Genomic DNA, 72,089 nt, shown 5'->3' with positions numbered 1-72,089 from the left:
ACTCTTTGTCACTCCCAGCACAGTTACCAAGCCTAATGGAAAGCTCCTGATCGCTACTTGCGATCGGGGGCTTTCCGATTATGTGAACGCTGTGACCACCAATCATGCTGGTCACACGATCAAAAACCTGCCCCATCTCCTGGCATCAGAAACCCCTTAAAAGACCGGGAGCTGCCAGCGTTAAAGGATATTTCCATTTTTGTTGTCAAATTTGAGAAAACCCCAATACATGTCCCCCATGAGTGAGCTCCGGTGGGTGGAGTGAAAATGTGTTGGGGGCGTGGCCTGGTGGGGGTCCAGGTTAAGACTGCCATTCACTATCATACAGCAGGCTTTGACTTGATGTGCGGCTTCCGGAAAACACCTATCACCTATCCCCAATATACAGTATGTTTGTTATGTTTTCCTATTCACATATCATATTCAATTTCTTTTTATATTTCTTACCTTTTAGATGTTTCTTAGGAGAAGGTGTCATGACTGACTGCAAGCATTTCTCAATTAGTTGGGGTGGGGACTGGCTGAGTCCAGTTCTCATTAAAATACAATGAAGAAGCCCAGCTCCCAAACATAAAGCCTAATACACATGGGCCGAATGTCGGACGACATCAGCCGGTTCAATAAAAACTGGCTGACATTCAGCCCATGTGTATTTAACCAGTACAACAGAAGGTGTCGGATCATTAGTACAGTGGCTCCAACTGGAGCTGTCAGGTTTTTTTTTCCTTTAACCCACTGGGTTGAATAAAAAAAACTAGTGGTGTGCACCAGGCTTTAACTTTTTGTTAGACAGTGTTCAAATCTGAGAAACACAGATTTCTAGCCCCCCCCCTTCATAACAAAGAGCACGCATTAGGATTTTTCCTTGCTGAAAGTTCCAGAAAAGTTTTGCTATGTGAATAGGGATATATAACAAATAGAAGCTAGGTATTATCCCAATGTGGCTGCAAATGGGCAAATACCCTTTAAAGCTTTCCAGTTGCTTGTGCTGTGCTACCCCCACAGGCCTTCACTGTGCGGCTTACAGTCCTATGCAAGGACACTGTGGTGAGTTACTGGGGTTAGGGGCTGAATTATATGTATATGTGAGGGGAAGGCAAAAGGGCTGTATAGTGTGTGTAAGGGGCAGGGGCTACATTGATTGTATGTGTGGAGGGGGAGAGGGGATGCATTGTATGTTAATATGAGGAAGGGGGCAGCAAGCTGCATTTGCGAGTGTAAGGAGGGTGGCAAGGGGCGCATTGTATGTGAGTTTGAGAAAAACAGGGACAGGGGGCTGCGTTGTATATGAGTGTGAGATAGGGTCGCCACCTCATCCCTTTAAACCCGAACACCTTTGAATTACACAGGTTCTGAGGCTAATTAAATGCAGATAAGGCACCAAGTGAGTTTAATAACCACCCTAATAAGCCACAGAACCCGTGTAATTATTAAGTGTTCAGCTTAAAGTGATGAGGTGGCAACCCTAGTGTGAGAAGGGGGGCAGAGTTGAGCAGCAGAGGAAGAGGGGTACAGAATTTAAAAGTGGTGGAATAGGGGTACATGGGGTGTAGAGGTTAACAGTGTCAGAAGAGGCATTGCTGGAACAAGGAGAAGGGGGGGGTGGTAGGATCAGCTGCCCTGGGTCCAGAGTCTTTGGGGTTACTAAATGCAAATAGACTATGCACTTTGCTCCAGAGCTTAGTGAATGATGTAAAGCTTTACTTTGCAAAGAATACCCAATCAGGTGCAAGGAAAATAAACAATATTTTATCTTGCACATGATTGGATGATGGAAGTCAGCAGAGCTTCTGCTCATTTACTAAGCTCTGGAGAAACTGCTCTTGCAGAGTGTTTGCCCTTAATAAATCAGCCCCTTTATGTGTTGGGTGGGTGCCAAAAGGCAGCAGCCCATAGAGAACATTTGAATGAGCCGAGAGCCTGCACTTACCCCTTACATCCTTTATTGTCCCATCCTGCTGCCTGTGGGCAGCCCTACCTGACAGGAGAAGCCGAGCAGAGAAGCAGTGATGTCTCCGGTGGTGAGGGGGGGTGTGGTCCACATTGGATACCAACACTCTGGGGGTGAAGGTGAACCGGCCTGCTGCCCAACATACATTTTATATATATATATATATATATATATATATATATATATATATATATATATATATATATATATATATATATATATACAGGCAAAAGCGGCACTGTTGTGTTGGTATCATAGATCCTGCCTGCAGAAGATGATCAGGGATGCCGACATCAGGAGGAGATGGTGCAGTTTGACATTTTCATCTAGGCACTGGATGACCTTATGCCAGCACCCAGAAGAGAGGTGCAAAATTGAGCGGTGGACAGCTGTGTTGGGGAGGTTACTTTTGGAGGGAGAATTTTGCTGGGGAAGGATGGATGAGGGAGTGCAGAAGTGAATAATAGGCAGGTGATGCAGAGGTGCAGAAGTAAGCAATGGTCTTAAAGTGGTTGTAAACCCTGTTACACCACTTTTACCTACAGGTAAGCCTATAATAAGGCTTAGCTGTAGGTACCGTGCAAAGTTTAGGAGATATTTCCTGTATCCGCATGTGCCGACGTCATTGGCACTTGCGCACTGAAGAAAAGGCCCGCTCATTCTGTTTCTTCAGTAGCCCTGACCAGCGGCTCCTGCGCACATGCGCAGGAGTGATGTCATTGCGGCTCTGGCCAATCACAGCGTCGGAACCCGTCAACTTAGAAATATGTGGAGACATGAGCTAGTATGCGATTCATACTAGCTCATTATGCCTTTGTCTTGTAGGTTTTTTTTTTTCTGAGTTTACAACCACTTTATGGTACAATGAGGACAGAAGTGATTGGTGGTCAAGAGTGATTTTAGGGGGGTTACATTTATTACAAGGTACATTTATTGCTGTATTGGCTATATTGCTTACTTTTCCCCTTATTTTATTTTATTTTTTCCTCACAGTATATGTACTGTTTTCTATATACCTTAATAAATGTTGGTTTTAATTAATATTTGTGTACACTATATCATCAGGGAATCACCATTTAACACTCAAACGCATCCCTTTTTCTTTCCAAACATTTTAGGGGGGTTGCTTTTGGATAGAGAATTTTGCTTAGGGGAGTGTTTGATAAATATGTTGGGGGGGGCGGCTTTAGAAATCTCTACAATCCTTGCACAATCCCCGTACTCTATCTGCCAATAGTAATTACATAGGAGGAGTGGAACACTGAGTGTTGAATCCTAATATCTTTCAGTTTCCCCCACAGTTTGAGCCATTGCTGATAGTATAAATGAATAAAATTGTTTTGATTCTCTGGCCCTGATAGCTTTGGAGAGAGTGTCCCGGACGCTGTCAGGGTGCAGGGAGCTTTAGCCACTACTGCAGGTATGATTATCTCCAGAGTCTCTCTGCTTGCATACAGTTGTGGCAAAACTCCCTGCAAAGTTGCACTCTGATAATGATAACGAAAAGGTCTCTTTAAAGCCGGGGTCTCAAACTGGCGGCCCTCCAGCTGTTGCGAAACTACAAGTCCCATGATGCCTCTGCCTGTGGGAGTCATGCTTGTAACTATCAGCCTTGCAATGCCTGATGGGACTTGTAGTTTCCCAACAGCTGGAGGGCCACCAGTTTGAGACCCCTACTTTTTATACAGCATGAAGGCTTAGGCCATATTCCAGTATAGTCCTTTAAAGTAGATATCCAGGTAAAAGCTAAGTAATCTTATACATGTATCCTCCCCGGGGCTGGTGCAAGGATTTTTGGCACCCCAGGTGAAACCTCATTTTGCCCCCCCGGCCCCGCCCCTGAATCCACCCCCTTTGCCCGAGCATCAGTGTGACAGAAGTCGGCGCTAGAGGAAGCTTGCGGCTGCAGTATAGAGCACTGATCATAGAGGCGCGCGGGGGATGTTTGCTTCTCTTCCATCAGGACATGTCCTCCAGTGCTGCGCCTCTATAATGACACTAGAGAGCGGCTGCCTGAGTAACATGCAGCAGAGGCATCCCCCTAGATGTGCACGCTTTATCCCAGCAGTGCCCCCTAAAGGTTATAACATTTATTACAGAGGTATTTATAATACAGCACCGAAAACGTACATATTGTGGAGATGGAGAGTAGGGAAACCAGCAGCCGGGCGCCCTAGGCAGCAGTGCGCCCTAGGCGGCCACCTAGTTTGCTTAGTGGTAGCACCGGCCCTTAACCCCCTCCTAACACCTATTCTGGCTAACCGGTGTAAGAAAGATCTTTTAGGGCACTCCAGTCCAGTCACATGATCTATCCTGTGTCAGCCAGTGCTGGTTGCTGGGCAAAAGGAAAGAGCGCCCAACAACTGCTGGCAATGTCTGGGAGCAGTGCCGTCACCCATAGGCTTACTATGGCCCATCCGTTGTCAGGACTCCGTGCTCTCCCCTGCAGCTGCTGCTAACTGACAAGGGGGAGCCAAATCACATGACCGGACAAGAGCCTTTTTAAAATAGGCAATTATAGAGATCTTTCTTACACAGGTTAGTCAGCATAGGTACTAGGACAGGGGAGGGGGGGTTAAAGATTGGTTAGGTTTTTCCTGGAATTCTAATGTAATACCCTCCCAATGTTATTGCTGTGTGATCACACCCTCTGTTCATCGCAGCGAGCTGCACACACCAAATTTTGCTTCTAGTTGTAGTGTCCAAGGGTTCTCTAGGTCTTTTACAATCCTAGCATCACCCCTGAATATACCTAAAATTAAATTTATATACTTAATATTAAATGCATGCATGACCAATGTCAGAGAACCCCTATTATGAAGCAGAAGTGTGTGTTATACTGTATACATTATTATCCTCTATCATACAGTTCTGTTTTTACATATATAGGTGGCAGTGTTGTCCAGAATTTTAAATACTATGTTTACATCCTGTTATATACTGCAGGTGTACAATGTGAGCATTAAGAGTTAAACCACTAAGGTAACATGAAAAAAATGTTTAGGTTAAAAATATTTCCAACCAAGTGAAGCCAACCATTCTTTCATGAAAAGAAAGATTATATAGCAAATGTCTGCTAATCCAAATTCAATTTATTACAGTTGTATTCCATATGTATTACATGTAGACTTATTCAAAAACAATCATCAAACTGGATTGCTATGCATCATAATTGTAATTAGCACTATTTCTGACTAGAAAGAGGAGACTCTATCTTCATTACATCATTTCTACAGGATATTCATTCATAGGTCACAAAAAGCACACAGAGGGCAGATGAGTCCAAATAATGCTAACACGAGAAGCCAGTGAAATATAAGCAATAATACATGTGACATTACAGTATATTGTTGTTGTTAGTTGTGTTTTTGTGTGTTACCACAAATACATTCTGGCACACGTCTTTGTGATTGTGGTTGCTCACCTGTGTCACACATTCGCCTATGATGCACATCCTGCACCGTGTGCGACTGTTTGGTCTATATTTTTAAATTAGCAACTTTGAAAAGAATGTGGTTGTCAAATGGAGACAATCTTCAAAGCTGGCCTAGTTTTATTGAAAACAGTTGTCTGAGCAAGAGGCTGGTCCATAACACCTGTGCAACTTCTCTTCAAACAAAATGGTTGTTGACCTCAATTTTATTTTTATTCTGACAGCAGTGGAAAGTGTCTGACTGGAAAGTATAACGTCATGGAAATGGTGTGGGAAGCCGGATATCATCAACATGCTAGGCTGACAATGTGACTGTAAATGTGACAAAGGAGGTGTAAAAATAATTCTTTTTAGTGTGCAATAATGTAAATATGCCTGGAGATTATATGCTTTACCTCTCAGATCTGCCCTGTTATGTACATTTAAGCTTTATATGTATTTCATCATAAAATAACTTACTTCCAAAGTCAGACTTTTTCAAATTTTAAATTAATTTTGATGTGTATTTATCTAAATTGAATGATAATGTGAAATGAATGGAAATAGAAAATTAGAAAATGAACATTTTTGAAAATTGAAAATGTCTAGCAGTTTTAATATTAATCACTCAATTATTTTACCATAAAATCATTTTATTTAAAGATTTGAAATATTCGATTATGAAAAAAGGACATTTATGGCAATCTTTTATAAGCTACAATATATTTTTATCATTTCCATCTAAAAATTAAAATATACCATAGCTCAACCTGCATCTAGTGGCAGATTTTAATTTTTAATTTTTTTTTCCTGGCATTGAGCTTTAAGTATTAGGTCTCTATTAACTATGGCTGCTTAGTATCACATAACCAGTACCAATGCTTTTTGATATGTAATATACTGTATACATACATGTGTATATACTGTGTATATATATATATATATATAAATATATATATACATATATATACACTGTGTGTGTGTATGTATGTGATATGTAATATACTGTATACAGTAAATATACATGTGTATATACTGTATATATATATATATATATATATATATATATATATATATATATATATATACACTGTGTGTGTGTATGTATGTGTGTGTATATATATATATATATATATATATACACACACACACACACACATCAATCAGCCATAACCTTATGACCATTGACAGGTAAAGTGTAGCTCTTTACAATGGCATCAAAAAGTGGCTGGTATATATTAGGCAGCAAGTAAACATGTTGTCCCTGAAGTTGATGTGTTTAACCACTTGACCTATGAAGGATTTACCTCCCCTTCGTGACCAGTCCATTTTATGCGATACAGCACAGCGTTACTTTACCTGACAATTGCGCGGTCGTGCGATGCTGTACCCAAATAAAATGTATGTTCTTTTTTTCCCCACAAATAGAGCTTTCTTTCTGTGGTATTTGATCACCTCTGTGTTTTTTATTTTTTGCGCTGTAAACAAAAAAAGACAGACAATTAAAAAAATATATATTTCTGCAATAAAATAAAAAATTGAATTTCTTCATCAATTTAGGCCAATATTTATTCTCCTACATATTTTTGGTAAAAAATCCTAATAAGTGTATATTGATTGGTTTGCACAAATGTTATAGCATCTACAAACTATGGGATATATTTATGGATTTTTTTTTTTTTTTTACTAGTAATGGCGGTGATCAGCGATTTATAGTGGTACTGCAATATTGCAGCGGACAGTCAGGACACTAACTGACACTTTTGACACTTTTTGGTAACACAGTGATCAGTGCTAAAAATATGCACTGTCAATATACTAATGACACTGGCTGGGAAGGGGTTAACATCAGGGGGGATCAAAAGGTTAACTGTGTGCCTAGCCAGTACTTGTGTACTGTGTGGGAGGTGCTTTTACAAGGGGAAGGCATTGATCCATTTTCCTTAGCAGAAACACAGGATCAATGTCTTCCGTACTGACAGAACGGCGATCTGCCTTGTGGCTCTCTGTCCAATGATCGGCGGGTGGCGGCGGACATTGAGTCCACGGCACCCGCAGATCAGCTCCTGTTGTGTATAATCACAGCAAAAGTGGGTTGCCGGTGGCGCGCATGCGCACCCCAGACCCAGGGGGGTAAATGGTCCTGCGCAAGAGAGCCTTTGTGTCGTATATGTAAGTTATATGGTTGGCAAGCGGTTAAAGCAGAAAAAATTAGTAAGGATCTGAGCAACTTAGCTAAAGACTAAATTGTAATGTCTAGACAACTGGGTCAGAGCATCTCAAAAGCTGCAGCTCTTGTAGGATGTTCCTGGTTTTCAGTGGTCAAGACCTGCCAAAATCAGTCCAAAGAAGGTAAACCAGCAACAGGATCACAGGCGTCCAAGGCTCATTGATGCACGTGGGAAGCAAAGGTTTGTCCCATGTAGTCCAATCCACTAGAAGAGCTACTGGAGCTCAAATTGCTGAGAAAGTTCATGCTAAATCCAATAGATCGTGTATCACAGTTTGTTGTGTATGGAGCTGCGTAGCTGTAACTGTAGACTGGTCAGGATACCCATGCTGACCGTCGTCCCCAGCCAAAAGCGCCTATAAATGGGTACATGAACATCAGAACTGCATAGTGCAACAATGGAAGAAGGTGGCTTGGTCTGAAGAATTCAAGAATGGATTGAGGAACATAAGAAAGAGTTTGAGGTGTTGAATTGGCCTCCAAATTATCCAGATCTCAATCCAATCAAGCATCTGTGGGATGCCCTGAAAAAACAAGTCAGATACATGGAGGCCCCATCTTGCAACTTGCAGGACTTAAATTGCTATTAAAGACTGGCTTAAAAAAAAAAAAAAATACTCACCTGCTCTGTGCAATGGTTTTGCACAGGGCAGCCCCAATCCACATCTTCTTGGATCCCTTGCTGGTGCTCTTGGCCCCTACCTCCTGTCGAGTGCCCCCAGAACAAGCAGCTTGCAATAGGGGCACCCAAACTGGAGGCGGGAGAGTCCCCAGAGAGCTGAGGCTCTTGTGCACATCGCTGGATCGAGATGGGGCTCAGGTAAGTATTAGGGGGTCTGGGGGGACTGGGGGGATATATATCAATATCTCACAAAAGTGAGTACACCCCTCACATTTTTGTAAATATTTTATTAAATCTTTTGATGTGACAACACTGAAAAAACGACACTTTGCTACAATGTAAAGTAGTGAATATACAGCTTGTATAACAGTGTAAATTTGCTGTCCCCTCAAAATAACTCAACACACAGCCATTAATGTCTAAGCCACTGGCAACAAAAGTGAGTACACCACTAAGTGAAAATGTCCAAATTGGGCCCAATTAGCCTGTTTCCCTCCCCGGTGTCATGTGACTCGTTAGTGTTACAAGGTCTCAGGTGTGAATGGGGAGCAGGTGTGTTAAATTTGGTGTTATTGCTCTCACTCTCTCATACTGCTCACTGGAAGTTCTACATGGCACCTCATGGCAAAGAACTCTCTGAGGATCTGAAAAAAAAGAATTGTTGCTCTACATAAAGATGGCGTAGGCTTTAAGAAGATTGCCAAGACCCTGAAACTGAGCTGCAGCACAGTGGCCAAGACCATACAGCGGTTTAACAGGACAGGTTCCACTCAGAACAGAAGAAAAATCTGTTTTGTCCCCAAAAATCATGTTGCTACCTAGCAGGTGCAGGTGTGGAAAGCATAAAATCTGCTAGACAGTGCAAGGTAATGCACGCTAGCTGTGTCAAAGACACAAAACCCCAGACAGGGTACAATACAAATAACAAAAAACAGAAAACAAAAGACACACACAAAACCGTTCTGACGCCAAGTCAATTGGCACAGAGAGACACCTCCAAAGGAGCTGCCATGTGTCTTGTAAATGAAGTGTCTAGGAGGTGTGTCAGTATGTCACCTTAGAGGCTCGAGCTTTGGGGGGTCGGGAGGGAACAGAGAGATATACAGTCGAAATGATCTCTGTTGGACAAGGATTCATGTAGTGGGTAACTAGAAATTCCCATTCCCATAACGGGAATGTCAATGTTAGTCCATGTGTGCTGGAGTTTTAAATAAGTCCTGGGCTGGGCGATAATTATAATGGTGGAGTATTGTAGATCCTGAGAGATATCCTGTGGTGAGAGGCACTATATTGAGAAGAGCTTCACCGCAGCTGCTGAGTGTAGGTGAGTCTGCTCAGGCTCTTCAGTGCATAACTCTCATGGCCAGTATATCTCTCTGGCTGCAGCTATAGTAATGTATGTGTGTGAGGGAGAGAGACATCCAGTGATGAAGGAATCTGGACTGTGTGAATCTGAAGGGGTGTATAAGTATCAGCATAGGTAAATAGTGCCCTGTGCAGTAATGCAGTTGCACACAGCAATACAATAATAGTGTCAATAAAAATTGCTGTACTTAGCCCCTCTACTGGAAATCGCAATACTCTATCCTCTGTTGGTGTTCCTCAGCCGATGTCTGTTGTTAGTAATGTTTTCTGCTTAAATGTCTGTCCCATCTGGGGATATGGATCAGCCCGTTATGTTTGGGGCTGGTGGTATCATCACGGACTATTTCTCTGTGTCACCTCTCCCTAGTCTTCTCACACACACATGTCAACCGGGCCATCCTTCCTTCTGCTACCTTCTACTACCGCAGAGCAGTGCTCTCCAAGCAAACAATTCCATTTGTGTGATCCCTCGAATGCTTGTCAACACTGTAGGGTATACTGTTGTGGCGTCAGGACGGTGATGACGATGATGATGTCAATGCATTTCGCTGTGCAGATACGTAGCTTCATCTGGTCCAGATGAAGCTACGCATCCACACTGCAAAATGCATTGACATCATCACCGTCATTACCGTCCTGACACCACAGCAGTATCCCCTACAGTGTTGGCGAGTGTTCAAGGGATCCCACAAGGGGAATTGTTTGCTTGGAGAGCACTGCTCGGCGGTAGCAGAAGGTAGCAGAAGGAAAGATGGCCCGGCTGACATGTATGTGTGAGAAGACTAGGGAGAGGTGACACAGAGAAATAGGCCGTGATGATACCACCAGCCTCCAGTCGGAACATAATGGGCTGACCCATAACCCCAGATGGGACGGACATGGTATTAATTTTAATGGGGGGACAACATATGAAAAACAAGAAAAAAAGGTGTGGGCCCCCCCAAAATATATACCAGGCACTTATGCCAGCACTTAAGCCAGCATGCACTACATGAGCTTGTGCCCCCCCACCCCCCCTGAACCAAACCGTGCTGCATGCCCTCAACATAGGAAGGTTACTTTGCCAAGGGGGGACCCCTGGCACCTTGTTGAGGATGAACCTGGTCTGGTGGTTGTGGGAGTCTACAGGCAGGGGGCTTATCAGGATCTATGAGCCATCTGTAAAGATATGGGGATCCCACTACGTGAATTGGTAAAGCTACCCCTACTCATCCAGAAAGAAAAAAAAATTATATTAAAGAAACACACACTTATTGACAAGCCCTCATTAAAAAAAAATTATTTTGTGTAATGTTAACAATTGTAAGCAGCCATGTCACATTATTGTGTCAGATGGGGTGTAGTAGTTACATTGTGGCAGGGCCATTTTCCCCATAATATACTAGAGCTTCACATGTGTGTTATTTTCCTTTAACATTCCTCTTTTTTAATGAAGGAACTCCTTATGAGGCAACTGTCTTTACTTATTATGTTGACAAGTTGTGTTTTCTGCTTGGCAATGCTTCAGAGAGATTGTGCTTTACTGTTCCTTATTCTTGGGAAAAGCCTATTACTTTTCTCAGGCTGATTGAAATATGTAGCTACATATGATTTAAAAATCTGTGTGATTCTTCAGTAAGGATGCTGACTGTCTGCTATATGAATAGCTATTAATGGTTGAATGTACAAATCTACATTCATATTATCATGAAGGTATGTGTTAACAATGTTTCGAAAGGAGTGAAAATATAAATATGCCCTTATTAAAAAGACACAAGTTTATCTTTAGATAAGGGCATTGGCATTCATATGGGCTAGGTTAGAGCATGATGAGCATGACATAACTTTTTTGTTTGTAGATTGAATGTTATTCTCTGTATATTAAAAGGAAGGATTTGGGTTCTTGGAGCACTGGGATGCCTTTTTCATAAATAAAATGTATAAAGTTTTTTTAGAAGACGATTTTATAAAAGCCCAAATAAAATGCAATGCTCTGGTGGACTAAATTATTGTGGAGCTTATTACTAATGTTCATATAAAAGTATTATATATCTGGGTAGCAGTGACAATAACATGATTTTGCTTAATGTAGGTTTGTAAAGAAGCACATAATAAATAGATAAAAACACTTAATTTTAAGGCCTACTTCACACAGGTATACTTAGGCGTACACCCATGAGCATAGGTGTTCTCTACATCAGAGTGCAGGCAGTCCCATTCATATCAAGTGGGATGCAATGGCTGCATGGATACAGCTGCTGCTCCCAATTTGGCATCTCCAAATTCACACTGTCTGCATTTGGGGACATACACCCACCTTCACCCACACAAATGTCAAAATTGGGGAGGCAGCTGTGCTGCCACTGCATCCCAATCGACTGCCTGCACACTGATGTACTAAATGCCCATACATCCCATGTGGGAGGAAACTGGAGTACCCAATGCAGGCACAGAGAGAACATGCAAACAGGTGGTGTTGTGGTTGGAATTTGAACTGACGACCCTAATGTTACCAGGCAGAAGTGCCAAACACTAATGCCGCATACACACGAGCAGACTTTACGGCAGACTTTGCCCAGCAGACGGGATTTCGTCAGACAATTCGATCGTGTGTGGGCTCCAGCGGACTTTGTTTTCTCAAAAGTTGGACGGACTTAGATTTGAAACATGTTTTAAATCAATCCGTCGAAATCGAGTCCGGTCGAAAAGTCCGCTCGTCTGTATGCTAGTTCGACGGACAAAAAGCCACGCTAGGGCAGCTATTGGCTACTGGCTATGAACTTCCTTGTTTTAGTCCGGTCGTACGTCATCGCGTACGAATTCGACGGACTTTGGTGGATTGTGTGTAGGCAAGTCCGTTCTATCAGAAAGTCCGTCGTAAAGTCTGTCAAAAAGTCCGCCGAGCAAAGTCTGCCGTAAAGTCCGCTCCTGTGTACGCGGCATTGGCCACTGTGCTGGCTGCATTTCTGGTTAACAAAGCCTGAGATTGTTGATCCAGGGAATATTCAATTGCCTTAGGGTATTGAGGAGGAATCCTTTTCCCCTGCTGGAGCAAGACCATCCTTTAAGGGTCTTTTTTTGCCTTCCTCTGGATTAACTATGGGTAAAGGACTCCATATATGGTTGTTTTTATTTATTTGATTTTTTTTCTCTTTTGATTGAGCTAGATGGATTTGTGTCTTTTTTCAACCCGAGTAGCTATGTAACTACTGGCCTAGGTGCACTTTGTGGGTATCTAGGTAATCCATGGAAGTATGAAAAGACAGTTTGGTTTTTGGCCCTCCACCTTTTTTGTCAGAAGCACCACTGAAAGACAAGGTTGCCTTTTTGCTTTGAAGCAGACTGCCAGTCATTTAGTAAATATCTTATTGTAATGCATTACTGAGAGATGGTACTGATTTGGCCTGCATTAATACAGTGAGAAATGTTGCAGGAACCTATTGCATATAACGTAATTGAAACCTTTGTAATTAACTGTTGCATTTTGTTATGTGTTGAGTTCTTAATTACTATCTACTGTATTCTTTTTGCATATCAAAATAATTTTCATGCTTTTTTTTCAGAACTTCATAAGCTTTTATTTGGTTTTTTTGAATAAATATTCCTAATCTTATTCAAATTTTCAGAAAAATTGGGAAACCATACCAGTAATGTGCATATTATACTTATGATACTGGTGTATAGTTGAAAAATATGTGGATATATTTTTAGATTAAGGGCTCATGCACACACAATGTTTTTAACGCTGCTTTTGGGGGCATCTGGCGTTCTTTTTTTTCTGCCTCTATATTTCCTTGCATGTTAGCCTATGGAGGTTATTTACTAAACCTGCATGGTGAAAAATCTGGTGCAGCTCTGCATAGAAACCAATCAGCTTCCAGGTTTTATTGTCAAAGCTTAATTCAACAAGCTGAAATTAGAAGCTGATTGGCTACCATGCACAGCTGCTCCAGATTCCGAGTGCTCTAGCTTTAGTAAATCTCCCCCTATGTGTCCATGCACATATAGATGTTTAGGGGAGTTTAGAGGCAGAAAAAAAACCCACTGCCAGAGTCTTCTGGAGCAGCTGTGTCTTGGGAGAAAAAACAGACTAAACATGCATTACGCTAGCCATGTCAAGTGCTGGAATGTTAATTGATTTCAATAGTCACGATTCTGGCCAATGAAATGAATTAATAACCAAGAGCTTGATGTGCCTAAATGCGCCACAATACCATCTAAAAAAGCCTCGTACACAAAATCGGATTTTCTGCAGACAAAGCATCTGACTTTTGTCTGAAGGGCGTTGGCCAGGAACTTGTCTTGCATACAAACGGCACACAATTGTTGGCCAATAAACACGAACGTAGTGATGTATTAGATGTACGAGACTACAAAGAGGAAGTTCAATTGTCATGCGCCACCCTTTGGGCTCCTTCTGCTAATTTCGTGTTTAGAAGTTTGGTGAGTGTTGATTCGCGCTTTTCATTTCGCGCTTTTCATTTCATGCTTTTCAGTTTGTTTCTGAATGGCCGTTCATCAACCAGACATGTTGTGGAATCGGAGGAGATAACGTGTTATTTATTATTGGCCTTGGAGTTATTGCTTTGACCCAAGTCCAGCCCAGGAACAGAAGGAGGAGGATTTCTTGGATCAAAAATTGGTTGCCTTATTAATCATGACCAATTACCGTATATACTGGAGTATAAGTCGAATTTTTCAGCCCTTTTTTTGGGCTGAAAGTTTCCCTTCGACTTATACTCGAGTCTGCGCCGTCTGTCTGCATGATCAGCGTGTCATGCAGGCAGACGGCGGCCAGCGTGTGATGATAATGCACGGAGGCTATTCCAGCTTTCAAAAGCCGCGTCTCCTGCTCTTCTGTGATAGGCTGAACAGCTGTCAGTGTACAGCCTATCATGGACATTCTCTCATCCTCGTCCGTGGTATGAGAATGAGAGAATGTCCATGATAGGCAGTCAGCGGTCAGCCTATCACAGACGAGGAGGAGGCGCGGCTTTTGAACTGTGGAATGGCCGCCGAACAGTATCATCACACGGCCGCTGTCTGAGGATGGAGATCGCCACAGGAAGGCTACACAGGACACAGGTAGGCTGCACATGCACACAGGACACACATGCACACATGCACACAGGACACACATGACACACATGTACATGACACACATGTACAGGACACACATGTACAGGACACACATGTACAGGACACACATGTACAGGACACATGTACAGGGTACAGGTAGGCTGCACAGGACACAGGGAGGCAGGCAGCTGCAGATGGACATTATTGACCCTCTGCATTTCTCACCCTCGACTTATACTCGGGTCAATAAGTTTTTCCCAGTTTTTTGTGGTAAATTAGGGGTCTCGACTTATACTCGGGACGACTTATACTCGAGTATATACGGTATGTCATATGCCTTTGCTGCGGGAGCTCCAGGAGAACAATCCGGATGATTTTCGGAATTATCTCCGGATGACAAACCCCTGCTTTCACCAACTCTTGGCATTGTTGACCCCCTATATTAAGAAGCAGGACTGCATGAGGCTTTTATTTTAATTTTTTGGTTGAATAATGATTTGATTTGGTATATTTTCTATATTCTTGGATGCAAAGAAAGCAATTTTTGGTTAAGTTCTATTGGCAGATAGCATGTCTAATTTTATTTGTTTTCTTTTTTTAATGCACAATAAAAAAATTGTGTAGAATAATACTTGGCTATGTGTTTTACTTCAAATGACAGTTTGGGAGTAGGCAGTTACATTTAAAAAAACACAATGTAAAATTAACAAGGGACGACAACATAGTTGTATCTTTGATCTTAAAAACTACGGTATAATGGTGCTGTGGTAACTCTCCATTACGAACGCTAGTTTACAAGACCAACTGCTTCTGGCTCGTCCTTGCTTCTGAGCATGTGTATTTGTACTTTGGACTTTTGTCTGACGGACTTCTGTACACACGCTCAGAAAATCCGACAACAGATCGGTGTCCGCAGAAAAAATTATAAACCTGCCATCCAACATTTGTCCACGGAAAGTTGGCCAACAATTGTCTGATGGAGCGCACAAATGCTCGGATTTTCTGCCAACAGCCTGTCATCACACAATTTTTGTCGGAAAATCCAATCGTGTGTACGAGGCTTTACGGTGTTTACACGCTTCAAGTGTTTTTTCTGAAAAAACTCGTCTGCCAAGAAGAAAGGTGTTTAGGAGAGATTAACTCATGCCCTGTGTGCATGGTGCCTAAAGGGGGTTTGGCTTTATCGCAAGCAATTTTCAATGCTTTAATCTGCAAAGCATTAACACATTCCTAATAAAATTGCTCATTAATAAAATTAGATACCCCAGGGTTTTAAAAATGGTGTTTCTATGTTTTTTGGGTTTTTTTACAAATCTGTTGGAAAATGCCAAAACAAAATGACAAATTTTCCTAAGGTGTCATTTTGGAGACATATATTATGTACACTAGGACAACAAAAAGAAGCACTTCAAACCCCACATATGGGGTTTTAAATACTAGATGAGTATCTAACAGAGCTTAGAGAGACCGATTTTGAGTGCTCATGCTGTACTTTTTTCATGGTTTATTTTTTGACATTTGCATTGGCCCAAAATCAAAATCAAACCCCAAAAATGTGTTGTTGCTTATAATTCTGTTGTAAAAAGGGGTCATAATAAAAAATAAGAACTAATGATGCTTATTTTAGCTTTCTGGTCTTACTATTTCCATAGTTTAATTTCACTACACTTTCTGTAAATTGGCACTGCTCTCTTTTTTCAGAACTGAACTGATATGTGACAGAAACAAAATGTGAAAATATTACTTTATTATGACTGAACTGACAGTTGGTGATTTTAGTTTCATGCTATTTAATACCACTGAGCAATATTAATAAAGCTACATTTCCTATTCTTTATCACATCACACATGTACTTTACTTATGGTTTTTGTGGCTCATATATCAGCTTTGTGTTTCCTGTATATAAGCTCAATTTACAAAGCTAACACGCCAGCGTAAGAATACTTATTTTTAGGGAACAGTTTTTCCAACAGAGTTTAGTGAAATTTCAAAATAACAGCCACACTGTTAAAATAAATATATTTTTCCTTGTGTTAAAGATTTCTGAAGTGAACCTACTCTATTGTTTTTGCAGTCAAGATTGTCCCCAAAAAGGATAACATTAATAGGTGTGAAGGCACCCTAATCAAGTAGCAAGCTTTCCCTGCGATTGCCTCTATTGGCTAATCATGCTCTGTTCACTGTTAGGTGTAGCCATTGCCCAGAGCTGAATGCTGTCTCACAGAGCACACCTTGGGGTTGATTTACTAAAGGTATACAGACTTTACTTTGCAGAATGTATATTTACCAGTCTTAAAGAGTAAAAGTGAACATGTTCACTTCAATCAATCATCAAATTATAGGTAAGAAACAAAAAAAAAATTACTGTTTTAATTTTACCTTGAGCACGACTGGGTATTTAGAGAAAATACAGTATTGATTTATTAACCAAGCTAAGTGAACATTAATTTTGCAAAGTAAATGTGCCTGAAAACAGTTCATTTTCTACAATAGGAAACATTCATTCAAATATTTTTTTTCTTTAATGCACATAACAATCTACACCCCATCACCTTGCTCCCCTTTTCCCCCAAATTACTTGAACGCCTGGTCTACAACCAACTGAGTGACCACCTCATTAAAGGGTAAGTTCACCTTTACAGAAAACTCTGTAAGGTGAACTTACACAGATCCCCCTCCTCGCCCCCCAACCCCCGGTCCAGCTGGCATGGACCACGGCAATAACTTGTTCTAAGCCCTGGTATATCCGCGCCAGGTGTCCGGGGCTTAGAAATCCCTGAGCTGAATGTCCAAAACGTTTTGGAGCATTCTAATTGGGTGGCGCCGACCAATCAGCAGCCACATAGCCCACCCTGTCAGCTATGGAGAAGACACGAGGATGGAGAGAGGATTTCCAAGCCCCGGGCTCCTGGCATGGATATACCGGGGCTTAAAACCAGAGATTGTGACGATTCAGGTCAGTGGGACCGGGGGGGGGGGGCAAGGAGGGGGTCCTGTGTAAGTTCACCTTACAGATTTTTCTGTAAAGGTGAACTTACACTTTAAGAATAACCTTCTTGATCCCCTTCAGTCTGGTTTCACTCTCAACACTCCACAGAAAGTGCTCTTTTAAAACTCACAAATGACTTACTAACAGCAAAAACCAATGGACACTATTCTGTACTCCCAATTCTGGACCTTTCTTCTGCCTTTGATACGGTTGACCACCCCTTCCTCCTCAAAAAACTATGCCTTTGACTGTGCTCTTCACTGGCTGTGAAGTTTCCCAAGGTTCTGTTCTTGGACCTCTCCTATTCTCAATCTACACATCCTCCCTGGATCAGTTCATAGCCTCCCATGGCTTTCAATATAATTTCTACACTGATGACACCCAAATGACAACCATCAACCCATACCCGCATACCAGGGTGCTAAGTGTTATCCTGGACTCTGAACTCTCCTTTCGGCCCCAAATCCAATCACTTTCCAAAGCTTGCTCCACAACATCTCAAAAATATGTGAAACCACAAAGCTCCTGATTCACTCCCTGGTTATCTCTCGCCTTGACTACAGCAACTCCCTCCTCATAGGCTTACCTTTAAATAGGTTCTCCCCCCTTAAGTCTATCATTAATGCTACTCATCCATCTTAAAAACCGCTCAGTGTCTGCTACTCCTCTCTGTCAATCCCTCCATTGGTTGCCACTTACCCAATGAATAAAATTCAAAATACTAACAATAACTTACAAAGCCATCCACAACTCTGCCCCCAGATACATCACTAACCTAGTCACTAAATACCAACCAAATGGTCCTCTGCTTTCCTCCCAAGACCTTCTGCTCTCCAGCTCCCTCATCATCTCCTCCCATACTCACCTCCAGGACTTCTCCAGAGCCTCTCCCATCCTTCAGAATTCCCTACTCCAATTTGTTCCGACTATATCCAACTCTATCCACTTTTAGGAGATCCCTGAAAACTTTTCTCTTCAGAGAAGCCTATTCTGCCTCCACCTAACAACTGTACTTTCTTTTTTTTTTCATCAGCTCATCCCCCACAGTTATTAACTTTCGTATCACTTGACCCTCCCTTCTAGATTGTAAGCACTAACGAGCAGGGCCCTCTGATTCATCCTGTATTAAATTGTATTGTAACTGTACTGTCTGCCCTAACATTGTCAAGCACTGCACAAACTGTAGCCGCTATATAAATCCTGTATAATAATAATAATAACATGGAAGAAAAATATATAAATATTCAGAGGTATTCACTAATCAGATTAACATCCACTGCCTTGTAGTTAAATGTTTCAACTTAATACTTTTTGGTATCTTTTGTCATTTTGTTACCACTTTGTTTAATAAGAGACATGTATTACTTGTTAGTGCTCAATCCTACTTATTTGTGTTAGCTTTGGTGCTTCGGATATGTTCATGTACTGTTATTCAAAATGTAGAAAAGATGCTAAGATAATATTTATATACCTAATAGAGGGGGATTAATTGTTTGGATTGACTTACTAAACGAGCCGTGGCTCTTCACACAATAACATGTGTTGTCAATTGTTTCAGAATAAACTTACTATGTGTTAATTTACTTTTGATATGTCACTGAATAGATCAGTTGTTGTAAACTACAGGGCTTTTCAATTTATAGGCTTAATGCCTAGTTTACATTAGCCAAATTCATCCTTAAAAGTATATATGGATATTAGTTAATAGCACCCCGCTAGCGGGCGAATAAAGGATTAAATGCGCCCATGTATCGCTGTTGCCGAGGTGCTTTGCAGATGCTTCGGCAGCGATGCCCATTCATTTCAATGAGCAGGAGGGGTGGAGGAGTGGTGTATTTACCGCTCTTTCACTGCCCCATAATGGTGCTTGCAGGACATTTTTTAACGTCCTGCGAGCGCAGTGCCCCAGTGGCAAAGCATTCAAGAATTCACACTGGGACTGCAGGGGAGGTGTTTTTCAGGCGCTTTACAGGCATAAATTTTTAGCCCAAAAGTGCATGAAAAACTCTCCAGTGTGAAAGGGGTCTAAGGGGTTGATTTACTAAAACTGGAGACTGCACTCTGCATAGAAACCAATCAGCTTCCAGTTTTGTTTTTTTTGTCAAAGCTTAATTGAACAAGCTGAAGTTAGAAGCTGATGGGCTACCATTCACAGTTTCACAAGATTTTGCACTCTCTAGTAAATAAACCTCTAAGAGTTCACTTTTTTAAAGTTAGATTTATCTGCAAGGACATTTGCGCCACAGCTTAGTAAACTTGGTGAAGCTTCCCTTTGCAAAGAATACCCAATTGCATGCAAGGGAAAAAAAACAGCATTTTTGTTTGCACATGATTGGGTGACAAAAGTCAGCTGGTCATTCCCTGTAGTCGCAGCCGCAGTCTCTGGTCATTTCCTGTAGTCACAGCCACAGTCTCTTGTCATTTCCTGTAGTCGCAGCCGCAGTCTCTGGTCATTCTCTGTAGTCGCATCCGCAGTCTCTGGTCATTTCCTGTAGTCGCAGCGGCAGTCTCTGGTCAATTCCTGTAGTCGCAGCCGCAATCTCCTGTCATTCTCTGTAGTCGCATCCGCAGTCTCTGGTCATTCCCTGTAGTCACATCCGCAGTCTCTGGTCATTCTCTGTAGTCGCAGCCTCTGGTCATTTCCTATAGTCACATCTGCAGTCTCAGGTCATTCCCTGTAATCGGATCCGCAGTCTCTGGTCATTTCCTATAGTCGCACCCGCAGTCTCTGGTCAATCTCTGTAGTCGCAGCCGCAGTCTCTAGTCATTTCCTATAGTCGCAGCCGCAGTCTCTGGTCATTCCCTGTAGTCACATCCAAAGTCTCTGGTCATTCCCTGTAGTCGCATCTGCAGTCTCTGGCCATTTCCTGTAGTCGCAGCCACAGTCTCTGGTCATTTCCTGTAGTTGCATCCGCAGTCTCTGGTCACAGTCTCTGGTCATTTCCTGTAGTCACAGCCGCAGTCTCTGGTCAGTCCCTGTAGTCACATCCGCTGTCTCTGGTCATTTCCTGTTGTCGCATCTGCAATTTCTGGTCATTCCCTGCAGTCGCATCCGCAATCTCTGGTCATTCCCTGTAGTCGCATCTGCAGTTTTTGGTCATTTCCTGTAGTCACAGCCACAGTCTCTGGTCATTTCCTGTAGTCGCATCGGCAGTGTCTGGTCACAGTCTCTGGTCCTTTCTTGTATTTGCAGCCGCAGTCTCTGGTCATTTTCTGTAGTCACAGCGTAGTCTCTGGTCATTTCCTGTAGTCGCATCCACAGTCTCTGGTCATTCCCTGTAGTTGCATCTGCAGTCTCTGGTCATTTCCTGTAGTCACAGCCGCAGTCTCTGGTCATTTCCTGTAGTCGCATCAGCAGTCTCTGGTCACAGTCTCTGGTCCTTTCCTGTAGTTGCAGCCGTAGTCTCTGGTCATTCCCTGTAGTCGCAGCTGCAGTCTCTGGTTATTTTCTGTAGTCGCATAAGCAGTCTCTGGTCATTCCCTGTAGTCGCATCTGCAGTCTCTGGCCATTTCCTGTAGTCGCAGCCGCAGTCTCTGGTCATTTCCTGTAGTCGCATCGGCAGTCTCTGGTCACAGTCTCTGGTCATTTCCTGTAGTCACATCTGCAGTCTCTGGTCATTTCCTGAATTCGCATCCGCAGTCTCTGGTCACAGTCTCTGGTGATTTCCTGTAGTCGCAGCTGCAGTCTCTGGTGATTTCCTGTAGTCGCATCCACAGTGTCTGGTCATTTCCTGTGGTCACATCAGCAGTCTCTAGCTATCTCCTGTATTCCATCTGCAGTCTCTGATTATCTGTGCATTTGGCTTGTGGCTGCGGCTACTGTGACATCAATGGGCAAATTTAATGGTGGCACCGTAAAGCTAAGCATTGATGTCACGGCAATGTGTAGTCAACGATGCAGCTGCTATGTTCATTTAGAGGTAGGTGGTCAAGGGGTGGTTCTGTTTAATAATCCCCTTTGAGTTCTCGTTTGCTTTGAAATCGTGCAACTTCATCTGAAATCACATGATTTCAAAGCCACATTTGAGCGCGACTTCAGGTGTGACTTGGAAGACATCTGTACGGCTTCATGCACATATGCAAGTCGTACCTGAAATCACCATAAGTAGTGCAGGGACTACTTTTTCAAATCAGTGCGGCATTTGAACATGGCCATTGCCAGCAATAGGGTGTGACTTGTCATGCAATTTGACAGGTCAAATCGCAGAAGTTGCTCCGATGTGAAAGGTGGCTTAGGCCATTCTACTACCGAATCTGGTCATGCCCACTACTCTCTGCGGCATGCTCAACAGAATTTGTTTTTCAACTGTATCACAGGAGGGCTGGTATTTTGTCACACTGCTGTAATCTCTAGCAACCAATCAGTGAGCAGTAATAATAAGTAGTAATCTATCACTACCAATCAGTGAGCAGTAATATGCAGTAGCCTCTAGCCACCAATCAGTGAGCAGTAATGATGTGCAGAAACCTCAAGCAACCAATCAGCAAGCAGAAATGATGTGCAGTAACCTCTAGCAACTAATCAGTGAGCCGTAATGTGTGCTGTAACCTCTAGCAGCCAGTCAGTGGGCAGTAATGATACACTGTAACCTCTGGCAACCAATCACAATTGCTGCCTGATCTGCCACAGTAAACTCTGCCTCTGCACCTCAGTGCCTCCAGGTTCCTTTATATGAGATCATGTCTTCTTGACTTGTCCAGCCGCAGCCACCAGGACAGGAGGCAGCATTGAGCAGAGTGGGAGCGACCTGAACCTAACCGCCCACCGGTCCTCTCTATTTCCATTGGCTCCGCCTCCTTGCAGTGCGGCTTCCCACCTTTGACTGCCGCTTGGGTGAGGAGCTTGACCCTCAATGGTGCTGTAAGCCACCAGCCTGCCACATGGATGTAGATGTGGATGATGTTCTGAAGCGCTGCTGGCTGCTGCTGCTGTCTGTTGACCCAGTCCACCCCGGGTCACTAGGTGTGTTCCCCTTGTGTCCTCCTCAGTCAGGCTAGCTTAGAACTGCAGTGCTGCAGAATTTCTTCCAGTCATACTACTGGTATCTGAGATTGTGGCCACTGCTGTTGGTGATTAAGGCGCTGGACTGAGTCTTCCATAATTGCTGTTGTGTTAGCCTGTTAGGCACATGTAGCGATTTGGGATCGTGGGTAGTATATTGCTATGATTCTGCCCGCCACCGCGCCCTGATTCCAAATCACACTGCAATGATGGCAAAACACAGCCCATGTGTTTGTGGTCCATTCATTTTTACTGGCCCCACAATGTGGTGTCTTTTTGCTGTGATTGTTGAGCGATTTATCAGACAACAAGCATCCAAAGCCACACTGTGTTTTGGTACCACTAAAAATGAATGGAACACAAACACATGTGCTGCGTTTTGCCAACATTGCAGTATGATTTGGAATTGTGGACAGAATAACAGCGATTCTGCCCATGATCCCAAATCGCTACATGTGAACAGTCAGGGTCTAACAGGCTAACACAACAGCAATTATGGAAGACTCGGCCTTAGCATATTTTATAGGTACAAGGAAGCCCAGGTTTTGTTTAACCATGTCCCTTAAGACCCTCCCACTATCATGTTTGGCCACACCCCTTTTTTTGCAGCGGCGCGCTGCATGCGCCGCAGGACACTGCTTCCCTGTCATGCCCCTTATTCTCAAACTCAAATGTTTATAGGTATGTTCTGTATGTATGGACTCTGCACAGTACCACTTCTCTTGTCTAGTATCCGGGGTTAACAAAAAATCAGTGAGTGTGCCGCCTTCCATAAGATGGTGCCCTTTGCACCCGCCCAGTAAGATTGGCTATTACGGTGCACCACCCTGTGATAGGCAGTCCAGTGGCATAGAGCACTGATCCAATAGGTTTTTTTCCATTTTCCGTTCAGCCAGTATTAGGCCTTAGACTGGACAATAGCCAACCTCTCTGGGCAATGTTCATAAATTCTGGAAAAAGGCAAAACTGAAATCAGGTTCGATTTTCAAGAGGATCTGAGAAAATAGAATTAAGGATGTGATTGCTTACAGTGAGCAACACGTAGCCTTTTCTTTTTTTCCAGTTTTTATGAATTTGGTGCAATTTGTTTTGTTTAAAAATACTTTTACTTAGTACCTGCTCCTAAACCCCCCCCCCCCCCGATCAAATAATTATCTACGGCCCTGCGAAAAACCCCAGAAAAACCTGATCCAAATTGCTTCAGCTTCCTGATCCCCCCGAGAGTCAATCGGATATTGCCTGGATCAACTATTTCTATGAATTTTAGTATCCAGTATATTATGTACATTTAGGAAATAATCCAGGCCTTTTTAAAACAATCTACTGAGCTGGCCAGAACCACCTCTGGAGGGAGTCTATTCCACGTTTTCACAGCTCTTACTGTGAAGAAACCTTTCCGTATTTGTAGAATAAATCTCTTTTCCTCTAGACATAAAGTGCCCTTTGTCCTCTGTGATGACCTTAAAGTGAATAACTCAACAAGTTCACTATATGGAACCCTTATGTATTTGTACATCTTGATCATATCCCCCCTTGATCTCCTCTTCTGAAAAGTGAATAAATTCAGTACCTCTAATCTTTTCTCATAGCTGAGCTCCTCCATGCCTCTTATCAGTTTGGTTGCCCTTCTCCGCACTTTCTCCAGTTCCCCAATATCCTTTTTGAGAACTGGTGCCCAAAAGCTCTCTCTCTGGAGTCCATACCTCTCTTAATATAAGAAATGATAAATTAATTTAAAAACTTTTTTGGTTTGTGGTGCTCAGATGCAGTGTAGTTCCACTACTATGGCATTGTACTTTGCATTTATGACCTTGCACTGCATTATTTAATTAGCCCAAAAAAAAACAATGTGACGTCTCAAACAAGCTACTTTATTATTTTCTACATTAAGTAATTGTGATTGCCTGCTGATGGTAATGCTTAACCACTTCACTCCCGGCCCATAGTCAAATGACATCCGCGGAGGGGATCTCCCATCCTGGGTGGGCAACATATGACGTCCCGTTCAAAAGACTCATAATGCTTCATAGAATATACGCTGGGGTGTTTGTTTTCCAAAAAACTCCACAGTCCTGGTGCGCCAGAGCCTTCAAAAGTGTAATAGGTCGTTAGGAAATTAGAGGTGTAATTTATGCTCCTAGAACCCCTGCATGCTGGGTTTCTGTATGTGGCCAGACTGTGTAAAATCTCACACATGTGGTATCGCCATACTCAGGAGGAGTAGCAGAATGTATTTTGGGGTGTAATTTGAAGTATGCATATGCTGTATGTGAGAAATAACTTGTTATTATGACAATTTTGTGAAAAAAAATCTTAATTTTCCCAAGAATTGTGGGAAAAAATTACAACTTCAAAAAACTCACACTCCTACACTACTTAAAAAAGGAAAAAGTAGGGAGGGTGGTCATGGGACTGCACTACCCTAACACACTACACTTTTAGGAGATATAGATGCACTCCTCTACATAAGAGGGTTATACGATGATACAGTGTATGTTTTCCGGGTATAACTACTGTACCGCCATAAAGTGAGCAAAAACAATACCGGAATGGAAACTTCAATAATTTCTGACATGATGTGAACATATTCTAACAACAATGTCATGAAGTCATGTTAATGTATCACGAATTTAGTTAATTATGATGTATTGTGTTATGTATTACCTTGTATTATTTGGGTCCATGTGGGCCCCTTCCCTGTCATAAATAAAAAAAAAAAAAAAAAAAACAAAACTCACAATGCCTCTTACTAAATACCTTTGACTGTCTACTTTTCAAAAAGGGATCATCTGGGAGGTATTTGTACTTTCCTGACATTTCAGGGCCTCAAGAATTGGGATAGGCAATCAGTACATCAGGTGTGATCACTTTTCAATGATTTGCACCATAGCTTGTAGACTCTAAAACTTTCACACAGACCAAATAATACACACTAATTTTGGTTATTTTTACCAAAGAGATGTAGCAGTATAGATTTTGGCCCAAATTTATGAACAAAAATGACTTATTTGCAAAATGTTATCATAGAAACTAAAAAAAAAAAAGTGTTTTTTTGTTTTTTTTTAAATTTTTGTTGTTTTTTTCACTTATGTCGCAAAAAATAAAAAACCAAGTGGTGATTAAATAGCACCAAAAGAAAGCTCTATTTGCATGAAATAAATGATACAGATTTTGTTTGGGTACAGTGTTGCATGACTGAGTAATTGGCATTCAAAGTGTGGGAGAACTGAAAGCTGAAAATTGGTCTGGGCAGGAAGGGTGTGTAAGTGCCCTGTATTGAAGTGGTTAATAATGTAATAAGAAGAAAGGCAATAACAAACAATTTTTTTTTAATTAAACATTTATTTGTTACATTGTAAATAAACATAATTTTATGAAAGATTTGACAGTTATGTTTACATTTTACAAACATTACATACATAATACCACAAACACACATGTAACATTCCTTTTAGTCAAGTGAATCATGAAGCCGATAAAAAGAACATACCAATTGCTTATTGATAGGAAAATTAACTGCTGGTTAACATGGAACTGGCAGAAATATAAAATATATATGTTTTTTAAAAATCCACATATAAATGATAGAGCATCTATACAAATCATACAACCTGTTTAAAATAACAAACACTTCTGAACAATAAAGTGATCGTATGGTAAGAATATATAATGGTTACAAACTGTATAAACTGTAATAATTATTCATTGTTGTGACATTTGAAAGCATATTTATTTTCTGTTTATATTATGAGATTTACAGGAGTTTTCTTTTGATCTTTTGGAATAGTTTGTTGCAAATTAATGTAATCACAACAATAATTTTAACTTATATGTTTCCCTAATAGTGTACTTTCTATGATATCTGCATGTGTCTTCGCTCCTTGTTCTGGGCCTAACTTCCCAACTCCCACAATTCAAAGTGCATTTCTCTATGGGTTGCTGAGATACTTTGGAGAAACATTGGCAAGAACCAAAACCATGAAAAGCACTTTTTATAATAACAGCTTTTCTTTATATCATATATATATACAAATCTATAGATATTACAAGTACAGCATAAAAATGAATCCAGATCCATTTCACTGAGAAATAGCATTACAGTTTTTTTTTTTAAATCTGAGATGATAATAGATGGTAGTCCATATGTCCAGAAGTCCAATTCCTGTTAGGGAACAGAAACATATGATTACAATAGGAAACTCACAATATATCTTATTAAACATACATCTTGCCTAAAATTTGTTTTCTAGAGCAAGCAAAATTTAGGCTGGGTACACACTAGTGCGAATTGGATGCTGGTTTGCTCGCATCCAATCTGCATGACAGGAGCCTATCTCCGGGGTTGCTGCGGAGTGGATTACACAGAGATCCCGTGTGTCTTTGGCTCCATTTCAGGGCCAAATTCAGGCAAAAATTCGGGCCTGATTCGTCCCTGAAACGAAGAACAGGGACACACTGGACCCCTGCTGTGAGCCGCATATGGCACTAGTGTGAACCCAGCCTTAAACTCACACAAACTCACATTTTAAACATCATACAATTTACTAAAGGAAAAGAGACTGCTCATTTAGCTTAGTGAATGCAATTAACCAATCACGTGCAAGACAAAATCATGTTTTTTTTGTACATATGCGCATGATTTAGTATTCTGAGGGGATGCAGGTTCACCCTATTTTTCTGGCTGAGTGAAAATTCTTAACTTTTTTAGTAAATCAAGCTCAATCAATGTGTAAATTTAAACAGCAGGTTGATTTTCTGAGAATATAGTATTTACTTAGCAAAGGGAGTATTTGCTAAGCTATTTAATAGAATGTTTACCTCCATCAACTAATCATGTGCCAGCAAAATCTTTTTTTTTTCATTTCACTAATGAATATTTACTGTTATTTACATATTTGCATTTTTCACATGCCTGTTAAAATCAGGATTTTTTGCTAAAAAAATTACAACCCCCCCAGACATTATACTTTTTATTTCTGAAAGCAGAGACCCTGGAGAATAAAATGGTGGTTGTTGCAATGTTGTACAATGTTTGCACACCAATTTGTAAAATCCAAGTTCTCAGGAAATAATATACCTAAATTTATTTTAGTAGACACAAACACAATATAATACCCATTTTTTGTGGGGAAAATACAAAAAATTATGTTGCGCTGAGTAAATAGGTACCAAACATGTCAACATTTAACCACTTCAATACCCGTGTATAGTCATATGACGTCCACAGATGGGATCTCCCATCCTGGGTGGACGTCATATGACGTCCTGGGATTCCCGGCCATCTAGGGGGCGCGCGCGCGCCCGCCGCGTTCCTCGGGCCCCGGTGCGTGTGCCCGGCGGCCGCGATGTCCGCCGGGCACCCGCGATTTCCCGTTAACCGGGCCGGCATGTGGATCTGTGTGTGTAAACACACAGATCCACGTCCTGTCAGCTCTGAGGAGAGCGATCTGTGTTCCCAGAACGGAGGAACACAGATCGGTCTCCTCCCCTTGTACGTCCCCTCCCCCTTCAGTTAGAATCATTCCCTAGGAAAAATACTTAACCCCTCCCCGCCCCCTAGTGGTTAACCCCTTCACTTCCTGTCACATTTACACAGTAATCAATGCAATTTTATAGCATTGATCGCTGTATAAATGTGATTGGTCCCAAAAATGTGTCAAAAGTGTCCGATGTGTCCGCCATAATGTCGCAGTCACCAAAAAAAAATCACGATCGCCGCTAAAAAAATAAAAAAATATTTTTTTTTTAAAAATGTCATAAATCTATCCCGTATTTTGTAGACGGTATAACTTTTGCGCAAACCAACCAATATACGCTTATTGCGATTTTTTTTACCAAAAATATGTAGAAGAATACGTATCGGCCAAAACTGAGGAAAAAATTTGTTTTTAAAAAAAAAATTGGGATATTTATTATAGCAAAAAGTAAAAAATATTGTGTTTTTTTCAAAATTGTCGCTCTTCTTTTGTTTATAGCGCAAAAAATAAAAACCGCAGAGGCGATCAAATACCACCAAAAAAAAGCTCTATTTGTGGTGAAAAAAGGACGTCAATTTTTTTTGGGTACAACGTCGCACGACCGCGCAATTGACGTTTTAAGTGCGACAGCGCTGAAAACTAAAAATTGGCCTGGGAAGGAAGGGGGTGAAATTGCCCTGTATTGAACCGGTTAAAATTGCACACACCTGTGAAATGGCGGCAAACTACCTAAAATTGTCAATAGCCAACGCTTTAAAAGTTTTTACGGGTTACCATTTTAGATTTAAACATGAGCACTGGCCCATGCGGGATCTACATGCACATTTGCATTGGCGGGTAACATGGGGAATGCAGGCATTTAAAACCCCTAATCCCTGCTGTGTCCTTCAAGGCACCCAATCAAACATAGATTGGTTTGATTGGCTGCCTCCCTAGCCAATACCAGCCAGGTAAACAAATGACTGAAATTAAAAGTGACAAAATCCATAATTCACAAATCACAGAGGAAGGGGAGTAACAGATGTTCCTCCTTCTCCTTTATGTGCAGCTGACCCGACCACTTACAGCCGTCCCAGGCTCTTAAATGGAAAAGGAGAGCCCGGGAACAGTGGTGTGCAGCGGGAGAGGGGCCTGTTTCTGAGCCCTGTAAAAGTGATTGGACGGCTGTACAGCAGCTTGGTTCACTTTTATAGTAAAGCCAAATGCCAGCTCTAAAATATGACACCAGGATAAAGTCTGCAGCTGCAGCCATGATCCTGATATAACCGCTTCCAGTCCAGGACAGAAAAAGTGAGTAATGTGAAGCTGAGTTCATTTCAATTATCCAATCATTTGCAAGCAAAAAGCATATACAGTATATTTTTAAATTCCCCTGATATTCCCTCACTGGGTATTCAGATTAAACCCAGCTTCCCCTCATTCACTAAGCTAAATTAACTTTATTTTGCTAGAAATCCTTTAAGAATATTAGGACTAATCAGTGCCTGTAAAAATAGCAAAAATTTCTCCAACACATTTATAAACATTCACTTTCCTCCTTATTCATACAATAGGGAAGTAGTCTCCAACAGTATTACCTACCTTATGATGACCATAGTCTTAGGGTTATTATGAGATTAAATATGATAGCTTTGGCTGTTAAAACCCTCAATCCAAGCACTGTTAGGGACATTGTGTTCATGCTTGGATCTGTAAAAAAGAAAGAACATTATAATTTTTTTGGTGGATATTAGTTGTTAAATCACTTAAAGCAACAAATTCATGTTCCTACAAAAACAAACTGTAACAATAATGAAAAGGCCCCACTTTCCCTGTTGCATTTTTAGTGTATCAGTAACAACAGTATGTGACAGCAGGAGTGGAAAAACCAGGATCACCCCTGTAGTAGCAAGTAGACTCAACAAGATTCAACTTCTAATTGAAATATACCTTTTGGTTGGAGGGCCAATCCTTTTATATGAATACCTCAATTTACAATTTCTTGTTACTGGAATGCCTCCATGTTAACCCTTATGTTGTGCCTTAGTTATTATGGCTTGTGACTCCATAATACAAATTCGAATTTTACTTCCAAGATTTGAGATTGCAATTTGTAATTGTATTTGTAAGAGAGCAAAGCATATTGTAATCTCTAAATGTCCTTGTTTTATTTATATTTAACAAGTGTGTTTTTGTTTGTATCACAGAATTAATTATGTGTCTGGAATTAATTCAGACATTGAAAGGTTCACAAATTAGTGCTATCTAATCTAATTTGTGAACTACTGCATGCACAAATGTTTGATTCCTTGTGACAAACTCCCTTTTAAGATGAAATATTTTGATGTAAACATAACATTATCATATGAGATTTTGGCCCTTGCAACAATAATGCTACAAATTAGAGGAAAAATATATATTTGCTATTCTTCATTAATAGATGAATAATATATGAGTTGTCACAGAACAGTTCATTCGATGAAGAGGCTTCTGCTGCATACATAGGGAACATTTGACAGAGGTACAATAGACTGTTGTAAAAGGGTACAACTATGAACAAAATATGTAGTTATGAACTTTGTGTGGACAAATAGAAGAGAAACGGAGTACCATAAAAACAACCTTTTTATGTATCATTAAAAATCTATTGCACAACATTAGAAATTACTCACACATAGAGGTTCACAACATGCAAATATTGTGATTACAGTTCACATGTAGTCTTTATCAGAGTATTTTTTTGAAAAATATATCAATCTTTAACAGAGTAAAATCAGCCAGTAGGTTAGATTGGAATTCATAGCATGTGTATGTTGCCCATATAGGTACAAATAAGTAAACCAAGGTGAAGCCACTGCTTCTCAGGTGGAAAATTCAGGTACATTCAGTAAACAGCCAAAGACCCAATGTGAACAACAGTCCAGTCCCAATGTGAGTAAGTAACTATAATGCCGCGTACACACGACTGGACTTTACGGCATACTTGGTCCTGCGGACCGGAGTCTGTCGGACAATTCGATCATGTGTTTTTTTCCCCAAAAGTTCAATGGACCTAGAAATGAAACATGTTTCAAATCTTTTTGATGGACTCGAGTCCGGTCGAAAAGTCCGCTCGTCTGTATGCTAGTCCGACGGACAAAAACCGACACTAAGGCAACTATTGGCTACTGGCTATGAACTTCCTTGTTTTAGTCCAGTCGTACGTCATCACGTATGAATCCGTCGGACTTTGGTTGATCGTGTGCAGGCAAGTCCATTCATTCGGAAAGTTCGTCGTAAAGTTCGTTGAAAAGTCCGCCGGACAAAGTCTGCCGTAAAGTCCGGTCGTGTGTATGTGGCATTAGGCTCCTTTCACACTAAGGCAGTTTTCAGGCATTTTAGCTCCTGTATAGTGCCTGAAAACGGGCTCCCATGCTGCCCAAATGTGAAAACCCGAGTGCTTTCACACTTGGGCGGTGCACTTGCAGGACGTTAGAAAAAGTCCTGCAAGCAGCATATTTGGGGTGGTTTGGGAGAGCTCCCAAAATGCCCTGCCTATTGAAATGAATGAGCAGCGCTTCTGAAAACCTGAACAGCACTTCCGAAGCAGCGTGACACAGGCGGTTTTGACTCCTTCTTTGGCCGCTGGCAGGGGTGAAAAGCGCCCTGCTAGTGGCCAAAAAGTGCCGCTTAAACAGAGCAAAAGGTCCGCTACCACGGCCCCAGTGTGAAAGTAGCCTGAAGACAACATGGTAGTGAAAGTAGTCAAGGCACATATATTCCAAGAGGGGGCTCTTGATAAGTATCTTAGAAACAAATGCACTTCACATGAATCCAGCCTGTAACAGATTTTTAATGGTACATAAAAAAGTTTTTATGGTACTCAGTTTTTCTTCTATATCTTATCTTCTATATCTTCTCTTCTATATGTCCACACATATGTGACTACTTATTCTGTTCATATTTGTACATGATTTACTGTGGGCATATAGCACACACAGATTGGGCTTTTCTCACGTCATAGATATTGTGAAAAGGTAACTTACTTGTTCGGAAATTCTCATCGATGGAAATTGATGAGCAAGTCTCTTCAGTGTCATCTGAAAAATAAAATAGGTTATTAGATAATAGTTACATTCCAGAATAATACAGACAACAGTTCCAACATTATTTGTTATCATAATATACCTTAGGCAGGTTATCTCTGACCTCTACAGCCACAAGATACTTTCAAAGAAACATAATTCTAGGCTTTCTAAATGACTTATAGGTGGGCCATGACAAAGTTTGTGGCTGGTTTAGTAGACATGGTCATATATGGGTGGCTGCAATATCTGGTAAGATCCCTTCTAGGGATTGATTTAATAAAATTGGAGAGTGAAACATCTGGTGCAGCTGTGCATGGTAGCAAATCAGCTTCTAAGTTCAGCTTGCTCAATAAAGCTTTGACAATAAAACCTGGAAGCTGATTGGTTTCGATGCAGAGCTGCACCAAATTTTGCACTCCCCAGTTTTAGTAAATCAACCCCCTAATGTTACCTCCATCAGCAATGAAGACTGGTCGATATCTGTGCAGATACTGACTGGCCAGTATGGGAGAAGTGGTTACAAAGGAGCTAAAACTACATGTCTATGCACAAAAAAATGCTCATCCATAAATAATATATATGATTACTAAAGAATGTCTCATTACTTCTGTCCACCATAAAGTCATTGCCAATAATTAAGTTAAATACCTAAAACTTTCATGCTCTCCCAATGGTAATGCTGTAGAAGGTCTCAGGGCTGAACAGAGTATTGTTTTTTATTATATTCTAATAATAGTTCTAATAAGAGTTCTGGCATGTTATATTCTGATTTCATATTTTATTTTTTTATGTTTATAGCCAACATCTGCTTAGCCAAACAGAAAATTACTTTTTACGCATATGCCTCACTTTCAGCTCTTGCATTGTTTGTGGGGGGAGGCATGGATATAATGGGGTGAATTTATTCAAGGAATACAACATTTTCAGTATGCAAAGTTAGCAAAAAAGGGTTTACCTTGATTAATAAACAAAATGAATATTAACTTTACTAAAAAAAAGTTCTCTAATCCTTTAGTAAATTCTTTAGTAAATGTCTATAGGCTGCAGACAGTTTTATTTAATTAGGACAGCAACCTGTGGGGCTCAGGTCTTCGCACCAAAAATCCAACCAGGAGTTACACTTGAGTAAAGCCTAGTACACACGGGCCGAATGTCGGTGCGACAGTGGCCGGTTCACTTGAAACCGGCGAACATTCAGCCCATGTGTATGGCAGCTGGTCCAGCTTCTGTCGAAAAGGTCATGACTGAAAAAGGTCTGACGACCGGCTCCCCATTAGCGTTCTCAGCCAATGGCGGGGGGGGGGTCATCCTCCTCTCAAAACACAATAGCACAGCAGGGGAGATCACTGTACTAACATTTGATTGTTTGTACTGCGGCTCCGATCTGAGCTGTCAGATTTGCTGGGCTGAACAAAAAAAAAACAGTTGTATCTACGAGGCTTAACTCATTTACCTGTATTTAGGAATTGGACATGAGTGAATTACAATATATATGTTCTACTCATTTTGTATTTGTAATGCAGACAATAACTTTTTGGTGACTTGGTAACTTTTTGGTGACATCCAGTATCTATAAAGAATATCTTAATCTATGTGAATGTATTTTGTTTGTTCTTGTTTTAGCAAAAGTGAACTGTGATTTATTTACCTGTGTCAGAATCTGCGGTGAAATGTGTTGAATCATATTCCCCATTACAGGTAACATCTTCATTTTTGTTATTCCATATGACTGTACTGTATCTCCAGACATTATTTGTTGAATTGTCTAACACAGCCACCTTATTCAGATTTACATCTTCCCCATCAATCTTTATAGTTTTGTTCGGGTTTGGAAAATCTGTGATAAGGCACACAGAATTTGGCAGATCTTGATTTAATTCAGAAGATTTCAATTTGTACACAGAGGGGATTTCTTTCTGTGTTTCTGCAAATAAAAAAAGAAGATGAAATTGAGTACCTAATTCCTGTTCAACGTTATCAGGACATCTATTTAATAAATATTATAATGATAAAGCATGTCTTTTGTAGTTGTGGTTGTATATTATTTAGTTATGTTTTCCAAGTATATTAGCCAAAAGCTTTAAAATGAGTCTCAAGAAATGAAAATTATATAACTTCAAAAATAAAAAGAAGGTACAGTTCATACAAACAAGTGTTTAGCCTTTCTTGCCTATTATCTCAACACTGCCGCATTTCTGATTTTACTAAATCAGTATTATTCTTATACAACCTATTCATATATTTTATCCATAAACATGCCTAGATTTTAAATCCTAAAACGCAAATGCAAGTAAACTACACTACTGCAAAAACAAGGATATCACGCTGAATCATTAACTGGTATATCCAAAAGATGTATGCACTATTATGCATGATATAAACATAATCCAGAATGTGTTAATCTAGATTAGCAACATAAAACATGCATATCTAGTTATGATTTTAATTTGTGGATTGTGAAGAGCTCTAATGTTGGCCATGCAAGCATAACTTCTTTAACAATTTCAGCCTACTTCAACGAGTTTTCACTACAAAAATGGCCAAATGAATAAATACAACCTACTACCAATAGTTTCCATCAGCATCATGCAATGATCTTTTGCATTGTTGCAATTGATAGCTGGTAATTGTAAAATTATTACAATTGCCTGAAAATGTGTATGTGGCTAGCTTAATATTATTATACTGATAAAACTAAATTCTATACCACTTACTTTGACAATACTAGCAGTGCAGTTCCTTGGCCAAATGTGACCTTATTTGTGCCATAATCAACACAGTGCTTACCACCACAACATAAACATTAGAGTATAAACATAATGAGTGATACTCAAACATAGTACACAATTATTAAGTGTATCAAAAACTGAATTATACGGTGGCATTAATGCAATAATAGTAGTAATCTATGCTATACACAGACTTATTACTATTTGTGGGCACATGGAAAATATATTAGATACATTATTACCTAAATTTTCTAAAATAATCTATCATGCATGGACTCATATGTCATGATATAAATCTTGCTTAAGTGTGGACATTAAAATGAAAGGGCACAGTATTAAATAAAGATAACTAATCCCCATATGAGAGACCTAGCCACATAAGACTTACTTAGAGTAACAGACAGAATAGTTCCTCTGGCAAATATTAGTTTCCTGAGACCCTCATAATCACAGTGTTACACTTCCTTACACTCTGGGCTTAAGAGCAATTATGTATAATGATGTTCTATTACCTAAGACTACCACATTTTTAATGATTATTGCATTTAAAATAGTTAGATATAAGATGCTTTATTGTTGGCTGTATTGGCCACTGCCCATGACTCAACAGCCCGAATATTTGCATTGTTTTCATAGAAGAAACCTATTTTTGGTGTTCATATGAACATGTATTTCTAAATAGCAAGCTACCTTGAACCCAATGTATTATTAAAAAAAAAACACCACATTTTCTGTAATCATATTACTGATATGTTGCTTTGACTGTTGAACACTGGAACTAGTAAATACATAAAGAGAGTGTTAAAGCCCTACTCTGGGCAGTGAAAACAAATTACACTTGCAGTGGAGCCCCCTGCACTAAATGCTTGCTGTGTCCGGGGGTAGAGGAATATGTTGTAATACTTACCTTATTCCTTGTGATTGTAGGCTTCCACCATGCCCTACAACTGGTCCTCTGAAGCAACTTCTCTGAGGTGCTCTGTCCTGTGGTGTTTAATTCTGACATCATCATGTACAATGCAGGACTAGCAGGCCTGCATTGTTTGCTTGGACAGCAAGGCCCACTAACAACTATAAACACTGGAAAAAAGAGGACAGTGTTGGCTGCCTAGGGAGTAAGGAATAAAATAACTATTATAGCTTGTTCCTCTACCCTTAGATATAATAATAATCATTTACCCTGACAGTGTGTGTGTGGGGGGGGGGCATTGAAAGGTTTTTTTTATTTTAATTCCTGGAGTTCGGCTCTAAATACGATGTTTGGTAAATAGACTTTTAGGCTGATTTAATGCCCATACAAAAAGTATGAAAATTAGGTACATACCAGGTTTTAACTTAACACTTGTTCCTGAACCAAAGATAACATTACTAGAACTGCTATAATCACACAGTGCTACACACACATAAATTAATGGAACCCTGTACTGAGAGAGTTATGGAGCTGCCATTGCTGACCTCCTTGTGAAAAATCTAATTGATTTGCCTCTTTCTGTCTTCATTTTTTTTTACGACACTGACCTTGTAAAGTTATTTTTAGAACACTAATGGTCAGCATACTTGTGCCACATAGAGACGCAAAAACAAACCCATAAAAGACAGTCTATTTGCATTCTCAAAAGAAATGGTCAGCAATGACAGCCAATGTATTTTCATCCCTAAATGTTTCCTTTAAATTATATTTCTAATGATGACTAATAATAGTTTTAAGAAAAATAATTTTGTAAGAGCTCAAAATAAATTATTTCTTGTGAACGTGTCTTAAAGGACATGTATACTTATGTACTCATCCAACCATCTTTGTACCCGGCAAGTTTAATATATATTAGTGTTTGCTAAATCATTCATAAAGGACAAAAATATGTTTTTCAGCTCACTTATAAAACCACAGATGACAAAATCACTGAGAACTTTTTGACATTTGTATAGATGAAAATATAGTTATTTATATAAATTAGCTTTCCCCCAATGTGCAAGCACATAAACTCTTAAAAGAAACTCTCATTGAGGCCATCCTTCTCAAAATGCTAGCTGCCTGGTTGTCTCTGATCTCAATCGTTTTTTAATACCTAACCAGGAATAAGCATGCAAAATATTACGTCAGAGTAAAATCTTGATGTGTGTATTTTTTGCAGGCCACTAAACCAAACAAAATTCATGTCAACAAGACAACATTAAAACAGGAACAATTAGATCAGGAAAGTCAGACAAAAGTCAAATATCTTCATGCATGCATACTTGTTCCAGGTCAATGACTCATAGTATGAAAGCAAGAGGCTCAGTATGACAATCAGGCAACTAACATTTTCCAAAAGAAAAGATAAACAATGAGAGCTTTCATATTTACTCAATATAGGTCTCCTTTCAGATGTCTGAGCTTGGATATGAATAGTTCTGCGTACATGACTCACATATAAGATTATGCTTAATGTATTGAATAAAATGTATAGAGTAAGGCTTTGCTACTGAAGGTAAACTTACCAAGTGTCACCAGTACTTGTGTTCCTTGTCCAAATATAAGCTTGCCATAATTATTTGCACCATGATAAACAGCTTGGCAAGAATACCCATATTTGCATACCTACATATGGCAGAGCTGCTCATTGGGACTAGATTGGAAACCTGGTTCACATAACTTTTCTACTTCTCATGATTATTTCTTGTTAAGAATATAGCCGCAGTTCACAAAGCGTTACAAAAGGATAAGGATCTTTATTTTCAACCATGTGACTCAAACTAACTTTTTTGAAAATAAGTAAATTTATACTGGTTCTTTTTGTGAATTAAGTCTTACTGTAATGCCCCGTACACACGATCAGATTTCCAACAACAAATGTTGGATGTGAGCTTGTTGGCGGAAAGTCCAACCGTGTCTATGCTCCATCGAACATTTGTTGTCGGACTTTCCGCCAACAAATGTTTGTTGTTGGACTTTCCGATCGCGTGTACACAAGTACGAGACAGAGATATAACTAGCGTTCGCAATGGAGCTATCACGTACATCTTGTACGTCACTACGTTCGTAATTGTTGGCCAACATTTGTGTGACCGTGTGTATGCAAGACAAGTTGCAGCCAACATCTTTCGAACAAAAATCCACGGTTTTGTTGTTGGAAAGTCCGATCATGTGTACGGGGCATATGTGTTCAAACTGATAAACATGAAAAAAAATCACTTTTTACACATACTTTAAGAAAACATTTTGAATTGAGTTTAAATTCAGCTTTTGCACAAAGTAGTTTCCTAAAAACAATTGCTTATTTTTTATATAGAAGTAATAGGAAACGCGCAAGCCTAAGAAAAATAAAACATTACTATATGTAATATTTAGTGAATCCCATTATTTGAAATAAAAAAATATGTATTACTGCAAAGTTCACTCAGTCTGTTAACTACTGTTAACTACTGACTAAACCGATAGTATATAAGGGGCTTTGGTACTCTAAAGTTCACCTAAGCGAGTATTAATTAGTAGCTAAAATTAATTAAAGGGAACCAATGTGGATTGGATCATGGAATTATGGCAGTTAATGTTGCTTATTTATTTTTAAGTGTCCATGGTTTGGGTCTGTAAGTTTATCCTGGCTTAATTACCTTCTGGGTCAGTGCCCTGGAACATGCATTCAGCTTGTGAAATCTGAAAAGTCCTTCGTATTTATTCGATGTCCGTAATTTACCAGGGGATTAGGCTAGGATCAGAATGACAACCCCAAATTTTGCCCCATCAAAAACATATTCGTAATGGCAGTGCCCACATTTTCTCCTTACAGATACCCTGTATTATAAGTGCATATAAGAAGAAATTCAAAGAATAACAATGAATTCCTCAAGTAACACATATGAGTTTTAATGTATTATAAAGCTTAAATACCTGGATTAACTGTCAGTTTTGTTCCTGTGCCAAAAGTTATTTTTCCATATGCTGCACCATCATACACAGTGCTAAACACTGGTGCAATAATATGTTATCCTTCACTAAATCGATTTCATGTACACTTTTAAGATGAAAAAGTAAAAAAAAAAAAAGGATTTGTAACCAGATCAGTGTAGTCTTGGAGCCCCCAGACACATTTTAGGAGCTAACAGATTTTCATAAACATCATTATGAACATTGGTTACTTGTGTCTTGGGATTTACCTAACCTTCTGTTCATTGCCTATTGATTGCCACCCAATTAATTATTATTGGGAAATGGGATAAAATTATTTTCAACAACTACTGTTGTTTTTTTTTTACTACAGTGTATAATCCTTGTCTGATTTGTAAATCGTGTCTATATTTTCAATATTAGAAAGGATCATTGATAAGATGGAAACTTACCTTGCTTTACAACAAGTTTGGTTCCCTTTCCAAATATCAGTTTATCATAAGTATTATCACAGTGATAGATGGCATAGCAAGAACAGCCATCCACTTTGTCTACCCCTCAGTCCCAGACCACTTTGTTAGAAAAAAAAATTACTTGCATTCAGATTATAAATAAACTGAACGTTTGTTTTGACATTTTTTCCTAAGGTTATCTTTAAAATTCCCAATTTAGTTTTGCAAGGGAGTTGAGCAATACTGTATTTTTGCAGGAAATAATATGCCACCAAAATGAAAATGCTACAGGAATACAAGTCTAGTAGTATAACTGTTTTGTCTCATTAATATTGCAGTGGTATTCCACCAATCCACCCTTCCATCTGTTCGTCCATCTGTACGCCTGTCCATAGAATCCACTAGTCCATCATTCCATCCATCCATCCTTTCATCCATCATTCCATTTATCTATGTGGAGAGTGTAAGCTCATCATACTGCTTTTTATTTGTCTGGCTTTAAGATCAACATATTTCTGGTAGACATTTCCAGCCCAGATTGGAAGTGTAATCTCCCACCATGTTGTTAATTTTTATTAGAGGCTCCTTACAGCTTAATGTGCTTGAGAAAACTCCCACAGTATCATTGTATCTAAATAATGTTCAAAAATGACCTTGCTTGGTACCTTTTGATAGGAAGGAGCATTGACTCTATGTTGACAAACTCTCAGCTTGTCAAACAGGGAAGCATAACACTCTTAAGGAGAAACAAAGCTTTTGAAGTGTATCTATACCCATTTCTGTACGTTTTGGATAGAATGGGAAAAGAATAGAACCCCAGTCAGATTTTACTTTTATCTGGAGCTCTGCTACACCCCATTCACACTTGTGCGACTTGTCATGTGACTTTGGACATCAAAGTTGTATGACGAGTTGTACCCTATGTTTTCCAATGATAACGATTTATATATATATATATATGACTTAAAGTTGCAACAACTTCAAAGTAGTTGATGCACTACTTTGGCCTGACTTTCATGCAACTTGAGGGCCATAGACATCAATGTTAACCCTCAAAGGTTGCATGAATGTCATATCTGACAGAAGTTCTCATCCTTCCCCACTCTATGTCCAAAATTGAAAAAAAGGTTTCCTCTATAGATAAACTTTAATTTTTTTACAGATGCCAAGATAATGGTTTTCCCAAAAGTCTTACTTGTTACCAAGAGTTGTGTTCCAGTTCCAAAAATTAGCTGGGTTCCTGTTCCCCAAGCTCCACTGTGCTAAATACCTCTGCAAAAATAGATCACTTTCAGTAGGATTAAACGCCAGGTTACTGATTAGGCTAAAATTGTTGATGCTCATACCTTTTACAATGGAATATTTAGAAGGCTTCAAACATATGCTAGTAAGGTTTATGTTTTCTTAAAGTTAAATATCTAAACAAACAGGTTTAGGATCTCTTGTGATTATATTCTGTATCCAGATTAAGTATTTTACAGCAATTACTTAATTTAGTATAACAACGGTAACTCACCAATAATGACAGATAAATGTATCCCTTTTCCAAATATAATCTTCCTCCAGTCATTAGAAACACAGTGGTACACACCATGTCAAGAATAAGCCAAAGCTAAGCCGTAGACCAGTTCCATATATAACATAATATTTGTTAAATTTAAACTGACATCCAAAGGTTGCTTTCTAATGCAGGCACTTTCTCACATACATTTTACTAGGTGTTTTAGAGTAGTGTGCAGAGCGGATGGCAGTTATAAAGCAAAAGTAAAAATCTAAAGTAATCAGATTTATAGAACTTTCACTGGACAAACTGTGCATTCAGAAAAAATTGACATGTTTTTTCTAAAATAAAGCACATCTACTCAGTTAAGTTTATTTCAGAGCCGCACAATAAGCTGCAGGAGCTCAGAAAATGCCTTGACTAGAAAAACTCCCAATGATGGAATATTGGTATATATATTTTTTTTAAGTGTTCAAAAAAGTTCTGAAGAAATTATTAATTATAATATTTCACAGTGAAATGTTGGTTATTTGTTAAATCACATGATATTTGAATATGTATTCAAATGTAAACCACAGCAGTGGACACATTAATAAAAGACTACGTTTATAACTTTGACGACAATCCAACATTTCCAACTAAACAGTTTCATTTTTTTATTACATCACCACAAAACACAATTTTTGCTGATTACTTACTGGGCTTAATCAATAGTTTGGTTCCTGATCCAAATATCATTGCACCAAAAGTATTATCACACTGAAACAACCTATAACATTAAACCTACACAGGCTGTTATCTATGAACAGGGCAATTACCTACTAGGTAACTACTTGTTAATGATTTTCTCTCCTGTCTGATCAGTATTTGCTCTGATATCCAACCACCAGGAGTTCCAAATCAGGAGTTCCAGTAACCACTTTTGCCTGTCTGTAAAATTGTTTTTTCATCCCTACATTATTCTCTCAAATTATCCAACAATCATGTGATTCAATCTGTTAATGGGATTTATAAATGTATTCAGTTAATTATTCATGACCAAGCCTTTGTTAGGTCAATCAATACTATTTTACCAGCATGGTAAACTTTTAGAGACATCTTTAGGTTCTGTTATCTATAATGGTTGGGATGCTAGGTTTCATAAATAATTATGTGAATTAGATAATAAAAATAATAATAACAACAATAATGATAATATAAAGTTACTTTTTAAAATGCACTAATGTTCTTCTCACATAACTAGTTATACTAGTTAGCTGTGCCTCTCAGAGTGTCTACAGAATTAAAAGGCATATTATTATGCTGGATGCTTAACCTTTTGTTATAATCTCTACAGGTTTTTTTTTCTGATTTGTGGAACTCTCTAGTAGTAGAATTTCTGGCAATTACATTTTTTTTATCATTTTTGTCTCCAACCCAAACATGGCAACCTAAATCTGGCATCCATAGATAACAGTGAAATTGTAAAAGTTATGGAGATAATTACTTAATTTAATTTACTGATTTGCTTTGTAGAACTCCCTGACTAGAGATTTCTGCATTACACCACTGTACTGGGATTTTGAAACCTGTATGTTATTTGTATATTATTTTGGTGGATATACCTTAGATTGGGCGCTATATAAGTACCTTAAATAATAATTATAATATAATATCTTAAACAAAGCTATAATATCTTTATTCCAGTAATACCTTCTAATACTCACTTGCTCTCACGGTTACTTTGGTTCCGGATCCAAATATAAGCTTGTAACTACCAAAATCACACAGTGATAGATTCTATACCAATTACCTTTACATCATATCAATGTAAACCTCAAGCTGAGGTCCTACTAGGCCTAATTTTTTTAACTCATCTGTGACAAACTTTCTCTGAAAGAATGATTTTCCACCTTACAATCAGAGGGTATATGGGTATGTTCTGAACCTGAGATATTTTGACTTGAAAGACCCATGTTTGAATTTTCAGGTATGTATAATAGCAAGTAATGCTTTGAGGAACAATCCACATTCCTTATTCTATTATTGTTTTAATATAGGATGCTATTTCCTTTATGCTTTATCATTATTATTATTATTATAACTATTATCACCACTGTGAAGTTCACTGTTATTTATAATATACTGTGTGTTACATGTATCCAAAGAGCAAACAAGTAAATATAATTTATGAGCAGAAATAGCATTGTAATGTATGCAAATTGTTGTATAGAAAACATATGTATAATGACTTACTAGGTTTAATATTTAGCATAGTTCCTGAGCCAAATATCACTTTCCATTCACCAGTATTTACACACTGATGCACACCATTACACATTAGCTACCCATTGATGTTAGCTAACAAGGAAATGGTTGGTATGCCCTTTTGTAAAAGAGATTTAGAAATCCTTAATATGCATTTAGTAGTACAACTGTTTATTTTACTGTAAGTTCTTAACTAGTTAAAAAGGCCTAATAATCAATAGGGGAATTTACTTTTAATGTGTTAAATTAGACTAAAAAGACTATGAGCCTCATGTCCATGGGGAGAGCCAGGAATGAATGTCATGAGACAAAAAAGAAATCGGATTTTTTTCAACTGACCACTAATCTATACTTAAATTTAGACACTTAAACATAGTATAGTCCTGGCCTGGATTTTCTCATCTAACATAATGCTTGTATTTGTATTTACCCCCTAAGTTAGCAGCTTTATTACGTATAGTTAATAACTGTGGGTTAATTGTGATACAACTGGTATTTCAATATTCAATGGGGTTGATTTATTAACCGATTCCCAACCAGCCGCTGTCATTACACTGCGGCAGGTCGGCACATTACCGCGAACCGTCACAGCTGTACGTCGGCCCTTTAAGCGGGGATAGCAGGTGTGCGCGCACACGCCCACTGCATTGCGGGGGTGCTGATGCGCATGGCCAGCGGTTGCGATGACCACCAGCCACGTGCAATCACGGGCATGAGAGCCAGAACAGGGACATGTGTGTGTGTAAACACACAAATCCCTGTTCTGTGAGGAGAGGAGAGACAGACCACATGTTCCTACTAGCAAATTAATTAACAAAATTGATAGAAATTAAGCCATGTTCCCTTTGAATAGCCAATGGGAGAATCAAGAAAAATATTAATTTTGCCTTGCATGAGATTGGATGATTGTCAAGAATACAGCTGTGCTTTATTCAATAAGCTCAGAAAATATTTTGAATTCCCTTAGTCAATCAACTCCAATGTTTCTCACACCTTAAGTTATCATTACAGTTTGCCATAATTATGTTGTTTTAGGTCCAGAATTCAAACCAATGCATAAACATTACACATGTCTATGGCGACAAAGACCTCCATTGTTCTCAAAATACTTTTTTCAATTGCAATAAATTATGTGTGCATAAAATAAAGCTTTACTAAGAAATTGTTTACTAAACATATACTGTATCATTTTACTTACTAGTCATGACTGTCAGTACTGTCCCTGTTCCAAATAATAGTTTGCCACCAGCAATATTTGCACAATGATATGTGCCCTGACAAATAATGTGAGAGTTTCTTCCTCTGCATATACAATGGTGGCAATTTACAGTATTTTATGACAGAGGTACACAGCCACCACTGAACTTTTTTTATTATGAATGTGGTGACTTAGGATTATGGAAAAAAGAGGATTTTTTTTTTTTACTATAGCTAAGAGAAGTTATTAATATGTATGATAGTAATAAACGACCCCGGTATAAAAACATATTAGGGTTGCTTTACTTAAAGAGTAAAGCATTTTCACTTAGCAAAATAAACACTTACTTATGTATGAACATGTTTACTTGCACTATATAAACATATGCAAAGTAAAATCCTGTTGTATTTTATTTAATTCTCTTGTACATGATTGGGTATTGGCAAACATAGTCTCACTTTGTTCCCAAAGCTAGCTGAACATTTACTGTTAAGCATATTTTTCAGGATTCCAGTAATATCATTTAACTTAGAAAGCCAAAGGGGAAAGCTGTGAATTATGGGACAATTTTTAAAGAATAACTATAATTAAATAAAACATAAAGTGCAGGTTTGTTATCAGCACATATATTATGCTTTGCATGCAAAGGCTGAGCTGCTCAACATGAGTGAATCTTGTCAGATCACAGATTTGCACTAATAAGTATATGGCCAGACCTGGCCATATATTATACTATAAACTGGTTGTTAGTTCATATTCCTGGTCATTTAGAGGTACAAAAAGAGACATCAGTAACCATATACACATATTGTGTGTATACTACTTGATAGTTTTTTCTATGCTGCCCAGTATCTGACTAGATGACAACTTTGGGAGTGGACAGAGAGAGTCAGTAATCATTTGGCATATTGGATTTAAATGTGCCCTTTTCGCCAATCATCCAGCCTGCATATGGGTAATTCAGAATATATTTAAAGACTAAACTTTTTTTTTGTATGGGATAGAGTAGGGAATGGTTAAAACCTGTGTCAGAATTTATCTGTCCTAATGGGAAGATTTCTCTTAACTTCCTGTCCTGTACACACAAATGGAAGTGCAAATGATCCTTCCAAAAATCTCCTCTTAGACTATTATTACAGTAACAGGTGTTCTCACTGGGAGATTTACAATGATCTCCTGTTTTGGTAATAGCTGTAATATGTTGTTTTTTCCTATCACTTCCTCTACCAGCATATATATATATATTTATTTATTTTTTGTGTTGTTCTTTCAAATAGAAATTGTTCCTGTTAAATGATTAAAAACAATATATATATATATATATATATATATATATTATGTATATATTATACACTATATTACCAAAAGTATTGGGACGCCTGCCTTTACATGCACATGAACTTTAATGGCATCCCAGTTTTAGTCCGTAGGGTTCAATATTGATTTGGCCCACCCTTTGCAGCTATAACAGCTTCAACTCTTCTGGGAAGGCTGTCCACAAGGTTTAGGAGTGTGTCTATAGGAATGTCTGACCATTCTTCCAGAGGCGCATTTGTGAGGTCAGGCACTGATGTTGGACAAGAAGGCCTGGCTTGCAGTCTCCGCTCTAATTCACCCCAAAGGTGATCTGTCGGGGAGAGTTTAGTACTCTGTGCAGGCCAGTCAAGTTCCTCCACCCCAAACTCGCTCATCCATGTCTTTATGGACCTTGCTTTGGGCACTGGTCCAAATCATCTGGTGGAGGGGGGATTATGGTGTGGGGTTGTTTTTCATGGCTTGGGCTTGGCTTCTTAGTTCCAGTGAAGAGAAATCTTAAGGCGTCAACATACCAAGACATTTTGGACAATTTCATGCTCCCAACTTTGTGGAAACAGTTTGGGGCTGGCTGTTCCAACATGACTGCACACCAGTGCACAAAACAAGGTCCATAAAGACATGGATGAGTGAGTTTGGGGTGGCCTGCACAGAGTCCTGACCTCAACCCAATAGAACACCTTTGGGGTGAATTAGAGCAGAGACTGTGAGTCAGGCCTTCTTGTCCACATCAGTGCCTGACCTCACAAATGTGCTTTTGGAAGAATGGTCAAACATCCCCATACACACACTACTAAACCTTTTGGACAGCCTTCCCAGAAGAATTGAAGCTGTTATAGCTGTAAAGGTTGGGCCAACTCAATATTGAACCCTACGGACTAAGACTGGGATGCCATTAAAGTTCATGTGCGTGTAAAGGCAGACATCCTAATGCTTTTGGTAATATACTGTAGTGTATATGTCAAGATCACTTAACCATCATATTCCTAATATTAAAAAAATTGTCAGACATAAGTTATTCACTTACTAGGCAACACAGTCAGCTTTGTGCCAGATCCGAATATGTACTTCCATCCAACATTATTCACACTGCTAGAAACCCCTCTACACAAACAACCCTTGGGGAGGCTATTTTAAAATGCTTTCACTCAGCAATAACAGTTTTCACCCAAGATTTACACATTTGTCTATGTCTATGTGAATCCAGTGTGAAAACATTTATACATAGACCCCTTGATGTATTCAGAGATAAACATAATGTAGGATCTGAATACTAATAATGCTTCTCTGCCATTTTAAAGCACATTTGGCTTTTTAGTCTACCAATGCACTAATACATTTAGTTTTACTTCCTTTTTTAAGTTAGTCCCCGTTTTCTCCTTATTAAGATTATTTTTTCCATAAGAACATGTGGATAAACCTATTTAAATTGCAATCTAGTTTTTTAATTCCAGAAATTACATTTTTGATCATTTTAGTGTGTATCTAACCCAAACATGGCAACCTAAATCTGGCATTCATAGATAAGAGAGAAATGGTAAAAGTTAATTGACATCATTACTTCATTTAAGTTACTGATTTGATTTGTGTAACTCTCTGCCTATTGGTTTCTGTATTACACCATGTACTGGGATTTTGAAGCGTGTATGTTATTTGTATAATATTTTGGTGGAGATAATATTTTAAACAAAGCTATCATAGCTTTATTCCAGTAATACTCACTTGGAATCACGGTCACTTCAGTTCCTGCTCCAAATATAAGCTTGTTGTAACCACCAGAATCACACAGTGATAGATTCTGTATCATTTACCTGTACCTGTTCTATATCATTTACCTGTACCTGTTCTGTATCATTTATGTAAACCTAAGGTCTTGCTAAACCTGATTTTCCAACTCATCTGTGACAAGTAGGAATTTAAAATTCACATCACTGTATGTCTTTTGTCTATTAATTTACATTTTCGGACCACTGTGTTTTAAACTTTTATTGAGAAAAAAAACTTACCACCCACCCTAGAGTTTGGCTGTATAGTAGAAACTGATCCCCAATATTTCTTAGAACCGTGCAGATTTTTCTTTCCATTAATAACAAATTGATATTTATGATCCTCCACTGCTATGTTATATTCAAGAAAATACTTATTTTGTATAAACTGTTGAATTGCATGAGGTAGTGATGTTAGAAATTCTTAATTATTTCAAACATCAATGTAAAGAAAATATTTTTCTCTGAAAGAATGATATCCAACATTACAATTGGAGGATATATGGTTAAGCTCTAAACTTGGGATTTTAAACCACAGCCATCAGCATCAATCACTGTGATAGTTTGACATGAACTATTCTTGAATCTAAATTCCTTATTCTATACATTTTTCAATATAGGATGCTATTTTATTTATGTTTTACCATTATTAATACCATTATCTCCATTGTTGAGCCTGCTGTTATTTGTATTATGCGGTTCCATTTATCCAAACAGCAAAAAATAAATATAAACTATAAGTAGAAATAGGATTGTAATAAAATGCATGAAAACAGTTTTATGAAAAATGTATGTATAATGACTTACTAGGTTTAATATTTAGCATAGTTCCTGAGCCAAATATCACTTTCCTTCCACCAGTACTTGCACACTGATACATGGCATTACACTTCAGCTACCCATTGATGTTAGCTAACAAGGAAATGGTTGGTATGCCCTTTTGTAAAAGAGATTTAGAAATCCTTAATATGCATTTAGTAGTACAACTGTTTATTTTACTGTAAGTTCTTAACTAGTTAAAAAGGCCTAATAATCAATAGGGGAATTGACTTTTAATGTGTTAAATTAGACTAAAAAGATGACATGGTTGGTATACCCTTTTGTAAAAGAGATTTAGTAGTACAGCTGTGTTTCATATTTTTTATTTGATAACTTTTATTTTACATCAAATCCTTATCTAGTTAATAGGCTTAATAGGCCATAGGGAATTTTCATTTTAATGTAATACATTAACTGAAATTCATAGCTGTTTTGTCTGATAGACTGGCTATTTGGTTTATTTTAAAGGAGAAGTATGACCAAATCTGTTCTGTCCCTACTTCTCCTATGGATCATAGGAGTGCACTTCGTTCTGCACTCCTGTGACCCATTTTCAGCTGAAGTGGCCTAAAGCACGCTGTCCACTGATGTCTCTCCGGACTCTGGAAAGATCCCAACTTTAAATTCAGGATCTACCCAGATGCCTGGACTGGCAGCTGGCTCAGCCGCTCAGTGAGCCACTGTGAGTCTAAGCCACCCATTCCCACTCCCTCCACAGCCCGGCGCTCCAGAGGGGCAGAGCAGAGAGCTAGTGACTGACACTCATTGGCTCTCTGCTCACTGAAGTCTGAGAACTGAGCAATCAGTGGTGTTTGATTCCTCAGCTCCCAGTCTTAGAAGTGGCAGGGGACAGATGCAGAGATGCAGCATCGGAATAATGCTCCATGCACCTAGGTGTATATATATATATATATATATATATATATATATAATTTTTTAGAAACCCATACTTCTCTTTTAAATGGACTATGAGCCTCGTGTCCGTTGGGTAAGGCAGACACCTATGTCACTGTCTTGTTAGGAACAAAACACATTTGTCAGGTTGGAGTTTTTTCAACTGACCACTAATCTATAATCTATAATCTATATGTAGATTTAGAAACTAAAACCAGTATAACAGTCAAAATATGTGCTATTTGACTCAGCCACTGCTCACTCCAAAATTAAATCAACTAAATTCACAAAGTAATTAAAATGTTGTATATTTTCCCTTTATCATACTAGATGACTAAGTCTGCACTGTCTTAGTTGGATAGAACAAGCCATATTAGAAGCGTTAATTTAAATGTTTGCTTGATTCTTTAATCTCACTTGAATTATTTGAAATATTACGTTAAGAAGAAAAAATATACCCAATAATTACTTCATGATTTATGATATTCTTATTGAAGCACTTACCAGGTTTAACCACCAGTTTTGTTCCAAAGCCAAAAACTAGCTTCCCAAAACTTCCAGTATCACAGTGATACATACTTATGCAAAATGTGTTACAGCCAATGCATAAGTTTTATTTTAAAGCAATTTCAAACCCTCAAAAAGGAATATAAAATACATTTTAATGATAAAGGACTACTTGCTGACATGAACTTAGGGTGGGGTAACAAAAAAAATTATTGCCATAGCATCATCTTAAACATCCTTAAAAATGGTTACAAATTGGTATATTTCCAAAAAAATTGATAAATATGTGGGAAATGCTTTCATAATATTGAGGTACATTGTTTACTTACTAGGCAAAACTGTCAACTTGGTCCCAGTGCCTAAAATCAGTTTCCAGCTGCCACCAGTATTAGCACAGTCATGTACCCTATTGCATAAAACATGTCTGTTTGATGGCTTGTGTAACTGCATCTATACTTTACTTGGCAACTGTAAAATGACCATATTCAATGATACTTAAATCATTTTATTACTTAAGCTTATGTTAAGCAAAATGATTATTCCAGTGTATTAAAAATTACAATCCATTTATAATGTCTGCTACGTATATGGGTCCTTTATGAGTATATTATATATTATATTATATTATATAATATATTATATTCACCAGCTTACAAAATTAGATGAATTTTGATTATATTAAAAAAGACAAGGTGATGGACTCATAATAAAGCAGGCAGGACAATTCTGTCTGCCTGGAGTATTCCCTTTTTGGCAGAAATATATTATGTTAATTTGCAAAAAAGAATAAGCTATTGTTAAATTTCAATTCAGCTGATAAGGAAATGTAAACAATCTGGATTTTCAATTAACATCTCAGCTTTCATATGTATGTAATGTAACTTTGATATGCTGTTTTGAATGCATATATTCGCACTATATGTCATGTATGTGTGAAATGATATGTGTGCCCTTCATAGATATCTGTTGAAAATCTCCAATGACATATTACACTATATGCTGTATTTATTAGGTAAATATCATGACTATAAAAATCATGTTAAATATTTCAATACTAAGGAAAATAACATACTTACTTGGCAGGACAGCTAGCTTTGTCCCACTTCCGAATATCAGTTTATTGCTGGCTCCATAATAAGCACAGTCAGACATACCAATACACTAACTATACTTCCTAAAGACTATATCCATCCATCATAATTTGATGATCTCTTTTACAGTTTAATACATTTACATACAATACACATCGTGTATTGCATTTTTGTATACAGAAATATGTAAAAAAACATACACTGTAATTCAGAGTATATACTTATAAGTCCCATATCAAGTATGATGGTATCAGTTTATTGAAAATATAAAGAATAATTACTCTCTGTAGTTATCCTTTGCTGTATGCACCTCTGCAACTGCTGTTTTCCATTTGATTACCGGTTAAATATTAAAACAGCGTTCTCTGAATTTAGGCCGATTGTACATGGGAAGGAAAAATACTGCTTTTTAAGGTATTTTTATGCCTCTGCAAATAGCTCTATTTTAGCCAATGTGTCCATGCATATTGTGACTTTCAAATTCGTATTTTAGAGCAGCATTTCAGGACATGAAAAATGCCCAAACCTACATATGAAGAAGAGCTTACCTGCATAATTTATATGCATAAACATGCATAAATGCATTCTAGTGATTAGAATAAATTAATACACACTTCTAAATGCCTTATCCCTGTACACATGCAAAGCATGTAATTACATGTCTAAACAAGCAATTTTTATGCTGGATTTTTCTGCCAGCTCCTGGCAGAGAGACCCAGCATGCATAGGAGTATTTTAATATTGCCTGCATGAGGTCTTACATGCCCAATGTCTGATCCTAAGGATTTTAACAGCTTCAACAATTATTGCTTTAGCCACTGACACTCTATGCAGACTCCCAAACATTCCCCATCATCTCTTCTACAATATAAGCCCTAGTTGCCTGTCAACCCTGCTGAAATATATTTCCCTGAAAGAAAGATGTCCAACATTACAATTAGAGGGTATATTGGTAATGTCTAAACTTGGGATTTTAAACCACAGCCATCAGCATCAAACACTGATAGTTTGAATTGAGAGATCCAAATGCATTATTCTATTAATTTTTAAAATATAGGAATTACTCCACTGTACTAGGATTTTGAAACCTGTATGTTATTTGTATATTATTTTGGTGGATACAATATCTTAAACAAAGCTATAATATCTTTATTCCAGTAATACCTTTTAATACTCACTTGCTCTCATGGTTACTTTGGTTCCGGATCCAAATATAAGCTTGTAACTACCAAAATCACACAGTGATAGATTCTATACCAATTACCTGTACATCATATCAATGTAAACCTCAAGCTGAGGTCCTACTTTGCCTAATGTTTTTAACTCATCAGTGACAAACTTTCTCTGAAAGAATGATATCCAACCTTACAATCAGAGGGTATATGGGTATGTTCTGAACCTGGGATAGTTTGACGTGAAAGACCCATGTTTAAATTTTCAGGTATGTATAATAGCAAGTAATGCTTTGAGGAACAATCCACATTCCTTATTCTATTATTGTTTTAATATAGGATGCTATTTTCTTTATTATTATTATTATTATTATTATTATTATTATTATTATAACTATTATCACCACTGTGAAGTTCATTGTTATTTATAAAATACTGTGTGTTACATGTATCCAAAGAGCAAACAAGTAAATATAATTTATGAGCAGAAATAGCATTGTAATGTATGCAAATTGTTGTATGAAAAATATATGTATAATGACTTACTAGGTTTAATATTTAGCATAGTTCCTGAGCCAAATATCACTTTCCATCCACCAGTATTTGCACACTGATGCACGCCATTACACTTTAGCTACCCATTGATGTTAGCTAACAAGGAAATGGTTGGTATGCCCTTTTGTAAAAGAGATTTAGAAATCCTTAATATGCATTTAGTAGTACAACTGTTTATTTTACTGTAAGTTCTTAACTAGTTAAAAAGGCTTAATAATCAATAGGGGAATTTACTTTTAATGTGTTAAATTAGACTAAAAAGACTATGCGCCTCATGTCCATGGGGAGAGCCAGGAATGAATGTCATGAGACAAAAAAGAAATCGGATTTTTTTCAACTGACCACTAATCTATACTTAAATTTAGACACTTAAACATAGTATAGTCATAATATGTGTTATTTGCATTGACACAGCCTCCAAAGACTAAAACAACTAAATACAGAAAGAAATAAAAATTTTCTTTTTTTTTTCTTAACCATACTGGATGCCCAAGGCCTAGATTTTCTCATCTAACATAATGCTTGTATTTGTATTTACCCCCTAAGTTAGCAGCTTTATTACGCATAGTTAATAACTGTGGGTTAATTGTGATACCACTGGTATTTCAATATTCGATGGGGTTGATTTATTAACCGATTCCCGACCAGCCGCTGTCATTACACTGTGGCAGGTCGGCACATTACCGCGAACCGTCATAGCTGTACGTCGGCCCTTTAAGCGGAGATAGCAGGCACGCGCGCACACGCCCACTGCATTGCGGAGGTGCCGATGCTTATGGCCAGCGGTCGCGATGACCATTGGCCATGTGCAATCACGGGCATGAGAGCCAGAACAGGGACATGTGTGTGTGTAAACACATAAATCCCTGTTCTGTGAGGAGAGGAGAGACAGATCGCATGTTCCTACTAGCAAATTAATTAACAAAATTGACAGAAATTAAGCCATGTTCCCTTTGAATAGCCAATGGGAGAATCAAGAAAAAAATTAATTTTGCCTTACATGAGATTGGATGATAGTCAAGAATACAGCTGTGCTTTATTCAATAAGCTCAGAAAATATTTTGAATTCCCTTAGTGAATCAACTCCAATGTTTCTCACACCTTAAATTATCATTACAGTTTGTGATAATTATGTTGTTTTAGGTCCAGAATTCAAACTAATGCATAAACATTACACATGTCTATGGCGACAAAGACCTCCATTGTTCTCAAAATACTTTTTTTCAATTGCAATAAATTATGTGTGCATAAAATAAAGCTTTACTAAGAAATTGTTTACTAAACATATACTGTATCATTTTACTTACTAGGCATGACTGTCAGTACTGTCCCTGTTCCAAATAATAGTTTGCCACCAGCAAAATTTGCACAATGATATGTGCCCTGACAAATAATGTGAGAGTTTCTTCCTCTGCATATACAATGCTGGCAATTTACAGTATTTTATGACAGAGGTACACAGCCACGACTGAACTTTTTTATTATGAATGTGATGACTTAGGATTATGGAAAAAAGAGGAATTTTTTTTTTACTATAGCTAAGAGAAGTTATTAATATGTATGATAGTAATAAACAACCCCAGTATAAAAACATATTAGGGTTGCTTTACTTAAGGAGTAATGCATTTTCACTTAGCAAAATAAACACTTACTTATGTATGAACACGTTTACTTGCACTATATAAACATATGCAAAGTAAAATCCTGTTGTATTTTATTTAATTCTCTTGTACATGATTGGGTATTGGCAAACATAGTCTCACTTTGTTCCCAAAGCTAGCTGAACATTTACTGTTAAGCATATTGTTCAGTATTCCAGTAATATCATTTAACTTAGAAAGCCAAAGGGGAAAGCTGTGAATTATAGGACAACTTTTAAAGAATAACTATAATTAAATAAAACATAAAGTGCGTGTTTGTTATCAGCACATATATTATGCTTTGCATGCAAAGGCTGAGTTGCTCAACATGAGTGAATCTTGTCAGATCACAGATTTGCACTAATAAGTATATGGCCAGACCTGGCCATATATTATACTATAAACTGGTTGTTAGTTCATATTCCTGGTCATTTAGAGGTACAAAAAGAGACATCAGTAACCATATACACATATTGTGTGTATACTACTTGATAGTTTTTTCTATGCTGCCCAGTATCTGACTAGATGACAACTTTGGGAGTGGACAGAGAGAGTCAGTAATCATTTGGCATATTAGATCTAAATGTGCCCTTTTTGCCAATCATCCAGCCTGGATATGGGTAATTCAGAATATATTTAAAGACAAATCTTTTCTTTTTTTTTTGTATGGGATAGGGTAGGGAATGGTTAAAGCCTGTGTCAGATTTTATCTGTCCCAATGGGAAGATTTCTCTTAACTTTCTGTCCTGTACACACAAATGGAAGTGCAAATGATCCTTCCAAAAATCTCCTCTTAGACTATTATTACAGTAACAGGTGTTCTCACTGGAAGATTTACAATGATCTCCTGTTTTGGTGATAGCTGTAATATGTTGTTTTTTCCTATCACTTCCTCTACCAGCAAAATTAGTGCTACCAGCAACAATATCCAGGGTGAATCTCTCCATGGGGCACATAGACAGCAATAAAAACCTGACAGAGGTTCCCTACTCTGTGCATAACAAACGAAATAAACAAAAAAGTTTGGGTTTCATATTTAATTTACCAGTTTGAGTAATATTCAATTAATATATATATATATATATATATATATATATATATATATATATATATATATATATATATATATATATATATTTTTTTTTTTTTGTGTGCTGTTCTTTCAAATAGAAATTGTTCCTGTTAAATTATTAAATACAAAAATCCATCTTTTAATCACATCAATACACAATATATATATATATATATATATATATATATATATATATATATATATATATGTATATATATTATACACTATATTACCAAAAGTATTGGGACGTCTGCCTTTACACACACATGAACTTTAATGCCGTCCCAGTCTTAGTCCGTAGGGTACAATATTGATTTGGCCCACCCTTTGCAGCTATAACAGCTTCAACTCTTCTGGGAAGGCTGTCCACAAGGTTTAGGAGTGTGTCTATGGGAATGTTTGACCATTCTTCCAGAAGCGCCTTTGTGAGGTCAGGCACTGATGTTCGATGAGAAGGCCTGGCTCACAGTCTCTGCTCTAATTCATCCCAAAGGTGTTCTATCAGGTTGAGTTTAGTACTCTGTGCAGGCCAGCCAAGTTCCTCCACTCCAAACTCGCTCATCCATGTCTTTACGGACCTTGCTTTGGACACTGGTCCAAATCATCTGGTGGAGGGGGGATTATGGTGTGGGGTTGTTTTTCATGGCTTGGGCTTGGCTTCTTAGTTCCAGTAAAGAGAACTCTTAAGGCGTCAGCATACCAAGACATTTTGGACAATTTCATGCTCCCAACTTTGTGGGAACACTTTGGGGATGGACCCTTCCTGTTCCAACATGACTGTACACCAGTGCAAAAAACAAGGTCCATAAAGACATGGATGAGCAAGTTTGGGGTGGCCCGCACAGAGTCCTGACCTCAACCCGAGAGAACACCTTTGGGGTGAATTAGAGCAGAGACTGCGAGTCAGGCCTTCTTGTCCACATCAGTGCCTGACCTCACAAATGTGCTTCTGGAAGAATGGTCAAACATTCCCATAGACACACTCCTAAACCTTTTGGACAGCCTTCCCAGAAGAATTGAAACTGTTATAGCTGTAAAGGTTGGGCCAACTCAATATTGAAACCTATGGACTAAGACTGGGATGCCATTAAAGTTCATGTGCGTGTAAAGACAGACATCCCAATACTTTTGGTAATATACTGTAGTGTATATGTCAAGATCACTTAACCATCATATTCCTAATATAAAAAAATAGTCAGACATTAGTTATTTACTTACTAGGCAACACAGTCAGCTTTGTGCCAGATCCGAATATGTACTTCCATCCAACATTATTCACACTGCTAGAAACCCCTCTACACAAACAACCCTTGGGGAGGCTATTTTAAAATGCTTTCACTCAGCACTAACAGTTTTCACCCAAGATTTACACATTTGTCTATGTCTATGTGAATCTAGTGTGAAAACATTTATACATAAACCCCTTGATGTATTCAGAGATAAACATAATGTAGGATCTGAATTCTAATAATGCTTCTCTGCCATTTTAAAGCACATTTGGCTTTGTCTTTGCTTTGGCTTTTAAGTTAGTCCCCGTTTTCTCCTTATTATGATTATTTTTCCATAAGAACATGTGGATAAACCTATTTAAATTGCAATACAGTTATTTAATTCCAGAAATAAAATTTTTGATCATTTTAGTATGTCTCTAACCCAAACATGGCAACCTAATCTGGCATTCATAGATAAGAGAGAAATGGTAAAAGTTATTGACATCATTACTTCATTTAAGTTACTGATTTGATTTGTGGAACTCTCTGCCTATTGGTTTCTGTATTACACCATGTACTGGCATTTTGAAGCATGTATGTTATTTGTATAATATTTTGGTGGAGATAATATTTTAAACAAAGCTATAATAGCTTTATTCCAGTAATACTCACTTGGTCTCACGGTCACTTCAGTTCCTGCTCCAAATATAAGCTTGTAACCACCAGAATCACACAGTGATAGATTCTGTATCATTTACCTATACCAATGTAAACCTCAAGCTAAGGTCTTGCTAAACCTGATTTTCCATCTCGTCTGTGAGAAAGAGGAATTTAAAATTCACATCACTGTGTGTCTTTTGTCTATTAATTTACATTTTCGGACCACTGTGTTTTAAACTTTTATTGAGAAAAAAAACTTTCCACCCACCCTGGAGATTTGGCTGTATAGTAGAAACTGATCCCCAACATTTCTTAGAACCGTGCAGATTTTTCTTTCCATTAATAACAAATTGATATTTATGATCCTCCACTGCTATGTTATATTCAAGAAATAACTTAGTTGGTATAAACTGTGGAATTGCATGAGGTAGTGATGTCAGAAATCCTTAATTATTTCAAACATCAATGTAAAGAAAATATTTTTCTCTGAAAGAATGATATCCAACATTACAATTGGAGGATATATGGGTAAGCTCTAAACTTGGGATTTTAAACCACAGCCATCAGCATCAATCACTGTGATAGTTTGACTTAAACGATCTAAATTCCTTATTCTATAAATTTTTCAATATAGGATGCTATTTTATTTATGTTTTATGATTATTATTACCATTATCTCCATTGTTAAGCCTGCTGTTATTTGTATTATGCGGTTCCATTTATCCAAACAGCAAAAAAGAAATATAAACTTTAAGTAGAAATAGGATTGTAATAAAATGTATGAAAACAGTTTTATGAAAAAATGTATGTATAATGACTTACTAGGTTTAATATTTAGCATAGTTCCTGAGCCAAATATCACTTTCCTTCCACCAGTATTTGCACACTGATACATGGCATTACACTTCAGCTACCCATTGATGTTAGCTAACAATGACATGGTTGGTATACCCTACTGTAAAAGAAAATTTAGTAGTACAGCTGTGTTTTATATTTTTTATTTGATTACTTTTATTTTACCGTAAATCCTTATCTAGTTTAATAGGCTTATTAGTCCATAGGGAATTTTCATTTTAATGTAATACATTAACTGAAATTCATAGCTGTTTTGTCTGATAGACTGGCTATTTGGTTCATTTTAAAGAAGAAGTATGACCAAAGCTGTTCTGTCCCTACTTCTCCTATGGATCATAGGAGTGCACTTCGTTCTGCACTCCTGTGACCCATTTTCAGCTGACCTAAAGCACACTGTCCACTGATGTCTCTCCGGACTCTGGAAAGATCCCAACTTTAAATTCAGGATCTACCCAGATGCCTGGACTGGCAGCTGGCTCAGCCTCTCAGTGAGCCACTGAGAGTCTAAGCCACCCATTCCCACTTCCTCCACTGCCCGGCACTCCAGTGAGCAATAGAGGGGCAGAGCAGAGAGCTAGTGACTGACATTTATCGGCTCTCTGCTCACTGAAGCCTGGGAACTGAGTAATCAGTGGTGTTTGATCCCTCAGTTTCCAGTCTTAGATGTGGCAGGGGACAGATGCAGAGATGCAGCATCGGATTAATGCTGCATGTCCATCAGGTGATACAGATACCTATGTCACTGTCTTGATAGGAATAAAACATTTGTCAGGTTTGGAGTTTTTTCAACTGACCACTAATCTATAATCTATATGTAGATTTAGACACTAAAACCAGTATAACAGTCAGAATATGTGCTATTTGACTCAGCCAGTGCTCACTCCAAAATTAAATCAACTAAATTCACAAAGAAATTGAAATTGTCTATATTTTCCCTTTACCATACTAGATGTCTAAAATGGCATTTTCTTAGCTGAATAGAACAAGCCATATTAGAAGCGTTAATTTAAATGTTTGCTTGATTCTTTTATCGTACTTGAATTATTTGAAATATTACTTTAAGAAGAAAAAATATACCCCAATAATTAGTTCATCATTTATGATATTCTTATTGAAGCACTTACCAGGTTTAACCACCAGTTTTGTCCCAAAGCCAAAAACCAGCTTCCCATAACTTCCAGTATCACAGTGATACATACTTATGCAAAATGTGTTACAGCCAATACTTAAGTTGTATCCATGTTTTTTAACATGTATACAGCATATTCATTTTTTTAATAATTTTTATCTTAATTGTTCTTTGTCATGAAAAAGATAACTTTGATGCCTTTCTGCAAATACAACTACAGGGCTAATTAATTTGTATCTTTCGATCATCGTGCCATTTTTGATCAGTGACTCACTTACTTGTGAAGAACAATTAGACAGCCAATCAAATAGCATTTTCATTAAAGGTTCAGAAGGCAGCATAGCAATTTCCCTAATGACAAGATTCATTTACCTTACATTTATCATCATTAAACATTTAATTTAATCTAAGTGTAAATGTTATCATGCAAACTCTAAAATAAATTTTGCAAATCAGCTGTCGATTAATATTCATTTGTCTTCACATTAAAAAATTGCATAGGCTTACAAGTCACTTAACTTGAAACTAGATGATCAATAAGCTCTTAAACCTTTTACAAAGATAATTTTTCACTTGTGTTGTGTTCAACATGGCAATTAAAAAAAAAACAAATTTTAGCCTCCTAAAATAGACCATACAATTTTACAAAAATGAAATTCATTACTGCCTAAAATGTAAAGAGATTTATTTGCTATAAGAGCAATTTCAAACCCTCAAAAAGGAATATAAAATACATTTTAATGATAAAGGACTACTTGTTGACATGAACTTAGGGTGGGGTAACAAAAAAAAAAAAATATTGCCATAGCATCAACTTAAACATCCTTAAAAATTGTTACAAATTGGTATATTTCCAAAAAAATTGATAAATATGTGGGAAATGCTTTCATAATATTGAGGTACATTGTTTACTTACTAGGCAAAACTGTCAACTTGGTCCCAGTGCCAAAAATCAGTTTCCAGCTGCCACCAGCATTAGCACAGTCATGTACCCTATTGCATAAAACATGTCTGTTTGATGGCTTGTGTAACTGCATCTATACTGTACTTGGCAACTGTAAAATGACCATCTTCATTTATACTTAAATTATTTTTCTACTTAAGCTTATGTTAAGCAAAATGAATATTCCAGTGTATTAAAAATTACTATCCATTTATAATGTCTGCTACGTATATGGGTCCTTTATGAGTATATTATATGCTGCTCACTAGAGTTGAAACATTCACCAGCTTACAAAATTAGATCAATTTTGATTATATTAAAAAAAACAAGGTGATGGACTCATAATAAAGCAGGCAGGACAATTCTGTCTGCCTGGAGTATGCCCTTTTTGGCAGAAATATATTATGTTAATTTGCAAAAAAGAATAAGCTATTGTTAAATTTCAATTCAGCTGATAAGGAAATGTAAACAATCTGGATTTTCCATTAACATCTCAGCTCTTATATGTATGTAATGTAACTTTGATATACTGTTTTGAATGCATATATTCGCACTATATGTCGTGTATGTGTGAAATGATATGTGTGCCCTTCATAGATATCTGTTGAAAATCTCCAATGACACATGTTACACTATATGCTGTATTTATTAGGTAAATATCATGATTATAAAAATCATGTTAAATATTTAAATACTGAGGAAAATAACATCATACTTACTTGGCAGGACAGCTAGCTTTGTCCCACTTCCGAATATCAATTTATTGCTGGCTCCATAATAAGCACAGTCAGACATACCAATACACTAACTATACTTCCTAAAGACTATATCCATCCATCATAATTTGATGATCTCTTTTCCAGTTTAATACATTGACATACAATACAGATCATGTATTGCATTTTTGTATACAGAAATATGTAAAAAAAACATACACTGTAATATAGAGTATATACTTATAAGACCCATATCAAGTATGATGGTATCAGTTTATTGAAAATATAAAGAATAATTACTCTCTGCAGTTATCCTTTGCTGTATGCACCTCTGCAACTGCTGTTTTCCATTTGATTACCGGTTAAATATTAAAACAGCGTTCATTGACTTTAGGCCCTATGTACATGGAAAGGAAAAATACTGCTTTTTAAGGTATTTTTTATGCCTCTGAAAATAGCTCTATTTTAGCCAATGTGACCATGCATATTGTGACATTCGAATTCATATTTTAGAGCAGCATTTCAGGACATAGAATTTATATGCATAAACATGCATAAATGCATTCTAGTGGTTAGAATAAATTAATATACGCTTCTAAACGCCGTATCCCTGTACACATGCAAAACGTGTAAAACATGTCTAAACAAGCAATTTTTCTGCTGGATTTTTCTGCCAGCTCCTGGCAGAGAGACCCAGCATGCATAGGAGTATTTTAATATTGCCTGCATGAGATCGTACATGCCCAATGTCTGATCCTAAGAATTTTAACAGCTTCAACAATTATTGCTTTAGCCACTGACACTCTATGCAGACTCCCAAACATTCCCCATCATCTCTTCTACAATATAAGCCCTAGTTGCCTGTCAACCCTGCTGAAATATATTTCCCTGAAAGAATGATATCCAACATTACAATTAGAGGGTATATTGGTAATGTCTAAACTTGGGGTTTTAAACCACAGCCATCAGCATCAAACACTGTGATAGTTTGACTTGAAAGATTCAAATGTGTTATTCTATTATTTTTTTAAATATAGGATGCTATATTTATGTTTTAACATTATCATAACCATTATCACCACTGTTAAGCCTGTTGTTATATACATGCTAGATATGCCATGTATCTAAACAACAAAAAAGAAATATATACTGTAGGCATAAATAGGTTTGTAATAAAATGCATGAAAACTGTTTTATGAAAATTACTGTATATTGACTTACTAGGTTTAATATTTAGCATAGTTCCTGAGCCAAATATCAATTTCCATCCACTAGTACTTGCACACTGATACACGCCATTACACCTCAGCTACCCATTGATGTTAGCTAACAATGAAATGGTTGGTATACCCTTTTGTAAAAGAGATTTAGTAGTACAGTCGCAAGTGACCATAGTGTTTTATATATTGTATTTGATTACAGTACTTTTATTTTACAGTAAATCCTTATTTAGTTTAAAAGGCTTAGTAGTCCATAGGGAATTTTAGTTTTAATGTAATAAATTAACTGAAATTCATAGCTGTTTTATCTGATGGGCTGGCTATTTGGTTGATTTTAAAAGAAAAAGTATGGCTTAATCTACTTTGGCCCTACTTCTCCTATGGATTACATGAGTGCACTTCGTTCTACACTCCTGTGCATGCTATTGAAAATCTCCAATGACACTATATGCTATATTTTTTAGGTAAATATCATGACTATGGAAATAAAGTGAAATATTTGAATACTAACGAAAATAACATCATACTTACTTGGCAGGACAGACAGCTTTGTCCCACTTCCGAATATCAGTTTATCGCTGGCTCCATAATAAGCACAGTCAGACACACCAATACACAAACTATGTTCCTAAAGACTATATCCATCCATCATAGTTTGATGATCTCTTTTCCAATTTAATACATAGAACATCATGTATTGCATTTTTGTATACAGAAATATGTAAAAATAAATAAATAAATACACTGTAATATAGAGGATATTCTTAAGATCCATATCAAGTATGATGGTATCAGTGTATTAAAAATATAAAGAATAATTACTCTTTGCAGTTATCCTATGCTGCATGCACCTCTTCAACTGCTGTTTTCTATTTGATTCCTGGTTAAATATTAAAAAAGTGTTCTGTAACCTTAGGCCTTATGCACATGGACAGGAAAAATACTGCTTTAAAATGTGTTATTATGCCTTTGAAAATAGCTCTATTTTAGCCAATGTGTCCATACATATTGTGACATTCAAACTCATATTTTAGAGCAGCATTTCAGAACATAAAAACATGCCCTAAACCTACATTTGAAGAGGAGCTTACTTGCATAATTTACATGCATAAACATGCAATAATGCATTCTAGTGGCTAGAATAAATTAATATTTTAGCAAACAGAATGAGTTTATGCAGATACGATTCTAAACGCCATATCCCTGTAAACATGCAAAACATGTAGCTACATGTCAAAACAAGTAATTTTTTATGCTGGATTTTTCTGTCAGCTCCTGGCAGAAAGACCCAGCATGCATAGGAGTATTTTAAAATTCCCAGATGCATGAGTCTTAGATGCCCTATGTCTGATCCTTGAGATTTCAACAGCTTCAACAATTATTGCCTTAGTCACTGACACTCTATGCAGACTTCCAAACATTCCCCATCATCTCCTATTCGCTATATGCCCTAGTTGCATGTCCATCCTGCTGACCCCTCTGACTTTTTCTTTCCAAGTATGTACCCTAAAACAAGCATGCAGATCTGGGGTTCTCACTTTACTTGATGCATGCTTATTTTGGTTACTCAGATTATATTGATTCTACAAATAGACAGGCAGCAGAAGTAGAGGAGTGAGTAGTGGCAGGCCATCTATTTCTCTCAATAAGAGAAGCATGTTTTTTTTATTATGTTTTCAAACATTTTGGGGCACATTTATCAAAGTAGGGGAATATGCCATCTGGTTTGTCTGTAAACACCTGGAACAGTTTGGATCAGTAAAGGTAAGAAAAAGCAGGGCACTGATAACTCAACATTAAACTCTTCATTGACTTTTCAATTATAGGGTAAATTACCCAATTGTCCTTAAAAAATCCCATGGGGAATAACGGGCTTTGCTGGGTCTGTCTTGTCAAACTGACTTTAGTCTAATCTCAACACAACTTAAACTGCTCCTATGGTTAATAAATCAGCAAAAAATTAAAAAAAAAGCAAAGGCATCATTAGGTTCACCTCTGCTTTATCAGCAAGAAAAAAAAGTTTTTTAAATTACTTATCTAAAGTAAGGACAAGAGTGTAAATATTTAGAATCAATAACAATGTCCACACCATATTCTTTTGCACAACGTTAACAGGAACACTTACTTGGTTTAACAATAAGCTGAGTTCCTGCTCCAAATATGAGCTTCCAGCCACTTCCAGTATAAGCACAGTCATGAATGCCTATACACAAACCAGGCTTTTGTGTATGTGGCTTTTTTTATCTCTGTTTATTTTCTGTTTTATAATTAGATATTTTAAACCTCTCATGTATCCACTTGATACATCAAAATGACTGAGAGGAATAATGCTATGCCATTAACAGCAATGATGGCCTATTGCTCAGTTTTAACACACTGGTGTTTATCGTATAATTTACATGATCTTTTGTATGACTGAATGTTTACAATATAGATATACATAAAAAGTGCATAGAACCTGCGTTAGCATAAATTAATAAAGATATGGCTGCCATGCACTGTGTCCTGATACCAAACACTTAATGTAATAAAACAATAGTGCAGCACTCCAGTGTTAAAATAATAAAGCAATTGTACATCAGTAGTCCATAGAGAAACAGACTATGTAATCCAAGAAGTCCCAAATGAAAATGAAATTCAGTGATTCCACAGTGATGATAGGAATAGGAATCTCAAAGAAAGCCCAGTGACACCCTTCACTCTCATGCTCTGCTTACCAGAAGGATTGTGACCCCCTGATAAGAGTGTTTAAGAGCCATTCCCATATCCCGCAGGCAGGAGAGTCCCTTTCAGAGTGGTGATCCAGCAACTTCAGCACTCAAGCCGTTGCAGACTCTGGGGAGTAGACAGGAGGAATCTGCTAGAGCTTAGGTTTTGGAACAGGTGTATGCCTGTATTGCTGCGGCTTGAGTGCTGAAGCTGGTGGATTACAACCCTGAATGGGACTCTCCTGCCTGTGGGATGCAGGACTGGCTATGTTTAAAGAGTGTGTGTTGACCACTCTTATCAGGGGTCACAGTCCTTTTAGTAAGCAGAGCATGAGAGTAAAGGGTGTCACTAGGCTTACTTTGAGATCCCTATTTCCAACACAGCTGTGGGATCACTGAAGTTTATTTTCATTTTGGACTTGGATTACTTAGTCTGTTTCTCTATGGACTATTGATGTACTGAATTGCTTTATTAATTTAACACCAGAGTACTGCACTATTGTTTTATTTTATTACAATATACTGTAGATATGTTTAGTCCTATTCCTGACCTAAATAACATATTTACCAGATTTTTACCTAAGAAATAATCATAACCACTACTACTCCTTATTGGATGTGTTTAGTATTCTATTGATCTTTGCTAAAACTATTCTCTACTCTAAAAAGTAAAGCATCCTCAAAAGTTTAATTGTGCTTAATATTCTGTATAAAGCATTTATTATTTTAATGCTAGTCCCTGACATTTATAATCAATACTAAATATCTATTAGGAAAAAATTATAAAAAAATTTATAAAAAAAAATATTTAAAATAATTTCAGAAGCACTGGTAGACTAGAACCATTTTAAAAAAATGTCTTAACACATATATATTGCCCAAACAATTAATAGATTGATTCTGATTAAAGTAGACTTGTTACTTACTCGGATAAACAGTCAGCTTTGTGCCTTGGCCAAATATCAACTTCCTGGCACCAGAATCATCACAGCAAAATATGGCATTACACTAACTTGTTTGTACAAGTTCTTTCTTCTTTATATACATTATTGTCATGTAATGTCTTATTATTGATAAAAAAAAAACACTTTTGAATGTATTTCACGTTAACACAGTAAAGGGTGAAGCATATAGCAGATTGATACAGTAATACAATACAGTTCCGGTGTGAACCTTAAAACTTTCCTGTGTTTGGTCTAGGGTACTTTTGTCAGGTCAAGCTTTTGAGACATATAACTTTTTCAAGTTTGTCTTTTGACAGTTTGTTCTGAAAAGATTTACTGACTGACCATATAATAGGTGACATCTCTAAACAGTATGGTACTTAAAAGAAATCTCTCATGAGAGAAATATGAAGGCTTTCTCTGCTGACCTTTCCATTTGAAAAATGCTAGCTAACTGGCTGTTAGATGCATTGGCTTCAATGTATCAAGTCACTTACCTGGAACAAATATAATTACAAGAAAGTTTAATAATAATAATAATAACAAATTTTACTTGCTGTCCTTTGTCAATGACTTTGAAGTACAAAACCCAACCACAAGCAGGCAACAAGCAGGAGGGCAGCCAAATATTTTTGTCATTGGTAGCAAAACTTGCACTACAACAAGGGTGTAGATAAACCCGTCTGAGGGTTTGAAGGAAAATAATAACCATAATAACCCTTTGATGGAAGATTTACCATGTACAAAAATACTTTACACAATGGAGGGGATTTTACTAAAGGAGTGGAGTGGATAATTGAAGTGAATATTCATTCAATTTTAGTGAAGATTCTGAACTCCTTTAGTAAATCAACAACAATATTATACATCTGAGCCTGAATGGCCCTGCTAATAAGCATATAATGATGACACATTGAGATGACAGGGATGTGATCTAGTTCAGGATTTTTTCAATTCTTGGCTACCTGTAACTATTGCATTACATGAGATACAGTACTGAAGCCAAACATTTAACTCATTTGGTCAAACATTGCATACAGTTCCGAGGCCCTTTCATTGGGCATTGGTCAACATGCATTCAACGGTTTATTTTCTTGCATGTCAATAAAGAATAGCCCATGTTTCTGAGGTCTGTACCACACCCATATTAATGTTAGGGTAATGTCATGCAGGTAACATACTGAAGTCAGATTTGGGTTCTAATATCCAATTATGTAAAAAAATCCTAAGCTTGCATTCCCTTGCATACCATTAGGTGTGAACACCTGCTCGCTTGGCTTTTGTAACTAGCTATTATGAAATTGAATTAATTGTTAATTAACCACTACCATAGAGCCACATTTTATAATGTGACCCAGCAGTTCCATACAAATATCTATTAGATATTTGTCTGGAATGGTTAGGTTAGGCTATAACACTGCTTTGTTAATTTTTCACAAATACTACATATTTACTAGTCTGTGATGAAAAATAAGGCATACTTACTGGGATTGACAGTCAGCACCGTGCCTTGTCCAAACGTAAGTTTGTAACTACCGCTACCATAATCACACAGTGAACCATCACATAGCAAATACTGCACTTCCCAAATCAACTGACTGTGATGAATATATTATTTCTAATAGACACGTTTATAAATCACAAAATATGTTTTTGTTGCCAAGTTTATCACACAGTTGTGCTTTTAAAGCTAGTCTGTATATTTATTGGACTATTTGCTTCCCAAAATTTATATTTACATTCCAAAGTATATGTTAATTTTATGAAGTGGTTGCCATGCTCATAATTTGGTATTGCTCTTTACAAAGTAAACATTCTTTGGTTCTTTAACCTCCCTGGCGGTATGATTATTTCAGATTTTAGGTGCTGAAAGCGGTACAATTATTTTGCACAGAAATATGGCGTTTCATATTGTAGGCCTGTAATTCTTAGGAATAGTTCACTTAAATCTGTCCAAACAAGAGTCTAGTAGACATCCCGGGTATGATAAAGTTTGAAAAACGAAATAAAAAATTATAATATAATAAATAACTATAAATAATTAAAACACATAATAATATAATAATAATAAAAATTATATAATAATGTAATCAAATCAAAAACACTGAAATTTGCACAGTTGCAGAATTTTAGCTTTTATTACTTTTATTGTTTGATGACGGATCTCCCCACAAATCACTATCGCTCAATTCTGCAAGTGATTATAATTTATTATCGCTTTTTTCTAGCTGGTCTAAAACCACTTTTGATGTAAAGAGACAGTTTTGGTTGCTATGGACAATCTCCAGTTTCCTGGCAGAAAGAACAGTTTTATATATATAAAACTGCATGCAGGACACTGGGCAGACCACTAGGGACAAAGGGGATGTGTAGTTATTTGATACAGTACTGTAATCTGTAAGATTACAGTATGCTGTATCTATACTATGTGTTTCACTTTTGAATTTACCGCCGAACTCCGTCCCTGTGCGTCGCAACGCTCGCAGGGAACGGAGCTCGGCACTGTGAATCGAGCGAGACACAGCGGCTCGCCGATCACAGCGGGGAGACATCGCAGGAACCAGGGGACAAGGTAAGTAATCTCTTCCTGGATCCTGCGATGCAAGCCCGAGTCTGGCTCGGGGATACCGCTTTTGGTATGTAAAATCCACCCCGAGCCAGACTCGGGAATACCGCCAGGGGGGTTAAATCAACCACATTGAATTAAGAATTTGTCTGAGGAGTGTTGTAAAGAGTTGCATTTTAGCCATTTTTAATGTATAATGAATGTTATTGGCTAATTTTACCTTTCTAAAAACCTTCTAACAAATGTGATTACAAATGTGATTATTTTGCCATACTTGCCATTTTCTCTGTGTAAACCAGAAAAGATAGTTCAGGCATAAATTGAAGAATATGTGATAACTGTTGGCAATTTAAAAAAAAACTACAAATAATGTGATTTTTTTTTTTTTTTTTGTGAAATTGGCACTGATTGTAATTTATGCATTTTTCTTGTTTTTGTATTAGAATTTACTGAGTAAGTGTGAATGAAATTTATAAAAATGTATAGAAAATATTTAGAAAATAAAGCAGAAATACTTGCAACCTTTGACAGAAATCACACTCACTTGGCTTAATTACTAATCTTGTTCCACTTCCAAAGAAAAGCTTGTAGCCAGTAGTACACTGTGCTTTGTATGTATACAATAACTACTTTGAATTGTGATGTGTATATAGTATGTTCTAAACCAGCCATTCTGAACCACATGTCTGCTAGGGTTCCTTCAGTTGTGTCCAGGGGCTTCTTAAGCTGTGGGTGATTGACCTCCCATCTGATGGGGAGGGTATAGTTCTAGGGTCAAAGTTAGCACATGGCACCAGTAATCAATTGTTCTACCTGCAAGAGTGGCATTCTCACCACCAATGAAAGGGTTAGATTCTTCCCACTAACCACCAAGGGTCATTTTTTCACACTGATCTCACATTAATTGGTTTTAGCAAGGGTTCTCTGAGACCTGATATCAATTTTAGGGGTTCCTAAATACATATAAATCTGAGCCTGAATGGCCCTGCTAATAAGCAGATAATGATGACACATTGAGATGACAGGGATGTGATCTAGTTCAGGATTTTTCAATTCTTGGCTACCTGTAACTATTGCATTACATGAGAAACAGTACTGAAGCCAAACATTTAACTCATTTGGTCAAACATTGCATACAGTCCCGAGGTCCTTTCATTGGGCATTGGTCAACATGCATTCAACGGTTTATTTTCTTGCATGACAATAAAGAATAGCCCATGTTTATGAGGTCTGTACCACACCCATATTAATGTTAGGGTAATGTCATGCAGGTAACATACTGAACTCAGATTTGGGTTTTAATATCCAATTATGTAGAAAAATCCTAGGCTTGCTTTCTCTTGCATACCTTTAGGTTTGAACACATGCTCACTTGACTTTTGTAACTAGCTATTATGAAATTGATTTCATTGTTAGTTAACCATTACCATAGACCTACATTTTATAATGTGACCCAGCAGTTCCAGACAAACATCTATTAGATATTTGTCTGGAATGGTTAGGTTAGGCTATAACACTGCTTTGTTAATTTTTCACAAATACTACATATTTATTAGTCTGTGATGAAAAATAAGACATACTTACTGGGATTGACAGTCAGCACCATGCCTTGTCCAAACATAAGTTTGTAACCACCGCTACCATAATCACACAGTGAACCATCACAAAAAAAATCCAATTTTGTGTAACTACAAATAATGTGTTTTTTTTTGTGAATTTGGTGCTGATTGTAATATATGCATTTTTCTTGTTTTTGTATTAGAATTTACTGAGTAAGTGTGAATGAAATTTATAAAAATGTATAGAAAATATTTAGAAAATAAAGCAGAAATACTTGCAACCTTTGACAAAAATCACACTCACTTGGCTTAATTACTAATCTTGTTCCACTTCCAAAGAAAAGCTTGTAGCTAGTAGTACACTGTGCTTTGTATGTATACAATAACTACCGTGAATTGTGATGTGTATAAAGTATGTTCTAAACCAGCCATTCTGAACCACAGTTCTGCTAGGGTTCCTTCAGTTGTGTCCAGGGGTTTCTTAAGCTGTGGGTGATTGACCTCCCATCTGATGGGGAGGGTATAGTTCTAGGGTCAAAGCCACTTATCAAAGTTAACACATGGCACCAGTAATCAATTGTTCTACCTGAAAAGTGGCATTCTCACCACCAAGGAAAGGGTTATATTCTTCCCACTAACCACCATGGGTCATTTTTCACACTGATCTCACATTAATTGGTTTTAGCAAGGGTTCTCTGAGACCTGATATCAATTTTAGGGGTTCCTCTGAGATAAAAAGGCTGAAAAGGGCTGCTCTAAGCAGACAAAATTGCCTATCAAGTGAATAACAATAATATGTAAAAATAATAATGGCACATTGGGGTTGATTTACTAAAACTGGAGAGTGCAAAATCTGGTGCAGCTGTGCATGGTAGCAAATCAGCTTCTAACTTCAGCTTGTTCAATTAAGCTTTGACAAACAAACCCACAAGCTGATTGGTTTCCATGCAGAGCTGCACCAGATTTTGAACTCCCCAGTTTTAGTAAATCAACCCCATTGAGACTGATTTACCAAAGGAATTAAGAATGTTCTCTCAAAAATGTAGAGTCTCTTTAATTATCCAATCATGTGCAGATAAAATAAACAAACGGTTGGATAACTGAAATGACTTTACTTTTATGAATAATTATTCTTGAATAGCTTAGTAAGTAGCCCCACTATGAGACCAAAAGTAAGAGAAGATGAGAATCGTCTGATAGGATTTTAACACAGTAAGTTCAATATACAGCAGAGATCAGGGATGGATTAATAATGAACTTTGCGGTGTTATTTGGTCAAGTATCTTAGTGCATGCAGTATGCACTACTGAATGCATAACTTGTGTGAAATGTTTTGTAAAGAGCTCTGTTAAGATTTGCAATGTAATGTTGCCCCTTCAATGTAAAACATAATTGGATTTTCGAAAATCATCTGTTTAGACAAAAAGGCATTACTTTGATATCACTAATTTTTTATCAAAAAACAACGTTTATGCCTAAATGAAAGAATATGGGTTAAATGTTGGCCAATTAATTTTGTGTAACTACAAATTATATAATCTTATGTAAAACTGACACAAACCTGTCTTGTACTTGTATTGGAACCTATGCTGTCTCAATAAAACAGATATGAATATATATTAGAAATCACACTTACTTTGTTTAACTACTAATCTAGTTCCACTTCCAAAGATGAACTTAGAGCCAGTAGTACACAGTGCTTTGTATACATACAATAACTTCTGTGACTTGTGATGTGTATACATTATGTAAACAGATAACCTTCAATATGAAACTGACTAAACCTTCTATCTCATCGATAACAATAATATGTAAAAGATGAAAAGTATTATTATTTCTTCTGCTAGGATTTTGACATAGTAGATATAGGGGGAGGCAATGTTACGTACACGAATATAAGTGCATTTAATGACACTTTGTTCACTTTAAACATTTTATTATGTTTTAAAGTCCTTTTTTTAAAGCGGTATTAAACCCAAAACCAAACATTTTATATATTGCAGCTCACCAATCATTTGATGTGGTGGCCACATTAGTTTTCTTTTTTAGGCTTTTTCCCCTCTGTTTTCACCTAGTAATCTGGCCAGTAACACACCTGATGTATTAGAGTGCCACCACTCTGGATGAAGATGCAACAGAGACACCTTTGGGCAGCAGCATTGTTAGTCTGGGGGAGGGGAGTATTAGATGTACAAGCAGGTTTAGATACACTAACAAATTGAAGCCAAACTCCAGCTTACACTTTATAAGCAGTTACAGCAACAATTGTTCTTTCTTTTGGGGATAAAGGTTTACATACAATCAAAGCTGATCATTGTACGCTCTCCTGTTAGTGGTAATTTTTTTGTATCAACCTCTAACTCTTACATCTGCAGGACAACTTGTTCTGTTGAAAAACAACAGACTTACTGGCGGAATCACCGTGTGAAGCAAGCCTAAAAAGAAAACTTACGTCAAAGAATTGGCAAGCAGCAGAATCAAAAATGTTTGCTTTTGGGGTTATTACTGATTTAAATAACCCAAAACACTTTATTATGAACTGTGAAAATTTGCCACATTCTGCTGTCTATATTTGATCATGATCTAGACATACTCTAATCACA

The 72,089-nt window shown here is 37.6% G+C and overlaps 1 gene segment (V, D, J or C); it reads right to left on the bottom strand.

The window, feature by feature from the left end:
• Positions 1-25,952: 25,952 nt before the first annotated feature.
• On the bottom strand, positions 25,953-58,913 carry LOC141145393 (T cell receptor alpha chain constant-like). The segment is given in 5 exon segments: positions 25,953-26,792; positions 29,689-29,796; positions 32,112-32,165; positions 33,802-34,077; positions 58,826-58,913. Coding segments are annotated over 4 exon segments (510 nt in total).
• Between the last annotated feature and the right edge of the window lie 13,176 nt (positions 58,914-72,089).

This window comes from Aquarana catesbeiana, linkage group LG01 (assembly GCF_042186555.1).
Source record: "Aquarana catesbeiana isolate 2022-GZ linkage group LG01, ASM4218655v1, whole genome shotgun sequence".
Lineage (NCBI taxonomy): Eukaryota > Metazoa > Chordata > Amphibia > Anura > Ranidae > Aquarana > Aquarana catesbeiana.
The sequence above is the reverse complement of the archived record's forward strand: the minus strand, read 5'-3'. Positions and strand labels throughout refer to the sequence as shown.